Source organism: Sinohyriopsis cumingii, chromosome 19 (assembly GCF_028554795.1).
Source record: "Sinohyriopsis cumingii isolate HCF-2022 chromosome 19, ASM2855479v2, whole genome shotgun sequence".
Taxonomy (NCBI): domain Eukaryota; kingdom Metazoa; phylum Mollusca; class Bivalvia; order Unionida; family Unionidae; genus Sinohyriopsis; species Sinohyriopsis cumingii.
This window is the reverse complement of record NC_142979.1, coordinates 65,923,586-65,995,674: the sequence shown is the minus strand read 5'-3', so window position 1 is coordinate 65,995,674 and position 72,089 is coordinate 65,923,586. Positions and strand designations below refer to the sequence as shown.

Sequence of the window (72,089 nt, the reverse complement as noted above, 5' to 3'; positions counted from 1 at the left end):
TCATCTGAACTTTGTAAAGTATAAATTACCTAATCTAGTGAGCTACAAGTCAATATTACTTTATCAAAGGCTAGCTTCTTCAGAAAATATTTGAAGACAAACTAATTAGTTTGTCATTGAGTCTCCTTGAAAGACAGTTACTAGGTCCAAGTCACGTGGTATGTGTAAAGAGCGGATTCGTTGTCTTCAATGACATCATTGAACATCAAAGGTCAAATAAGAGTTTCAGTCTAAATTGGTATGATCGTACTGACGGTAAATGTTGTATTTGAAAGTCAACCGATTGGAATATTAAATCGTTACTATATGCAATCTAGATTTGAGCCATCTATCTCATTCTTGTGACGACTAAGAAACACAACCCCATTCCTTTCATAGGAAAGTCGCTGGTGACGAACAATTACGCAAATATTACATTATTCCTTCATTGTTATGAGTAGGTGATTGAGAACCAGTCTACATCCCATGTGAGTATTTTCCATATAATACAACCCAAATGTGATCTGCCTGTGAATCTGCAACTTGGTCCCTATACAAATTAATTACTCATCGATCAAGGAAGAAGCACAATACAACATTTTAAATCCTTTCACGGAATATTACTTTAAATATAGGGGGCCCCGAGTGGCCGAGTGGTCTAAAGCGCTCACCGTTCCGGATCACTGCCATCTCACCTCTGTCTGCTTGGGTTCAAGTCCAAGGCTCGACTAGCGTGGGTACGTGGGAAAGCCTGCCAGTAGCTTCTCTGGGTCGGTGGTTCTTCTGTGGGTTTTCCAGGGTTCTTCCTCCACCAGTTATACTGGCCGCCATGTATAGCCTATCTTGTGCTGAAAAATGGCGTTAAACCCTAGAACAACAACAACAACAACTTTAAATATATGCTATTTATTATGCATTCTGTTAAATAACATAAATGTATAAACATCCGTTATGGAAAAAAGAAGTAAAGACGACTCTCTCTCTCTCTCTCTCTCTGATATCGCAGAATTCAAAGTTTTCGGTAATTTGCTACATAGCGCCACATATCGCGTGCTTATCTTATATATACTGGATGATCATACGTTACTACCTCTGCATCAGCAGTTTTATTTCGGGAAAATGTCAAAACTGATGGCGAGTACACTGTTTTAAAAATGCATCCATGAATTTCACTTTTTAATGAGTTAAGCACTCTGTGGTCGACATGTACTTTCATGCTCATATTGGTGTGCCCATTCTCACCGACAGTCCTGGCACCACCACCCGTCAAAAGTAGTTACATATGCAGTGTTTTAAAATTTTCTCAGATAAGTTTCTGTTGATGGAGGGCACAGGTGAGAATGAGAGCCACTGAGCAGCAGAGAGGGCGAACAGACCGACCTTAGGAGGGTCCAAAACCCGAAATAAGGCTTCTAACTCAAAAAATATTTCGAGCTGAACATTTGCTTGAAATAAATGATTGTCTAAACAAATTGAGGTCTCCAGTTAATTAAACCAATTATTTTCCTGATCTGAAAACTCGTGAAATGAACCAACTTGAGGTCATCGCCCCCTCTGCTGCTATTAATCTATCCAAATATTTTATCAAGTCCAATACGATATCTTGTTCTAGGATCGTGCAAATTTATTGTTATAAACCCGTGCGGAGTAGTTTGCGCTCGTGAAAAGAAGTTTCTGAATTTAATTATATCCATGTCACCGCTGTACCAGGTTTGATGAATATTTCGCAACGTGTGTGTGTCTACGCCATTAAACACAACTAAAATATTACAGTTATCTCTGATCACTTTTGATATTTGTGTGTATCGTTGAGTAACATAAATAACATCGGTATTTTTATGTCTACCACGGGAAAAAATCCTAGCTGGATTTGACTGTTTATCTAGCATCACATCATCATACACAACTAAATTATTAATAAATCCGTTTAAAACATCAACGGACGGTGCTTCATCAATATCTGTTATAAACTCTATAACATCATTATTTTCGTCCAGTAATCGCGCGTTTTCGTTAAAATCTTTAAGTACTTCATAACATCGTTGATCATCAGCGGATGGTGCTACCAAATACAACTTATCCCATTTCAACCATCTCATTATCAGATTAAGTAATAATTGCGTCTAACCCGATCCAGATGGTCCTATGATAATCATTCTGATGGAATTCGGTAGTGCAGGATGGTGTTTAACTGGCTCTCACTGCCGAGTTGCTGAGAAATCAATTATATCCATATATATTATAACATGAATTTATATTGTTTACGCTGTAAAGTTAAAACTCCAACCACTGATTTAGCTACGGTTATAACAAAAAATAAAAAATAGCGTATGGTGGAAAATGTTCTGTATGCGGTAGAAAGAAATTTTCGTTTTTACCTAATAGACGCGGTGGTGATATTGCTAATTTGATGTCAAAGTTTCCAGGTGCTCCATGGGCTAAATACAGCGGAGAAAAACATCTACTAGTATATAATTATTGCGGTCCTGGTACTCGACTCGATATCAGGCTTGATAATCAGGATCAACCAAAACCAGGCGAGGAACCAATAAACGCTATTGATCGAGCTTGTCATGTTCATGATGTAGCTTATAAGAGTAAAAATCTACAAGATAGGCATATTGCAGATGTGAAATAAATTCATGCGTTAAATTCCATAAAAAATAAAAATATCAAAGAAAAATTAGCTAATTGGTTAGTAAGATCCGCGATGAAGGGTAAATTAGCATTAGGGGCTGGTAATATATAGATGGAATCGATTTATTATTCACCAATTGGATACTGGAAGGGTAAAGCAGCAATTAGTAAACTCGCTGATGCAGCAGCGGTTAAACATTCTACTGCTAAAACGTGGTTGTCCAGGCAGGCAATATGGCAAATTTATCTACCACGTCCTAAGCAAATTCGATTTGCACATTTCAGTGTCAGTGTTCCTAATGAAGTTCATCAAGCTGATATTCTGTTTTTACCACATGATACTGTACGTAGAAAAACGTACAAATACGCGCTAACTGTTGTTGATGTTGCAAGTAGATATAAAGAAGCAGAACCGTTAACGACTAAAACAGCTGCTGAAGTAGCCGACGCATTTAAACGAATTTATCAACGAGGTGGTCTGCGATGGCCACAGCTGCTACAGGCTGATCCTGGCAAGGAATTTCTTGGTCCAGTATCATCGTTGATGAAACGACATAATACCAAAATACGACGAGGGCATACTGCAATTCATCGTGATCAGGCAATTGTTGAGCGATTTAATCGAACACTTGCTGAGCGGTTATTTGGATATCAATACGCGAAGGAATTTATTCAGGATAAAAGATCTCGTGAATGGGTGGCAAGATTACCAAATGTGATAGCAGCGTTAAATAATGAAGTAACTCGAACGACCAACATGAAACCTATTAATGCAATTGCAAGCGCGCACATACCTACACAACGACGTGATCTTTCAGCGCAGCCAGTATTAGGTAATATCACCGTAAGGTATTTATATGAGCCCGGCGAAATCGAATGTGGTAAAAAAAGAGCGACTGATCCTATTTGGAGTGTTACCACACATAAGATATCCACCGTAACTAGATCCTCAGGTAGACCCGCAATCTACAGACTAGATTCGGCTGCTCCTCAACGCGGATTTGTACGTGAACAATTACAAGTAATCCCCACGGATACACAATTACCACCAAAATCACTTAACTAGCACCACGACGTCGATTACATTCAAGACAGGTCAACATGATATTTTCTCGTGTATGACCAAGATTGTTATTTTTTCTATCTATGGTAAATTGTCTTGGATCATTTTTCAGATACCGCCATAACATTATACAATTACAACTTGCACAATGATTATTCTGTTGTTGTTTCAGCGCATTAATAAAATCAACATCAAGATCAAAATTGCGTTTATTTTTTTTTATCACACTGTTTATAACCAGATAATTTTTTTCTTATTATATCACCGTCAACATCATCATCACTAATCACTGACGAGTCCATGACGATCCGTCTCAATTGAGATATTTTTCTAACTCGAGACACTGCAAGATAAACCAAGTTCGACCATTCGATGTGATCATCAACGATCCAAACAACTGTATCAGTAATAGTTAATCCCTGAGATGAATGAATCGTCATCGCGTATCCGAGCGTCCACGGGGATTTATCAGCACGTAGAGCATCTTCAACAACATCAACGTCGACTGCAACAATATCATTCAATACAAGATTCTGTTTCCTCTTTGACTCTCCTGGTATATCAACGTCAATATTTTGCCGTCGCGTATCTGCTGGTCGATAACATAATGGAACTGACAACGTTGGAAACTTTTCTCGTTGTAACTGAAACAACTCCCGCTGAAGTGTATCACGAACTATCTTTCTACTTGCAACTATCAAATTGTTTGGTCGCCACGTTTGCAGAAAGTCTTTCATGGGTGTTTCTGAAATTATTTCGCGCATTACTTCACACTGTATTTTATTCGGTTGTAGTCTGATTAATTTTTTAAATTCCTTCAACGCTGCATCAAGTGCTCTATGATCATCAGTTATTTCTTCAGCGTGATCAACCAAATTTTTTCAGCCAATCATGTGGAGATGGTCCAGCTACAGGTGATGGTTGACCGTGATCGCCGCACATTATCACAGCAGTATTTCTTGTTAACAACCAATCAAGAAATGTTTTTAATGTTTCTAGCGGTACAGTGCATATTTCATCCCATATTATAATCCTTGGAATGTATTTCTCGCCCATCCTTAAAGATGTCCATGTATCACCCTTCCATCGAAAAAAGCTGTGATAAGTACAGGAATTAACACAGCGTTGTTTCATCTCTCGCGCGAGTCTATGTGTAGGTGTTAGCACGATCATATCTGAATTCTGAAATAGTTCGATAGCTCGAGTGGTTTTACCAGAACCCCCAGGTCCGTTTAGATAAACCGTTTTGTGTCTAGTTATTGGATCGTATGCCGATGGTAACAACGAAGTTGTCAACGTTTGATATTTTTTACAGTAAATTTCTTTAACCGCAACATCAGCGGATTCGGAATAATCGAGTATATATTCCTTTTTTATTCTCCACGAACCCCACGATGCATAAGTGCCTATGTTTAATTTTTCTAACAGTATTGAATGTTTTTTACTTATATAGAACTAATCAGTAGCAACTCTGACGGCATGCGTAGAAACCTTATTTATCATCGATAATAGATTTATTGAAACATACGCGAGCATCGATGATCTTAAATGAGTATACTGAGGTGACTCACCGTCCATGTAGCTCACAATGGTACCTAGTTTATTTCCATTTGACAAGAAAACTGTTTCTCGACTTATAAACGTGTTCTTGTTCGTTGTATCAGCGATTATAAAATCTAACTCAGCGTCGTCCATGATCAATCCATGATCGTCCATGATCAATCTTGTACAATGTCGTCTGTGATCATATGCTGCTCCTTGGGTAAATTTGCCAATTATTTTTCTACCAAGATCCTTCGAATCGGTTTCATTCGAATGTGGTAACCAAACTTCGGTTTGTTTTCGATATGATATAATTGCTTCGCTGATCGTCAGCAATATTAACATCGTGCAATCAAGCATATACTGTAATAGTACTATTGGTGTCCACATTTTTTCTGAAAAATGTTTTCCAAACCAAACATAACAAATTGCATGGAGTCCTTTAGACATTTCGAATGACTCGATACGAGCAAATCCAGTCAGATCAAAATCCGGTAATGGTCCATTTATCGATACTCGCGTCATTTCGTGCGTCGGATGACCGAATCGCTCAAAATACACAGAACAATCTCCGTATCCAAGAAAACTTCCCGGATAACACGCAACCATATCAACTGAAATAACATCTCTGTGATTGTATTTAGTATTCCATAGTCCGCCGTGTCCATATTCGACACAACTGGATACTATGTCATTGAGAAAATCAAACCGAGTTGGTTTCCACGAATTTTTCTTTCTAGCAAAATGAGCCGCAACTGATGGAACAGTAAAACAGTTGCTCAATAATTCGTCAGTGTCATCAGTATATTGCAGTGCAAGATTTTTCATTTTCTCGTGAAGAGGATTTGTTCGATAAATAACACCATTTGGTCTCACAAACTGATCAAATTGATTATTTTCTTCCACGCAAGACTGAAATAACCATACTGACACAGGATCGTTTTTAGTTATTTCGTTAATAAAATCAAACATGCCTCCATCAGAATTATCTATGGGATAACATTTAACAGTTCGATCTCGTGGAAATATTGTTACTGCGTTAGTCCACGCGTGTGCGTTATGATCAATAATTTCGATCGAAGCTCCTTTTGATCTATATTTTGATTCATACAAAATTTCTCCTGTTATCGTCGCTACGGTTATTGGAAATTTTAATTTTTTTCCTAACTCAGCGACATCTTTAATAGACGCACCAGTATCTTTAACCATTTCTCCCCACGTGTTTATTATTTTACGTCTTTTATCCGTTAGACCGTTTCCACGAGTCGAAACGGTAAAATGTTCTGTTACTCGTTCAGCTACACAATTTATTTTTGAAAATTTCATCGGCGCTAGTTTATCAACGCTAGGTTTTTCATTTATCACATAGATTCCATAAATAACCGCGGTCACAGGATATGCTCGTTCATAATACGGTTTGTCAATACCTGTCAATAGACCTGGTTTGGAATCTTTACTTAGTACGACAGTTTTTTATTACCGTGGACGGGATCATATTTGTCACGGATAATCCAATCATTTGTTTCTGTCAACACGACGAGTTTTATTCTGAAAAGATACTTGCGATTATCAAGATAGTTAATGATAATTGCTGCTCGTTTGTCGTTCATCATACGTTGACCATGTATGAGATGCACCATCTGTGTGAAATTCTTTCTTGGCGTCATGAATTTTATTAATCAAACTTTTATTTTTCGGATCAACCAGATCTCGTACTGGTAAGTCTGGAGATATTCTGTCGAGGTTGAATTTATCCACGTTCCAGGGCTTTATTCGGGATAATCTATCGAATTCGTTCATACTATATTTCAGACAAGTATTTAAATTAAAATATTATGTATACAATGTCTCAATGCAGATGGCTCATGGTGGGTTCATTGACTCGTTGTAATAAATCCTGTAAAAAGGAATTCTGCGGACAACACATGCAGTGCGTTAACCGTGGAAGCTTAGGACCAATACCATGTCTGCGATGTGGTACTGGAGTACGAGGAAAAACAGAATTATGTGGAAAGTGCGGTGGTAAACGATACAGAGAGCTTAAAAGATATTATGACAAAAAAAATAATAATAGTGAAAATGCTATAAAATCCGTGGAGGATTATCTAACTAAGTTTTCAGACAAACAATGATTTAAACAAATAATATTATCATATATGGAGCAAAATGAATTTGTCCAACATCCTACAATAACAAACTACGAATCAAATATTTATGGTATGATCAGAAATTGTCGATTGAAAAACAAGTTGGTTTTATTAATAATCATGGTTATCTCATATTTACTGTCGGGAAGAAACATTACCGCTGTCATCGTTTCACATACGAGTGTTTCAACGGATTGATCAAAGACGGTCTTGTGATCGATCACATTGACGGGAACCCTCAGAACAATAATTTATTCAATCTTCGAGCTGTCACACAAAGCGAGATCTCTGCATGTGGTAATACTGGAAGATGTAAGACAGTTTCTAGAAGGGTGATCAAGGCTACAAATACAGAAACCGGTGAAGAGATTATATTTCGATCGATGTATTCAGCTGGCAAATACTTTGATATTAATACATGTTCAGTACAATTTGTCGCGAAAAATATATACAGATCTGCTTTCTCAAAAGTATATAAACAGAACATCATCTTTCAATATTGTTAATGAGAATTATTACCTTTATTATTTGGAGTCGCAATATGCCCCCCTTATACTACTGAATTTTTAATTATGCAAAAGGGAGATTACTTTGTAATATATAGTTTTCTTCGTAAATTTCCGATTTTTATGGTCAGATTAACCATTTACGTCGTAATTAATTACTCGTAGAGGTATATTTATGGTTTCTAACTTACAAAATAGAAATTTCCCATCATACAACATAGCGAGAAACTGAGGTAACTTGACCGTTGTTATTGATCCGCAAGTAGTTGTAGGCAGAACATGCTGCATTTACAATCTGCTTAGAAACCGTTGTTATGCACAAATCGATATGCAGGTGTATTCATACCGCTTAGGACTGATACACAGGTTTGTATTTGCAGTCTGTTACGAAAAACGCTGTTATAATACAGATATATTCAGAAACCGTTGTTATAATACAGATATATTCAGAAACCGTTATTTTAATGTAGAAACAGTTATTTAAATGTAGAAACTATTCCGCTGTTTTAATTCAGAAATGCTGTAGCTATATATTAACTTCCGAAACATATAGTGTTAGATGAATTCGATAGCTCAATCCGTATCGTATTGGACTGTGACGCTCGCGGTCCAGGATCGAATCCCATGACTGGCAATTGGTCGGGTGGTTACGCATATTAGCGATTTTTATAATTAATTGAGGCTCCGCCAGCCCCTCTCCGCTCTCAGTAGGTGGTTCTGTTGAGCGGAGAAAATGGCCTCATTCATTCATTTCATCTCATTATATATATTTCATCTCATTTCATTCATTCATTCATTTCATTTCATACTTAATGAACCTGCTAAAAGACTCGAATAGAGGTTCATCCATAATATATGTTTGTGCCGTCCCCCTTCTTGGGCCTCTAGACCGTTGTTTGACGGGTTAGAAGCTCTCGTAGAAGGAATATTTCGTGTGCCTAATGAACTTGATAGAATGCGATGGCAAGCTACGAGTTCTTGGTTGTACTGTCTTTCATTCATTGCATACTTAAACCTGCTAAAAGACTCGAATAGAGGTTCACATTTCATAATATATGTTTGTGCTGTCCTTGAAACATCCCGACGAACTCGCTAAACACTCGCTAGGGGTTCTATAGGGATAATTCTTTTATTTTAAATATATATATACTAAATAATGAACTACGAAAATATCAATGATGTAATTGTTGTTATTAAAAAATTGGAAAAAGATGGAATTAATATATCTAATGAACTAAACCCTGAAGAAATAGTTTCTGATTTTGAGATTTTACAAGAACGTAAAAACCAAGGAATACACACACTATCATCTGAATATAAGCTCATGAAACGGATTCAGGCGGCAATGTTTCAGTCGCTAGCTACCGTAGAAGATAATCAGGTGAAGGAATTCGTTCCTCTCTCTGCCGCAGTGGAAAGAATTGGATCGCTGTTATCCCACGAGTACGAGGAAAAGAAAACAATTAGTACTCGCATAAGACTATTAAGAAAAATTATGTTAGCGAGTAACCTAGTTGGTGAAACGATCCAAACTAATAATTCTGATGAGGATGACTGAGATCTTTGATCAGAAATATTATTCTGAGATTATTTTGCAATTTTGATGGGTTAGTTGGTACTTAGATTTATGCAAATCAATCACTTTTGCAATTTTGATGGGTTAGTTGGTACTTAGATTTATTTCTGAATTATTATTTATTTCTGAATTATTATTTATTTCTGAATTATTATTTATTTCTGAATTTGATGGGCTAGTTGGTACTCAGATTTATGCAATTTATAACTCTGATGGGCTAGTTGGTACTCAAATTTATTCTGAATTATTATTTATTTCTGAATTATTATTTATTTTTTCTGAATTATTATTATTTATTCATAATTTTGATGGGCTACTTGGTACTCAGAATCATGCTGAATTATTATTTATTTCTGAATTAATTTATTTATTTACTGAATTAATTTGTTTTTTTTACTGAAATTTAACAAAATTGTACAAATTTCTTAATCTTGAGTACCATTTACCCCATCAAAAACATAAAATTGTACAAATTTCTTAATTTTGAGTACCGTTTACCCCATCAAAAACATAAAATTGTACAAATTTCTTAATTTTGAGTACCATTTACCCCATCAAAAACATAAAATTTTACAAATTTCTTAATTTTGAGTACCATTTACCCGATCAAAATGAAGAATTTCTTAATTATTTCACAAAATACAACAAAATTGTACAAATTTCTTAATTTTGACTACCATTTACCCCATCAAATTTACAAAATTGTACAATTTCTTAATTTTGAGTATAATTTACTTTATTTTACAAATTATTTATTTACTGAATTAATTTATTTATTTACTGAATTAATTTATTTATTTACTGAATTAATTTGTTTTCTTACTGAAATTTAACAAAATTGTACAAATTTCTTAATTTTGACTACCATTTACCCCATCAAATTTACAAAATTGTACAAATTTCTTAATTTTGACTACCATTTACCCCATAAATGTACAAATTTCTTAATTTTGAGTATAATTTTACAAATTATATATTTCTGAATTATTATTTTATTTCTGAATTATTATTTATTTATAACTCTGATGGGTGAGTTGGTACCCAGATTTATGCAAATCAATCAAATTTATAACTCTAATGGGCTAGTTGGTACTCAGATTTATGTGAAATGATCAAATTTTCAGAAAAAAATAAAATATTTTAAAAAAGATGAATTTTTAACAGATATATTTATTTATTTAAGTTGATCGACTTTGATGCAGGAGTGTGCCTGATCTCTGTTACAAATGATCTCGACGGAGTTCATCTAATTGTTCTTGTGTTAATAAGAAATCCTCGTTTCCGTGTTCATCAATAACTAAATTAACGTTAAATTGTTCTGTGTTTTGTGAAAACGCTGTTCTGATGGCGTTTTCAAGTGTATAAAAACCCTCACGTACTGGTACATTACTGGATCTTTAAAATCAAAGATCTACTATTTCACATACAGATTTATTACAAGCTCTTCTCCACGTAGGTCAATTAAGCGATTAAGGTGGTCTGTGAGTTTGAAATTTATTCGTGACAAATACTGATTATGTGTGCGTAGATAAACAGGATTGGTTGGTACTTGTACGATCAAATCGCCAGGGGGAACTTGTGGTGTGAACGTGTATAGGATGTATCCTTGTTGAGCCTGATTTGATTTTCCAAGATCTATTTGATAACTGCCTTCGATTACGTCACAAACTAGATTAACCGCGACCGTCGACGTTATATTAACGATTCCCGGAGATATGTGTCTGCCGCCGCCGAATGGATCATTATTATATCTAAGAACAGTTGCTGGTGGAGTTATTTTTTTCCATGCATTAAGTATTTTAGGAAAGAACTCATCAATGACATCATTGACAGATTTTCTTAACTCAACTACACTATACCCGGGAAATTTAAAATTTGGTATATCGGCTTCTGTTAATTTATATTTATCTAACCATGCTTTTGCATTAGATTCTTCAGAAAATTTTAAACTAACCATAGCTTGAACTATTCGGTTATTAAAATATTCCATATCTGATACAAGCTGATTTAATATTTCCACACGCGTGATGATTTTTTTCACGTGATGACGCTGATATGTCAAAAATATGTTCGTTAAAATATTGATTTAGTTGATCTAGTTGTTTTTTACATTCTTGATTGATTTCCTGAAAATATTCAACAATATAACTTTGACGAATACCTAAAGTAGTTATTTCCCCCGGATTTTTAAAAGTCCATGCCTCAATACCATCGACAAGGATAAATAAGCTAAACAGTGATTTATTTTTTAAATTACGTAGTAGTTCCCGGTATGATGGATTAATTTCATGATATGATTGCCTATCCATGACATAATCAGACTTTTTCGGTTCTGGTGGTATCTGTGTTATCGGTGGTGATATTTCAGGCCATCCTAGTACGGATCTTATCGTGGACTGATAAATATCAACGACGTAATCAGGCGAGTTTATTTCAATCGTCGAGGACAGCGTCGGCTCATGAACATTAATTGATATTTTGGCTTCTTTTCCTGTTATTGATTTTATTCTACGCGCAAATTCATCATTTATTTGTTCGACCTCATAACTACCAGTTGGTATTCCAACAACAACCCAGTCAGGTGTTCCATCGGGTTTGTTTTTATCAGCAAATACAAGCGAATTATTTGCTGGTGTACCATTAAATGATTTTGATCTGATATTTGGCCAGCTGTAATATACTCGTAATTGTGCTAGTGCAATTTCATTCGCGCGAATTGCAGTTGGAAAATTGACGTTAAATTCAGGATTAATCGAGCTTAGCGAGATCATCGTGGTCTTGTGCGGGGTTGTGTTCGTCACGATCTGCTGCAGTAATTCCGTCATTATTGATACTCGTACCTTTAATACCAGCGCAATTGTATACGCTGATCATCATTGAAAACTCAAAATCGGATATAATTCCATCATTGAGACTCGCTGATAACAACGAGGATAACCTCGTGTATGCGACAGTTGCTATGTGTAATTTTATCTTGTAATCGGATAATTTTTCATTCGTGCAAGTACATATTTTTTTTTTTGCAATGATATTAAGCACACCTGCAATTGTCGTAGTTGCACAAACACAAATAGTCACAGCTACTGGTGCCATCATTGTTACCGCGGATAATATTATTCCTCTTCCGGCAACAACAGCGGATACCGAATAAACAACAACGTCGATGATAACCAATCGTCGTTGATACTTTTTTATTTTTACTGTATATTGTTCGACTCGATCTTTCAACGCTGCCTGCCATTCACGCGCTTGATTGTACCTAAATCTTTGAACGTCGATAGCACTCATTATATTTTATGCCGTAACCAATTGAGGTGTTTCAGCTACAAATTCCAAACACCACCAGAAGGATGTTGCGGTTAATTTCTTATCAGCTGCTTCCAGAATAAATATTTCCTCGGTTCCGTTATTTAATATGACAGATACAACCCCGGAAAACTTATCAGTTGAATGACGCCATGGATACGTTGTAAATATTTCAAAGTTTGCAGCACTAAACACAGACAGCCTGTACACGCCAGTGACTGTTGCAGTATATTTGATAGTATTATTTTGCTGCGACCATGTTGCAAATCCCGATGATACCGTGCATACGATATTGGTAATATGCCCGGAAGTTATTCCGGCTGCGATTTTAATCAGACTGGTTTTATTAACGATCTCAGGAATTTCCGCTACGATGTTTTGCTGTGTTTGTTTGATCGTGTCTAGGTTAGTTTTGATATCAACGAGTTTCATGTCAATGGCGTGCGGAGTGCCAAAGAATTTATCTATGGATTCGTCGGTTTTTTGAAAATTTCTTCGAAATCTTCCAAAAGCGCCTACGTGAACATCATACTCGGCTCGCAGCGTGGATAATTTATTATCTACGATACCATAGCTAATGTCAACATAAGTTTTCGTTGCAGCATCTTCACCGGATGTTGGATCTCCTAAAACTACTATTTTATTTCCGTTCATGCTAAGTTCACCTGTCATTGTGTCACCGGTATTTTTTACGCGATTAGCAACAGCTGCCGTAATTTGATTTCTGATGGTTGTAAACGATATACTTGAATCCCTAATTCTGCCGCTGTCAGTAAACACGGGTATATTATCCGTAACTGCACCAAGTACTCGTCGAATTATATCATTCCATTTGATATTGCTGCTTTTTAGTTTACCATGTCGATCCTGAAAAATAACAACCTCATCTGGGTCAACTCCAGCCAGGTTCATAATATCAGCGAGGTCATCCTTAGTCGCGTACTTCGACAGATCAACGTCGCCGGGCTTTTTCTTAACGCGTGAGGAAGATCTGCCGTAAATATCAACCATTATAATAAGACCTGTTGTTTAAAACGAATCGGTTGCTTGTATAATCATGCACGACTTTATGTGGCGGCCTGGATGATTTTGATATAGCGTCAAGTACATTAATTACTTCACTGCCGTATATTGGCGGATCTGTCATTGTTTGTGTGGGTAGCGTTGAATACCAAACTTGCGCGTGAAGTGGTGCAACATACTTGATAAATTCAACAGGTGGAGCTAACCCGTATGAATCAAAATAAACGATTCCACGTGGATCAACCGCGTATGATACCCAATGAGTACCAGGTCCGGAACGTTCGTCGAGATTAATAATACCTGTTTCGAGTTTGTTTGGTTGTTTTGGTAATTGATCTCGCATGAAAACACCTCTAAAGGCTTTTATTTTTAATCGTTTAGCAGCATCAAGTAAATCAAAATTTGATGCTGGAACGTCTAACGTGGAAGCCTTAGACCTCTTCCCCAACGAGATCCTGGCAATCTTAATCCGCGTCCCTTTTTTTGTATCCACTTCCTGTTGCTTTCTTTAGAGCCATTCTAGCAGCTGTTCCAACAGCACCTAACGCGGCTGCTTTTGCTACGGCTGGCGCGGAAGCAGCTATTAACGCTGGAATAGCCGCGAGAAGTGGAAAAATACCGCCTGTTTTAATTGAGTCTTTAACCGCACCCGCAGAGAGATTGAGTTTGACGCCTGTTTTTGATTGTTTAGCGTCGTTGAAATGTTTAAGCTGGCGTTCTGATAATGATAGCTTATTGTGACCACCCGTGATCTGATCTCGCTTTAGTGATATTTTCATTCCGCAGTTTTTTGCTGAATTTGATTAAAGGTTTTTAATCTGACCGTGAGTCAGACTGACACTAACGTGATGATATGGCATTTTATGATTATACTTACCACGCTCCAAATGGTGATTAAAGATTTTCCACTGGTGCATCAACGACTCTCATTCGACCACTACCACCTTCAAGTAACATGGCTTTATCGCTGAGCATAACCGCGATTGCTTTGTAGGCGCCGCGAACAAGTGGTGGACCAGCTATATCAGGAGGAGGGTTAGTAACACGAGCTCGAAAGTGTATATCAACGACAGATTGTTTGGATAAATCAAGATGTTCCAACGAAAAGTAATAAATCTGATATAGTTTTGTAAAATCTAACTGTGATATTTGCAGCCCAGTATCTACGTTTTGATCACGTCCCATGAATGACATCAAACGATGATATGCACGCGCTACGTGATTTTGATCAAAATTTAACAATATATCCTCAGCCGGTTCTTGATGTCCATTTATCCGCAAGGAAACTTCATTAACTCCAAGGTTGTCAAATATCATATGTGAACGTTGCTGATTACTCGTCCGAGCATTATCTTGCAGCGCAATAAAAATATGTCGCGGCGCAGAAACACCTTGCTGTGATGCTATATTCCATGTAAATAAACCATTGACAGAACTTTGAATAGCATCTGTGGTTACTGTTAACCATGATATCAATGATTTACCGCCTTGATCCGTAAAAGAAAGTAATTTTTTTTCTTCAATAATAGATGGAATCATTACTGGCATCCACAATGAAAGTTTTGATATATTTACTTTACCATCAGCAACACCAGCACCTCGCCAGATTGCATCATTATCATCACCTTTTCTTACGAGCACAACTGTGTGTTTAGCTCCAAAGATGACCTTTCTGACATTTCTGCAAAATCCAAAGATGTGAGATAATGGAATTGCACATGAAAGATTTCTATCATTTCCTGACAACGCTGCTCGGCGTGTTGCAAATCCTAGGTTGTAAGTTTCATTAACATTTTTTATAATATTAAAAGCAGCACCTGGTCTATCCTCATGTTCAAAATCAGCTGGTTGTGGATCAGATGCAGTACCTACTGGTGTTTGTAATTTAATATACTGAACATGATCAGCGTTGTCAGTAATATCCTTAGCAAACATCATTGTTGGACCGGCTGATCTTGTGTAATCATCAGAATATCTCGCTAGACCAATTATTGTTGTAGCAACATCGACATCCTTCTGAATTGATTCAATATTTTTTCCATCAATCATGTATGTGGCGCTATCAAACAGTGCCATAATCCCGTTGTTGACAAAACCAACACGCAAATTAGCAGCATATGGCGTATTAGCTACAACATTTGTTACAAGTCTACCTTCTACTTCAATAAACGCCTCAGCGGGCAAGAAATATCTACTTGTATCATGAACCTGTAATTCGATTCTCCCCCGCTGATTTGGTTGTCTTGCGTCATAGGAATAAAATTGATAATCACGCACTGATTCATCTTTGAGGACCGGTGCATCCATGTCAAATGCTGGGTCGGACATGCGTTTGAACATTTTATTGTAATTATCATTTTTACAAATGGTGATCATCGTCGACGAAGACCGCTTCCTGCTATTAAATTTGCTGTTACATTTCTTTCTGCTTCTTCAGATAATTCCGCTAGTTTTTGATTTGCGGCTTGATTTATTATTTTACTGACATTTGCTGACATAACCTCAGTACTTGCCAGTTTTACTGGTGGTTGTTGTTTTCGTCTTATTAATCGTGCTAGTCTATCTTTGATCGCCGAGAACGCCTTACCAGCAACATTGACAATTGCACCAGGAGCTTTTTCACGAATAGCCTCAATAGCCTTCATACCTAATTGTTTTGCAATCGGTATTGCTTTTGGAGCCATCCTTCTAAATAGACCCTGAATAACATCACCAAGTCCATCTCCGTAAATTACTTTGTAATTTGGCAGTCGTGAGTTTACTACCCTGACCATGATCGGTCCACGTTGAGCAGTATGTATAATCATTTTTATATACTGATTAATTAATTGTTTAGTCGCTGTGATAATCATCAGCAATTTCATCAATAAGTGAACGATAAATGCTGCGGTCCATAATACCACCTTGAAATAATCTTCGACAAATATCAGATATTTCATTGGTTATTTCTGTTGAGTTATTTCCTGCACGTTTCCCCCCTATAAGAACTTCTAACCGTGACACGTCATTGAGGATATTATCAGGACAAACAAAATTATTTTCTCCTGATGCAGTCAAAAAACCACTTCCTACAGCGCCAGGAGGATCATCGTCAGGATCTCTTTCTTCTGTTGTCTCTGTGTCTTTAGATAAGAATCTTTTTGCTTTTTTAAGATACTTCTTTTTAAGTTTCGGCAAAGAAGACTGTTGTTGTTCTATCTGTTGCGGAGGTGGAGAAGACTGTTGTTGTTCTATTTGTTGCAGAGGTTGAGAAAGTTGATACTGAGAGAGTTGTTCTTGTTTTAGTTGTTTCATTCTCTCTTTATAAAGTCTTTTTACTTCTTCATGAAGACTTTCGTATTCTGGGCCTCTAGCTTGTTTTTTGTTGTAATATACGCGATATATCCATTTAATAAAATTATCATCATTTACTTTTTCATGACTGGTTTTTAAAATACCAGATTTATTAAATATACCAAATAATATCATTTCAGGTAATTTTTCTTTTTCAGTATTTCTAATATCTTCAACAGCCCCTTCGTTAAATCTTGCAATCAATTCTAAGTTTTCTCCTACTGGTTTGGATTCAGATGCATGTTTTTTTCTCACGTCGGCGACTTCAGTACGAAGTTTTCCAATACCTTCAAGTATTTCTTCACCGACAGGTGGAGGTTGAGCTGCAGCTATATCAGTTGGAAGATCTCGTAAAATCCTTTTTGTCTGTTTAGTTCTTCTTGCTATTTTTTCAGTCTGCGCCGCAGTTTGTTTTGATACCGGAAGAAGATCTTCTTTGATGACTGTTGTAACTTGTTCAGTAGCTGCAGTGACGGGCTTAAACAGTTTTTTAGTTTCTTCTTCGTACTCAACTTTAGCTTCTTGCTGCGCTTGTAGATTTTTTCTGAATGAATCTCTAACAGGAAGAATTTTTTTAATTGCTTCTAATCGTTCTCGAGCTATCCTTGCAGTATGAGATTCCGGATGTACCATTTTATTATAACATAATGATTTAATTATAGCAGCAAAGGGGGCGATGACCTCAAGTTGGTTCATTTCACGAGTTTTCAGATCAGGAAAATAAATGGTCTAATTAACTGGAGACCTCAATTTGTTTAGACAATCATTTATTTCAAGCAAATGTTCAGCTCGAAATATTTTTTGAGTTAGAAGCCTTATTTCGGGTTTTGGACCCTCCTAAGGTCGGTCTGTTCGCCCCCTCTGCTGCTCATTGACATTGCATCCAATTTTCAAATTGATGTACAATTTGTGCAGCATATACATCAAGACCCTAACATTAAGACAAATATATGCCATCTTAAAGTATTTTTGTTTCGGGATTATCGTGATATCAGAGTAACGCACCTTGCATAACCTGTAATCTACACGCTGTCTGTTTACCGATCGTTTCCCCAATATTTGATTTAAACCGGAAATGTAGTCATGCAGCTATTCCTAATCTTGCTGGGGATTGGTAATTTGCTTTTTATGAGCTTTTTATTCGTTCATATGATTGCATACACAAGAATGATACCTGAGACTCAAACGTGAAAATTGGTTTAAGTGATGAAAGTACAAACAGTTCACGACCAAAGTTACAAGCACGAAAGCACATCAACTTGTATCGATCGATCTCAAGCAAGTATGCTGAACCAAGTAATAGGCCAATCGAAATGAGAACTTCACAGTGGGTAATTGAAACATACAAAATTATTCAAAGATTCTTTCGACGAGACCTCTTTTCTGTCTCTACGAGATCTTAATCATACAAGTGTCAAACATAACCTTTCATCAAATCAGCTACTGTACGAGAGTTTTGTAAGCCTCGTTTTCAGTCTTACGATCGTTTCTATAGTCCTATAGGACGCACGGTACTAATGATTTGGAAAGTGGGAACCAGCCTGGAAATGGGTGAACATAAAATAGTCTGTATCGGTTTAGCTGAACAGGATTGGTTCATAATGTAAGTTATGTTTTAGGAAAAAGAATCTTTTGAGAGCTTATCCTAGTTGTAAGTGAAAGAAAATAGAGACATTATTTTATTGATGGAATTTCAGTTCTTTAACAGTCTTGAGTTTGGAACACTCATTACTAAAATTAGCACCTGACTCTTTGGTGCGGAATTGAAAGCACATCCTTTCCTCTACACAGAAGCCGATATCCAGGTTTCATCTATACTGATAAATACAGGTTTAATCATGAGCCCTCAAAAACTTTTAAGTTACTGAATTTTTAATATATTGGTGTTTGCAAAGGTTACTATGGAAACTGAATTAGTACCATGAGCCGTATGTAGGACCCTCGCAAGGGGAAGAAGATATCATTGCGACTGGCCAGAGGCCAGTGAGTAATGTTCATAGAAATTTTGTGTTTTGGAAGGAACACATAAAATGTGTATGGGTAGTACATAATTAGCTTCTTTTATCATACAAATCGTTAGACTCTGACACTAACTCAGTACATACAAGTGGTACGCATTGCCCGCTTTTCAATAAGCAGACACGTGAAGGTTCATGAAAAAAGCGTGAGAGCCATGAAAAGGCTTGCTTAAGGACCAACGATATTTGATATTAAAACATAGGGAATATTTTATTCGTGTACAAAAAAATGATATTTAAAAACTATTTAAAAATGCATTCCATTGAATGTCTTTTTAATTAACGGTAACACCACATCATTTCGAATGTTGTGAAATAATTGGTCGTGAAATTAGTCATAAACTGAAATGTGTCTCAATTAAGCAGTAGCTTATGTTCCATAAAACAGCACAACCAGTCACCTCGATTACTAAGGCTTGAATTATGAGAGAGATTCGGTTTCAAAATGTTGAAGCCGAAGGCAAATGATGTGTTACTTCGAATCCATCATAAAAAGATAGAAACATGGATCAAACGAAATACAGTTTTGATATGGAGCAGAAATGGGACTGGGTGAAGAGACGAATCTTGTGCAGTAAGCATTTCAGCATAAGCTATGGCGGACATGATAGTGTTGTGTTCACTTCTGTTTATCATGATCTGGAAGAAGAGTGCTACTCGGCAGACATTAAATTGAACAATTACAAGCTGCGAAGAGGGCTGCATGAATTTTTGTTTAGATATTACAGTAAATATTTACAAGATGTGAAGAAGGCTATATGCAATTATGTTCAAACATTACATTAAACACGTACAATATATTAAGAAAGCTATATGCAATTATGTTCAGACATTACATCAAACGCTTACAAGATGTGAAGAAAGCTATATGCATTTATGTTCGGACATTACATGAAACGCTTACAAGATGTGACATAGACGGCATGCAATTATACAGACATTGCATTAAACACGTACAATCTGTGTAGAAGGCTACATGCATTTACGCTCAGGATCATTTAGTTCAACAAAAGACTTAATAAAATTATTGCAAACATTTGAAATATGCATTTATTTTGTTTGAAATAACATTTGTCTCTTATGTGCGTTATAAGTATGACAATGTATTTTTAATAAAATTAATGGCACTTAGAAACAAAATATAGAATCAGCAAGGTGTGCAGATGTAACATTTCATGTATCTGGACAGAAATGTGCTCTCGACGCGTTGTGATGTGTGAAATTATAGAACAAGCTGGCAAACGTAATTTATTTATCTGGAGCTTAACATGGCCTTAACAGTACATTCCACCAATTCCAACGTACATTATGCACATATGTAGTACCTACTGATGCAGAAATAGTTGTGATGGACTTAGTGCTGTAATTTTTCAAACGGAAGAAAAAGGAAAGAAAAATATATGAGCGACACTACAATCAATGAACTGTACATACCTTTACTACACTCCCGGTCGCCGTAGTTCTTGGCGTCACGCGAGAAAGTGGTTGATTGAAACTAAGTTATTTGCAGTTAATTCAAGTCATTATAATATTTGACTTTACTGTTGCTTTTGACCATACCATTCGGATATAATTTTTGTATTGTTTTATCACCTAATTTATTTTCATCTCTGGGCCAGCATTTAATTATCTGAAACAACCTGATACATATCAAAGGTACTTTACAATAAGTTTGTACAAAGTTGTAGCAACAATTTTTTGGTGTGCATTCCCTTGTATAAAACCCCACACGTTGCATCCATAACTGCGTTTCATACCAACAGACTTGTCACAACGTACACATATTGGATAAAGTGATAAATCAACAAATACGGTATGTATTTATCTTGGTTAAACAAAGATCTTCGAGCTTGTTTTGCTAGTGTTTGTTGTTCTAAAGAGTACGGTAAACTACATATAAGCGCTATGCCTAAATAAGTAATTTTGTTTAGGATCAATAAATTTTAACATCTGATGTAAGGTAAATAAATTTAAAACCAGCACTTGCCAGACCCAAATATAGCAATAATGTGTGTGAATCAGTGGATAAGTGTTCTCCACCGAAGTATAAAAACTATGGTTAAAGTGTACTGCAGGTAAAAAATGAAGACAGAATCATGTCCAGGCCTAAACTTTTCTTTAAATCTATTAGGCACGCCAATTTCATGGCTTTACTGGTCCTTTCCTTACCCCCAGTCAATCTATGGGGTTAAGTATCATCCACGTGTGCGTTGCTCCGAAATTAAATCGAGCTTAAAATTGCTACATATATTCACAAATTGAATCAAAAGTGCTATTTAAAAAAATGTAATAATGTGAACATCAGGAAATTGATAACTTAATAACAGTGACCAAATGTTTTCAGAATGGATCTAAATGTTGTGTTTATATATATATATATATATATATATATATATATATATATATATATATATATATATATATATATATATATATATATATATATATATATTGTATGTGATATAAATAAAATATATGTATAGTATGTAATCGATGATATACCACTCGTTGTATAAATCTTTCAATAAAAGGAAACTCGGCAATCCTCGTTTACTTTTAATGAAACATTTATACATCTCGTGGTATATTATTGATACAGCGTACATACTGTATATATATATATATATATATATATATATATATAGCTTCGTGTATTCTGAAACAGTTTGAAAAAGAGGCGTTGCTTTTTGTGTATGCACTGAAATGATGCAAAGCCGTTGCATATATGTGTTTGTTGATTTATACATACAGACAGACAATAACATAGACTGACTGAATCTGGTACTAATTTTCAGACCTACTTCAATTAACAATAGAAATAATGGTTAGTCGATGCTATAGTGTACTTACTTATATTTCAGTTTAAACTACTACAATTTCGACGACTGGCCATAAAATGATTAATGAGGTAAATACAAGATTTAGGGCAGGTTACGCCAGAGGGCCTAACAATATTCCCAAATTATAAATATGGCCATTACAAAAGCTATCAAATTGTATTTGATAGGAAACACCTTCCGGTACATTCTCATTGTATGGGTTTTCAGATCATTAGACATGGTTTATATTCCCAGTTTCAGGTAATATGTCGATGACATCCAGTTTGTCAATTTCGTGGTTTCAAACGTCTAAATAATCCAGTCTGTAATCATACAGTGGTATTTACAGTGATACATTCCCGCTGTTACTATATAAAAATGTGGTACTTAATTATTCTAACCCTTTCTCATGCATGGACAGTTTGGCTGTTTAATCATGTATTTGTTTTCAATTTTCACCGTGATGTACCATCCCTAACTTCAAAACAACTGCAATACCAAGTCTGCAAAAAACCAAAGGACATGAGAGCAGTCAGATTTCGCGTGAATACATAATAAAGAACAGATGCTGATAGTTTTTTCCATCTTTATCACGAAGATAATCAGCACAGTTCAGAGTAACTAAGCCAAACCATTTCAGTCCAATCATGCAAGTATATGAACGGCAACAAAAGATGTCAACGTCACTTGGACGTTATACTGTAAAAGCCTAGTCCTACAGTGTAAGACATAGCACATGTTTTTGTTTTAGTGCTATGCCTTACTACCCAAATAATGACCTTGTATAGTGTGTTCTGACGTCGGTTGACATCGGAATGAGTAGTCAAACTTTCAGAAATATCTCACACACTTGGTAGCCTAATACTGACACTCTTCCACTAATTTATGTGTAATTAATTTACTTACTGTGCTGTCTTTATCCTGGTGGAATGAAAATATGACACTAGCAAATGGATGCATTTTCATGTTCCGTTGACATACATTTGAATTTGTTGCAGTGCGATTGTAGTCGAGATATGCCGAAGTATGTTTAAGTAGGTTCATGTGGGGGATATGTTTCTTCAAAGAAACGAATCGTTGCTTACAGTTGCAATAGGCATAATATAATTTTATTCGTTTCGTTAAAGAATAATATTTCAACTTAACTTGATTTCGGCATTCCCGGCTTTCGTCACCTTACTGAAATGTAGGCCAACGAAACTTGAAAACAGGTCCATTTCTCTTGTGAGAATTTGAATTTACTAGAGAAAAGACATCAGGGCAAGTAAAATCTGACAAAAACATTATAACTTTACTTTGCAGAAAAGCGTCGTTATTGGTTGTTAGTTGTGTGTGATATTTCTGAAAATTTGACTTTCGTTGCACTGTTAATCGAGATCAAAACACGTTACACAACGCCATTAGTTAGGCGGTAAGACCCGTCACACCCCAGAACAAAAATATCGTGTGATGTAACCTTACACTGTAGGACTATGTAAAAGCCTAGTAGCAAAAACACCTTCGTAACTGATATATATATATATATATATATATATATATATATATATATATATATATATATATATATATATATATATATATATATATATATATATATATATATATGTGTGTGTGTGTGTGTGTGTGTGTGTGTGCTGGATCTGTAACGTAGCTTTACAAAAAGTTCAGTCATATCACTACTATGTCTGTAGAGTGATAGTTTAAAGTGATGTCTAGCATTGGGGCATGATGCCGCAGACATGTAACATGATGTCCCACCCAGTCACATTATCCTGACACCAGGCCGACCTTTCCTGACACCTACCTCTTAATGCTGAGCGCCAAGCGAGGCAGCTGTTAGTACCATTTTCATAAGTCTTTGGTATGATTCAACCTGGGTTCGAACCTACGACCTACCACATCCGAAACATGCTGGAATCATATTTTCGACCTTAAGATGTAATTATCAATATTATAATAGTAAATACAACGCCACGTAAAAGGTTATTGTCTTGCAATGCCAGTCACTTATATGGCGCATCTTGTGTTGACCTAAATAAACATCAATACGAAATATGAAAATATGTTTATAGTTAGGATAGCAGCTAAACCTTTTCTTTCTCCTTTTCTTCCTTTCTTCATTAAGTGTACAACATAACAACTAAATGTTGTCTTCCTTTATTAATTAAAGTGTACATCATCCCATAACAAAGTTTCATTAAATTATGGGGCCATTTTGAGAAGCATTTCCAAATGGCATTGAAGGAAGATATGAACTTGTTTTAAGTTAAATACGGTGTATGGACACATCAGAGATGAAATTAAACTGATGTGTGTGGAGTAAAATGAATAAATAGCTGCTGCACAAAACCAGAACAAATTTCAATTCAAACATGAAATTAAAATTTCTGAATAGACTCTCAAATCTGAACAAAACAGAGTGAAAGTTGTAACATCAAAAGTTTTATATCAAAGACATCCCATAATAATGACTATTACAGGAAAAAGTTTGGACATTTTGTTTTTATACTTATTTAAAATGTCCTCCTTGACTGAACGGGGGCAAATAAATTGTAAATTCAAAGCCAAGGATATGCACAACGGCTGGCCCATGCATGTATTTCTAATTCACAAGATAACTAAGTTTCTTTGGGTTTTATTTTAATACGATGATGCCAAATGGGATATCCCCAATCAAATGAGGTTGCATCGATATATGAGTGTAGTCTATCGTGGAACTTTTCAATCACTGCATCCTTTGCATCCCATCAGAATACACAGAAATCTAACAATAAGATCTTGTCTTTCTTAATACAAGTAACCTCATTTTCCTGCAATGGTCCTATCTGATAGAAATTTAAAGTTTTCAAAGCATTTTAATTTTTTTCCATTAAAACTACAGCGGTTTAGTACATTGTTATGTGTTTGATACCAATTTCTATTATTACAGAATTATGTCCTTCAAGTTTAACAAATGTTATTGACCATTGCTAGGACATGACATTTGCATAAATGCTTTTCCCATGCCTTTCCCTTTATAACGCCGAAACTCTTATTATCTTTCCTGTTTAAACTTCATAAATCATCTTTAATTTCAAAGATGTTTGGTAGTCAAATTAAACTGGTATAGCAACTGAATAAATTCCAATCCTTTTATCGAAAATAAACTTCAGATTTTATCTATAACGGTCAATATAGAATTTGCGGTTATCTTGTGTTGAGTGCTTCCTCTATTTGGCTATATATACTCAACGGGAAAAGATAAATATCACTTAACAAGATAGTTCATTTCGATATTTGAATTACGTGTTGATTAAGTAAACGATCAAGGCATTGTTGAAACAACTCAAGCGTATCCACCATGAACATTTTCAAGCGCAACACGCATATATCTTAAAGGTAAACGAACTTTAATTTTCATATGTGCCTTGAATGAATATTACTAGTGAATGAAAATATATACCCAACTTTTATTCAGATCCACTAAGTCGCATCTAATCTACCGCTCACAGACTGGTTTAGCGATTCTTTGCTGCCATAATTTTCATTTCGAAACTGGCAAAAAGAATTACACACATCAATGACATACAGTATATAATGATGATGAATTCAATTCATGTAGATTCATGAAGAACCAGTTTATAAGGCTGCATGATTTGTGCAGCTTGCCCCAAAAGCCTTTCTGTTTTGCTTTTTAGTCTACGTGAAAATAACTATGCATAACTCGTTCCGTAAGCTCAATATTTTTATCAAAACTTCTCTGAGATACTGTTAAGTCGGTAAAATTATACCTTTTCACATATAAATAACTTATATCTATATTAAATTCAAACTTTTTAACAAAGATCAAAATGTTGAGTTACCTTCATCTGGCTATCATATTTATCAGGTAGCTTATCTGGATTGGTGGAGAAAATAACGTCACATGCACGAACTGATTTCACAGACGAAGAGACAACAATAATGATGAGATCTTGTGATTCAGGAAATCGTCAACTGTAGTGAATAGATCCAGCCTTTATTAGAAAGCTAACAGAAACATGATGTCTGTAAAATTTTCTCCTATTTTACATTTTATAAAAATCAGTTTGTAACAAACAGATAAGCTTCTTTTGAACAGAAGATACCTAAGAACAGTCTTTAATAGAATAATACAATTTTCTGAATTAATATGCGAGACTCTTCTCTTTCATACAGTCCGCTCCAGTGCCCTTGTGGTTAGAGCGTCCGCCACGGACATCATGATACATGTATGCAGCATGATGCCCCCGTGCTACATATCACTGTAAACTGCCACACTGCAGACTGCGTAGCAATATGACTGAAAACTTGTTAAAGCTACTGTAACGTCGCCCTCTTATAAAGAAGGGTGGTTAGTTGGGTTTGGCTGCGTTATCCAGAGGATGACCTCCCTCGATATTATAGCCCGGCGGGAGTGAAAGAAGAATGGAATTTCAACAGATAACTGAGCGAGAATACTGGGAAGAAATAAAACAATACGAGCCCCCTTTGACAAGAAAATAACAAATTTAATCAGAACAAATTAAAACGGTAATTCAAATTCAAGTTAAATTATATAAGTAGAATTTAACAGGTGTGTCCAATTTGGATTTATTACATCATTATAACGAGAGGTGAAAGAGCGCAATATCCACGATTGATTGCATCACCTTCATTCACTTTGACCGTATATCAGCGTCTCCTAGTTCATCCTTCCAAACTCTAGGTTCTGTCCCTTCATGGACTTCCTGGTCCTTTTACTCTGACCTCGTCCTTCTTTCTTTCTTTTCCCGTACTCTAATCTTCGGACTGTCTCGTCCTTCTCTCCGAAAGCTGTTCCTTAAAGGACAAATTCACCGCATAATACTGTATACATATTATTTAAATGTACATACAATTCTCTTAACGTTATTCAGAGCCTGTGGCTATCCACACACCGAGTAAATTCTGACTTAGTACGGTAGGACATTGACCTCGCTTTCCAACGGCAAGTCTTGAATTACCACGTGACTACTAAGTATTACCGATTAATTTACATATGATACTACATGTTCGATCACTATTGCATGAAATCAAAAGAAATGTAACTCACGGCATTCCTTAACTACAAGATTATCCAAGCATTACAAAATAGATATAATTAAGTAATTATCGTTAACTCACGATGATCTGTATCGTCCTAACAACAAACGAAGTTATTTCATATAACCATATGAAATCTTACACATATGAACATTTGGATCGCATACAATCAATTCTACCAATGAACTAATAACTGTATAATTAGAAAGGTAAATTGCATAACAATTCTATCATCAACACTTTAAATGAAATTAAATAAAATATATTGCATAATAACTCTAGCAACAACACTCTCCATGAAATTAAATAAAGTAAGTTGCATAACAACTCTAACATCAACACGTTTCCATGAATTGAATAAACGACACATAGCACAGAAACCTAGTCATAGCAAACACATTTGCATAAAACAAGCAATCGAATAATATAATATTACGTGAAACTAAAATTGCGTCGCTGCTTTTCTTTCAGGACTTCCGCGTCCTAGAACTAAACATGCTTTCCTTCTACACGACCACTGGTTCCTTTCTTGTTTCACAGGAAAGCACTAATCTTTAGGCTTCCACGGAGACGAGACAAACTTTCCTCTCGTAGGAAATTTCCAGACTAAAGAATTTACACTAGGGTCGTCACTTTAAAGTCAGATTGCTCTAGAGTGTACACCCTAATTTATTCTACCCAATCGTAGGCAAGGGTCCCTAATTTTTCCCAAAGAAATAATTTCTTTCATCAGATTTAGACAGCTCAGAATCTGTGTACGACAGTGCGTCACAATTTTCCCTTTGAAAATATAATAAGTGGACATAGGTTCCTACCAAGCGGTTAGGGTCGGTGGCTCAAATGTTTACTTCTAAAGATTTTTAAGATACTCCGGTCAATTTCTCTGGTCGGAAATATTGTTCCTTTGAAATTTACACTGACATTGGGGGATATGATGGACGAAAGTTCAGAGCGACCCTTCACAAAGACTTTCCTGGCTTAACTGCGATAACTTTAATTGCTAAATGCATTAAACTTAAATTTTCTGTACTTCAAAATTCGACACTTCACAGCTACGTTAAAAAAAATCAAAATCAAAATCTCTTACAGATTGGGGCAGTTCGAAAACACGTTATTTTGGCTAGTCTGGTTACGACTTACCTGTTGAACATAAAGTCATTTACCTGCGATGATACCCTTGACTGGTTTCAGTAATATTTCAACCAACCGCCCAGTGGCCATGCGCTGTAATTTAAGCGCAAATAAAAGACTTTCAGCATATGAGAGGATTTTCAATTTTGTTTCGTCATGCCTTTCTTCTTATGTATCTCTTTTCTAAAGTCTCGCTTATAGACTCATTTTATCCTATTCTTGATTAAAAGCGTCGTTATTACATACAAATTAGTTTTCTCAGAGAGATTTGATTTATTTATTTCAGCAACGTGACTCAAATCTGTCTTAGAAAATCTAAATAGAGACTGACTTGTATTACTTGAACGAATAAAAGAATTTTGCATACGTTTATCGTATATTGGTGGAAATACCTTCTGTGTATAGATCAATGGGTCTTTATAAAATATGACATAAGTATAAAACTGTATTCGTTAATATCCTTTCATAGTATCACCAGCCTGTTCAAAGAAGACAAATTTAACCATTATGACTTTTTGTCTATACTCGCTAGTAGGTCGAATAAAAATGCAAACAACAAAGATCCTGATCTGCCGTAACATAAGTCACCTGCATGTCTTGGATCCTGTTGTTTGTACTACTTGAAACTCCTAAGAATCTGTACAGACCCTGAACTGAGTTTGCGCAGTTGGCCTTGTCTTATTAGCGGTATATAGCCCTTTCTGTAGACAGTGCTTATATAGTTATCTCTTCCTAGCCGATAGGCGTCAGCAATTGCGTCGGCCATTAAGATACTGACGAAACCATGTTACTGAGCATGCAAACTTTGTACTTTTGACTATTTATGATAACAGACCTGTTAACCTTACAAACTTATTTCAAATGACTTAATAATTCATCTCGTGTAACTATCACAACCAATACTAATCCGATAAATCAACCCCACCAATCTGTGTTGATACTGGTGGACGATGGTGTGGGTCTGATATCACCTGTTCATTAAAATATGTAATTTTGCTGCATGCAAATCATTCCGGAACAAACCCGCGTACACTTTAGACACATACCGGTGATTGGTAATAGCCATATCAAGTGCGAAATTCAAAATGGCCACAGAGAGTTGGTTGTGCTATTCCAGGTGGATTTACAAGTCACCAAACATATGATTTGCTCAGGAAATATAATCTACATGTCAACAAAAGAACCCTTCAACCGAAGGTTGCTGCACAGCCACGAGAAATACCGGTAAGCGTATAAAATATACTTCGATGTGTGCAGCTAAATTTGATTGCAGATAATTGAAGCTATTAATGAATAAGTGATATCAGCCCCACACCAAAAAGTCAATATCATCACGGGTGAAGGGCTGATTTATCGGCCTAAACCTATACGACCCGAGTGTCATTTAAAAGCAGATTCGTAATGCACAAATTGATCAATTGTATATATTACTCTTTTTTCCTCTACTGAGAGACCACCTCTCTGGAGATTCTGTAATTGTAATAACTTAGTGCTATAAAGAGTTTCACGTTTTGCTGTGTGCATCAAATAGGAGTAAATTAATTTAAATAGTTATGGTGTGATACTGTTAATAGATATCTCAAAACAAATAACATAAACTGTGATGGATAAATCCATAAAATATAACATTGTTTTATGACATGTGTTTACTGGATTTATCTATATCTAATTATCTGTACTATATAAAAATTTACTTTTATCTGCTTTATTCTTTCTTCCATTCACTTTTTCCTCAATGATCATAATTACACAGACGTACTGATACGCATTCAATATTCTAATTGATACAAATATTACAGAAATAACAATTAAATAATCAAGTATTACACAATGCAGTGGGTTTGACAATAGTTTAGCAATCAACAGTTTTGGTTTGCTTATTTGAGAAGGTGTGTTGTACAGGTAGGGGTGATGTTAATAAGAATTTTTCAGTTGGCGGCATGGTTTGTTTCTTTAATTACGGAATAAACAAAGTTACAGGATATCTTGTCTCTCGTTACCAGATTATACTGTACGCAGGAATGGGTGGTTTTGGACAAGAATTTAGCTGGTAAAAATGTATTATTGTACGAGTACTAGATGTAATAAGTCCGATAAATCATGGTCCTAATTCGTTTAGTAAGAAGAGTCCAAAAATAACATAAATCATATTGTGACTTTTGACTTTCTCTTTCCATAACTCCAATAAAATAAACTGTGACAATTTAATCTCTGCCTTTTCATCCTAGACCTGTTTCATAACTGTAAAAATCAGAATTGTGACTTTATGTCATTTGACCTTTAGCCCACCAATCGGGTGTTTAAGTCACTATCTTCTCACACCTACTCATTGCACCAAGATGTTAGTAGGGCCGAAGTACAGGGAGGGGTGGCATTTTAAAATACTTTAAATGGTTCTCTTGTCAGGTCAGCTAAAACTGCATCATTCTCATGTGTGCTTTATTTGAAAGACCATAACTGACTGATGATTGTAATATCTTAAGCATTCTCAAAACTATTCGGCATTTCTCATTCATATATACGTTTCATCATTTTGTTTTATTTTTAATCAAAAGCAGCTCTTATGATCATTTAGTGATTCGACAATCTTTTTTTAAAGCAACTGACCATGTCTGAAATTTAAGGACCGGGCTCAACCTGGTCCACGGAAATGAGAATAAATAAAGACTTAATCGGCATTGCCCAGGGATTATATTTTATTAACTTTCTGATCATGCTAATCGATTGTAATTTGGAATTAGTTTCATCCGTTTTACTATAAAACATCACTTATCTACACACATAAGCTTTTATGTTGACATGACTGCTTGAGATAATCGCTGGTATTCAGAATCAACACGTAGGAAATAATCGTCTCTCACGCAAACCACAGAGGTGAACCAGTATCGTAATGACGGACGGTCACGTGATACGAATATGGCCGCGCCCATGGAAACAAAAATAGAAAGGTCTATACTGTAGGTATTATAGAGTTCTAAAATGGCATTAGAAAGTACATTACATGCGAATACCCTTATGTCACTGAAAACGAAACTATGAAGCGGATTGTAAGCTATGCGAGTAGGAACTGTAAGACAGGAAGGCAGACAGTCATGCAAATTGGTAGATAAGTCATATGAGAATATTTAAGGTTACAAAAGTTTGAAAGATAGCATGGGTCTCTAACTAGGACACTTTACGGTTCAAGACATCCCGTATGAAGATAAACTTTTTTTAAACGTAAGAGACCTAGACCTCAATGGAATAATTAAATACTGACAAATGAGAGTGAATGAAGCAAATACCATTAAATGCCGTCAAATAGTTACAATAACAAAGCACTTACCGTGTCCTTGTACTTACAATAACGTGTCCTTGTGATTACAATAACGTGTCCTTGTGGTTACAGTTTAGCCAATGGGTCAATTATGATATTGTGAAAGAACTATTAAGAGATGCATGTACTGACATGGATACGCTTGTTTGAATATTAAAATTCATTTTTTTCAGTACATGTTTTGTTTTCCTTTCTTTAATTAGGATACTTTTTTCGTTAATTGATCCAGAATCAGATATCTTCTTTATTTTCAATGGAGCATTGCATACACAGTGCATCTGATAATTTTAAGATTTGCTTTCTTTTCACGTATGCGATGTATACAATCGTGTTTCTCTCTCATTCCTGACCAAGACACTCACTTTAAAATGTTGGACATGCTTAACATCAAAGGTCTTGCATTACTTGAGTGTTGCTTAATGTTTAGTTTCTGTCCGTGCTTGAATGCATATCCGGCATATTAATTTATATTCTTGGCTCTTTGTTGTTGTTGTTGTCGTTGTTGTTGTGGGTTGAACGTCCTTTCTCATCACATTATACGCTATAAATAGCGGCCAAAATACTGGCGGAGGAAAAACCCGGGAAAACTCAGGGAAGAACCAGAGACCTACGGGAAGCTGCTGACATGCTCACATAACCACTTTGTTCTAGCCCGAGACCTGAACCCGCACGGACAAAGCTGATATTTGAGTAAATGCAAGCGCATTAGACCACTCGGCTACCCGGAGTCATCTTGGTTCTTTACTGCATATCGAGCTTATTAATATCGCATGATTCTTTTTTATTATCCCATAATCGGATAACCACTGGGTCTGGAAGCACCGTCCCAAGTCACATTGTACTATTCTTTTAACATAAAAGTACCAAAAGCGAACAAGCATCATCCTTGGTGATTTCAATGCCAGTAGTTAGCACAGATGTCAGACATGGCAGTTGCATCAACAACAAAGTCTTCCACCTGCCAAACCGCAGCAATCCGTCTTGAATGAAGCCACTCTCCATGCAATGGCCTCTCCTTGTCTACTTCATGGTCAGGGGAAGAGACAGGCACGATGTCCAGTTGAAAAATTCCATCAGAAGTGCAGAATGATGTACTGACTAGAGGCACGTAGTCTCCCAGCTCAATAACCAGATTCAGCCCAGTAGAAACCCGCAAGGCAAAATGGTGCTCAGAAAAGCCATTGTCTTCAGACTGAAACAGAAGAATGTTAAACAAGCATTTAACAAGTAGATGCAATCGATATGAACTTCGAGAATGATGAAAACATCTTGTCATCCTTCTGAGACTCTGTGTAGTCATCCCAGCACTCGTAGACATCAACATTTGGGCTGATGAGAAAGAAGCTGCAGCCATATAGGAACTTATGAATGAGAAACAGTGGCTGGAGAAGGCCCAGTTAGACAATAGCGCTTCATCATCTAAGAAGGTAGAATTCAACAATATCAGGAGGACTATCAAGTTCAAACGCATAGAGTTGCAAGACTCTTGGCTTAGCACTAAGTCAGATGAGATTCAGTCCTATGCAGATAGGAATGACATGAAGATCTGCCATGATGTTCGGAAGACAATCAACGGACCACAGTGATCTGGAACATCTCCAATATTGGATATTGGCAGCAACACGTTGCTCCTTGACAAAGAATATATTTTTCAAAGACGAATATACCATTTCAACAAAATGCTCAATCAACAATCATGTATCAGTAAGGAGGCAGCTGATCTACTCCCTAAGTGTGTTGGCATCCGTTAGTCTCGAGAGACGATGGAAGTGCGCCCATGAGAGATGTCCCGGTTGATGGTCGTGCAACGTCTGCTGTGGCTATGTAGTCCAACATGGAAGTGGCAGTCCTTGCTGACTTCCTGCATTTGAAGGTAGCGTCTGGTGTTGGTTGGAGCTGCTTCTTCTTCCTCTGCGATCGTTTTTCATCAGCTAGCAATCATAGCTTGTCCTCGCCGGCTTTTAGACCAGTGATCAGAGCATGTCGCCAGCTTGACCTGTCTAGAGCAAGCTCTTCCCAGGTGTTGACATCGATGTCAATGTCTTTCGTGTTGCGCTTGCAGACATCCTTGAAGCGGAGATGTGGCCGTCCGATCGACCTTTTGCCAGAGGCGAGTTTGAAATAAAGAATGACTTTGGGAATCCGTTCGTCATCCATCCGACGTACATGGCCCAGCCATCTGGTACGACGTTGGCGGAGCAGTGTGACCATGCTGGGAATTTTGGCACGTTCAAGCACCTCGTTGTTTATTACTCGATCGCTCCAGGTGATCCCGAGTATGCGTCGGTGGCATCGCATGTGAAAGGTGCTCAGTCTTTTCTCTTGTGAGGCATACAGAGTCAAGGTTTATCTGGCGTACAGAAAAGTGCTTAGCACGCAGGCATGGTACACGGAGATCTTAGTGCTCAGGGTCAGCATGCTGTTGTTCCACACTCTATGCGACAACCTAGAGAGAGTTGTTGATGCCTTTCCGATCCGCTTGTTGAGCTCAGCATCAAGCGAGAGGTTGTTGGTGATGGTAGAGCCGAGGTACATGAACTGATTGACCACCTCAAGTTCGTAGTTGTTGATAGTGATGCTTGGGGTATCCGCGTCCTAAACCATCACGTTTGTTTTCTTTAGGCTGATGGTCAACCCAAACCCATCGCATGCTTTAGCAAAGCGGTCCATCAGACGCTGTAACTCAGCTTCTGTGTGGGTGGCTAGAGCAGCATCGTCTGCAAAGAGCATGTCCCTGATGGTTACTTCGCTTCACTTTGCTCTTTGCCTTCTGTCGTGCCAGGATGAACAGTCTGCCGTCTGATCGCGTGTGCAGGTAGATCCCTTCTGTGGACGTCCCAAAGGCGTGCTTGAGCAGGAATGCGAAGAAGATGCCGAAGAGCGTGGAGGTAAGGACGCAGCCCTGTTTCACTCCACTACGGATGTCAAAGGGGTTGGATGTTGAGCCATCGTACTGCACTGTGCCTTTCATGTCATCGTGGAAGGACTGGATCATGCTTAGCAGCTTTGGAGGGCATCCAATTTTCTCCAAGATTGTGAAGAGTCCGTCTCTGCTGACCAGATCGAATGCCTTGGTGAGATCTATAAAGGCCATGAAGAGGGGTCTTTGTTGTTCTCTGCATTTCTCCTGCAGTTGCCTGACGAAGAAGATTATGTCGATTGTGGACCTCTCTGAGCGGAACCCGCACTACGACTCTGGATACACTCTGTCAGCAAGCGTCTGCAGTCTGGTCAGGATGACGCGTGCGAAAACTTTACCCACGATGCTGAGAAGGGATATGCCCCTGTAGTTGTTGCAGTCGCTTCTGTCGCCCTTGTTCTTGTGCAGGGTTACGATGTAGGCGTCTCTAATGTCCTGAGGCACTGCACCCTCATCCCAGCACTGGCAAAGGAGGTCGTGCAGGTGTGTGAGCAGCACGCTACAGCTGCACTTGATGACTTATGCTGGGATTGCCATCCATCCCTACGACTTTACCTAAGGACAGTTTCTCAAAGGTCTTCTTTAGTTCGGCTACAGTAGGTTACTCGTATAGTTCGGCCATGAGATGGAGGTTTTCAATGGCGTTGAGGGCATCATTGGTCACGTGGTTCTCTCTGGAGTACAGTTCAGAGTAGTATTCCACCCAACGCTCCATCTGCTTGCCCTTGTTGTGGATGGTATCACCTGCGGCAGACTTCAGTGGTGCTGTCATTTTCTTCGTGGGACCCATTGCTTTCTTTATGCGATCGTACATGCCTCTGATGTTTCCGATATCAGCTGCTGACTGGATGCTCTGACAGAGCTGAATACAGTATTCATTGGCACACTGACGTGCTAATCTCTGCACTTTGCTTCTGGTAGACCTGTATGCCTGTAGTGTCTTCTGGAAGGGGTATCGCTTGTATTGCAGGTGAGCACTGCGACGCTCTTCTATGGCTGACATGAGTGTGGCGGAGTTAGCCTCAAACCAGTCATTGAGGCTTCCCCAAGTAGATATCAATATATCACTTGCCGATCCTTCAACGCTGACTGAAACTGAGAAAGCAATAAACCTGTTGTCAGATTACAAAGCACCTAGAGCAGCAAAAGTCTCCAGAGCACGGAATGTAGACTTTTTAATTTTACACTACTGTTTCTGGTTACCATCGATAAAACCAGATAAAGATAACCAGTTGCAAGAAGAATACAAAATCTCATACAAGTAACATATTCATGATTGAGGTCCATTTTTTTAAATAAATTACTCCTATTTTTGAATTTAATTAGCATTGAATTTTTTAATAACTATTTGTCTAAAGGCATAAATAAAATGGTTCTGCATATTAAATATGCAGTTGTAAATATAATATTTAGCTAAACAAAAAGGGCAAGAAAGTACACAAAATGTCAAATTTTCTACTTCCGAAAACTATTTCGTTTTTGGACAAATATACAACATTTGGGCGCCAGGTAAAAGATGTTTAATAAAACAGAAGCAAAACTTCGAAGCAATATCTTAGTGACAGAAGAGATATTTCATACTTTCATAATTACAGAAAGTACATTAGTCATCGTCTAAACCATCAATTCGTTCAAAAACTTATTAGTGACAATTATATGTATTATTTTAAAATTAAAAGGTATCAACTTCTTATCATTATTAAAAAGTTTCGGCTGAATAGAAATCTGAGACCACTCCTCACTACTTATATTTTTATTTAATACTTGCATGCAAGTTTCTTGCTTAGTAGTATTTTAATAGTTTAACGTTTTTAAAAAGATCTTTGCAAGTATATTTCGGTGAATTTTATTTACACAATTTCATTGTTTCATCCTTTTTCTTCTGTATTAAATGTTTTTTTTTTCTAGCATCTTTCCGTGATTTTCGAATTTTGAATATTAAAGAAAAGTGTTTTAAGAAATCACTGAATCTAATGTTTCGATTTGTCATTTCAAAATGTATTAAATTGCAGCGATTATGTAATAAATGATTAAGAATTTCAATGCCGGCTTCTGTCAAGAATTTGTATTAATAGAAATTTCTAGGAGGAAAAAAATTTTAAATACTGTGGAATAAATACTAATTTGGACTCTTTCACTTAGATACTGCTAAAATCACATCTGAAAAACCGGTCTTGATGAACTTACCTAATTCTTCAAATTTCCTTTTCTAAATATCCTTTTTATTTCTTAATATAGTTGTAATGACTGAATTCTCTCAAGCTCCATCTTCATTTGTCTGCAATCTTAAACACATATTATCTTAACATAACACATGAATGAATAAATTTCTTCTTCCATTCGCAGCTAGGATTTCACGTTCAATTCTCGAAGCTAGGCTTTCACGTTTAATTCTCGATACAGCGACATCGCGTTGATTTCTCGATGCTAGGATTACGCCTTTAATTCTCGATAAAAGGATATCACGTGTAATTCTCGATTATAGGATATCACGTTTAATTCTCAGTATTAGGATATCAAGTTTAATTCTCTTAACCAGGACATCACATTAATTCTCAATACTAGGATATCACGTTTAATTCTCGACCCTAGGATATCACATTTAATTTACGATACTAGGATATTACGTTTTATTGTCTCTACTTTACCACACCATAAAAATTTAAATAAGGTACTGTTTAGTTCTGCTCCAACCGTTGCTGATGGATTTGGAATGGCTGAATAAATATTTGCGATTATGTACAGAACAAAAGTTTTCACAACAATTACCATACCATCTACTGAAAGATGACTTTGTCGTGGGTTCGAACCCCAGCCGAGTAATTCCAAAGACTTATAAAAATAGTACTAACAACTGTATCGCTAGGCGCTCAGCGTAAAGAGGTTAGTGTTAGGACTGGTCGGCCTGGTGTCAGGATAATGTGACTAGGTGGGACATCGTCATACGTGTCTTCTCGTGGGTCGGTGGTTCTTTCCGGAGTTTTCCCGGATTCTTCCCCCACCATTAATACTGGCCGCCATGTGTAGCCTATCGTGTGCTGAAAAATGGCGTTAAACTCCACAACAACACACACACACACACACACACACACACACATATATATATATATATATATATATATATATATATATATATATATATATATATATATATATATATATATAGACACACACACACACACACACTGTATTATTGTATTATTATGTATTATTATGCGATTTAAATTTCGATTGGATGTCATCATTCAGCAGTGTGCACACAGTTTGTCTTGAGTATCGCTTTTAAACCGCCAAGTGGCACCCCAGATACTCCAATAGCTATGAGGCGCCGTAGCGGACAAAGGCTGGTCCAATGAGAAAGTTGTAGTTGAAATTTCGATATAGTATGTCGATAAATCCAATAACACGTCTTGGATCAAATTGCAAGTTCATAAAGTTCCATTTTCAAGATCGAGATTTTAGATTTTATATGTTGAATTATACAGTGCTGGCTTGAAGTTCTGTTTTCTATGTCGACGTTTATCCGTGTATATTTTTAATTACACAGCGGTGGTTGAAATTTCGATATCACATGTCGAGAATCCATAATTCACACGTTGAATGCAACTGTTTGTGATGAAAGTTCCATTTCATATGGAGAGTATTTAGATTTCATCTGCTGAATTTCTCAACAACGAGAAGCACCCTCCTTGTTTGAAAATAACGCGGTCCGTTCACGAAAGCGACAACTAGTGAATAAATTAAGAGTAATTCTCGACCTGTGAAGGGTAACTTTCAAACTGTAAATGCATGAAGTGTAATGGCGCCTCATAATTGAATACACGAAAGATGCAACTTAATACTCGATATTATTCTGAATTGTAAAAGTGGACATTGTGTAATGTTACTTTTAACAACACATCATTTCACCATATAAAAATAGAAATTCTGATAAGTACAATAAAATGTCCAACCACCGCCGTGTAATTCAACATATACAATCTAAACACTCAACATACGAACTGGAACGAAACTCTCGACATATGACATTAAAATTTCAAAAACCGCCGTGTAATTCAGAAGATACAATCTAAAAACTCGACATTGTACATCGAACTTTCAACCAGCGCTGTGTAATTCAACAGATGAAATATAAATACTGAACATATGAAACTTTCAACATTAACTCCTTGAACCAATACGTAAATTAGGAATTCTCGACGTATGACATTGAAATTTCAACCACGGCTGTGTAATTCAAACGACACAGTCTAAAACCTCGACATAGAAAATATAACTTTCAACCACTACTGTTTAATTCAACAGATATAATTTAAAATCTCGACCGGGAAAATGGAAATTTAAGGATAAGGAGTTCTGATGCAACATGTGAACCTGGAATTCTGGACATATGACATTAACATTTCAACGGCAACGTTCTGATTGGACCAACTTGTGTCCGCTACGGCGCCTCATACTATGAGGCGCAACTTGGAGATTTTTCCGTTTCGTCCCGCTTAACTCTTCTTCACTGTCAGCGATCAAACGCAGTTTGCGGTTTATTCAGGAATAATAGGACGAGATGTTCCTTTAACAATTGCTTAGTTTTGATTTCAATCGGTTCAGCAACGAGGTGTGTGGTACTATTTGATTTCGATTGTATCCCATAATGATCTATTACATAATATAGCTGTGCGGTCTCGACGTGGGGGAATTGCAGTAGTTATTCCCGCCTTCTATCAAATTAATGGGATTATTATATAGACCAATGATTACAACAATTAGAATATCATTATTTGCATATTGATTCGGATGAACGTAACGAATAAAAGAAAAACATATCGATAACATGGCGTTCATTAATTAATTAATTTCTATTGAAAAGCAGCAACAACACCTAAGCTGGTAGGCTAAGACTGACAATACTCATTATATCTGTGTGGGTGGTTGGGTGGCTGTGTGTGAGTTTGGATTTTTAACGTAGTTTTAAAAAATATTCAGTCATATCGCTACGATATCTGCAGTGTGGCAGTTAATAGTGATGTCTAGCACTTGGGCATCATGCCACAGACATGTAGTATGATGTCCCACTCAGTCACATTATCCTGACATCAGGCCGACCAGTCCTAACACTATCCTCTTAATGCTGAGCGCCAACGGAGGCAGTTGTTTGTATCATTTTTTTATATAAGTGTTTGGTGTGATTCAGCCGGGGATCGAACCCACGACCACCCGCATCGGAGGAGGAGGACGCTCTAACCACTAGGCCACTGGAGCGGTCCTAACCTCTTAATGCTGAGCGCGCCTAGCGAGGTAGCTACTAATACCATTTGTATAAGTCTTTGGTATGACTCGACAAGGGTTCGAACCCGCGACCTCCAACATTCCTAGGCGGATGCTCTAACCATTAAGCCACCGGAGCGGTCGATATCCTTATGAATTAGATCTATCGTTGATTTCATGATTGAGTTAGATCTATCTTTAATTTCATGTTTGAGTTATATCTTTAATTTCATGATTCTTTCTTCCTATTCTTTCAAGTATACACGCTAAGTATTGTACATCCAACTATCTTTTCAGGAAAATCTAGGATAAGAAACCGGCACAGGATTTAGTGCTGAATGAATGTGGTCTGTACGTTCTAGATCTGAAATACTCTATCAACTAGACATTATCACCACAACTTCTTTTTCATGGGATTACAAGACGGACAAATAAATTTTAACATTTGTTTCAAATCAGTAATCAAGCAACTTGTGGGAACGTAAAGTATGGTTTGAAGCGTTTTACTGCGTGATCGTGTTATCGTTCTGTATTAACTTCTTCAGAACCATTATATGTGTCGACTGAAGATATTATAGAAAGAAAATAACATAATTGTTGTTGTTGTTGGGTTTAACGCCATTTTTCAGCACACGATAGGCTATGCATGGCGGCCAGTATTAATGGTGGAGGAAGAACCCGGGAAAACTCCGGGAAGAACCACCGACCCACGAGAAGCTACTGGCAAGCTTTCTAACATATCCACATTGGACGAATCCTACACTCGAACCCACGCAGAGAAAGAGAGGTGAGATGGCAGTGATCCGTAACGGAGAGCGCTTTAGAAAACTCGGCCACTCAACATAATTGTCTTTATTGTTAAGTAAATTAATTTGTTAAGGTAGCACACACATTTTGGGACGGGGGTTATACCCCAGTTCGCACAAATCTTGAAAATATGGGTTAGACCTACGAAATTATCCATTTGTTTGGATGATAATGTAGATCCAGCATAATGACAATCAGATATCTGTATATTTTCCTTCTTATAAGCCCAGGCTCAGTCAAAGAAAGAAAGTCTTAGTGATACCAGGTTTAATCCACTATGTGACCCTCCCGCTGTAATGTAATGATGGGGGTCTTGGTAACATCGAACAGACCCAATGCCCTCATGTATATCGTAAGATGTTATTAATGTAGGCAGGAATCGCGGTGACACAGTTCTTCCCGTGCCAGACGCGAGACCAAACGGGATCGGGTTTTAATCCGTCTATCTATGGAGGGGGATTACTGCCATAATTCTATGCTTGTATTTTCTATTTTTCCTTGATGCATTATTGTAAATGACTGCTTGCAAGTGCTACTTTCATAATTCTATCCATGCATATTGTATTCTTCATTGGTGCAAACTGTACGTGGCAGTTTGCAAATGCTACTTTCCTTCTGCATTATTGTAAATGGTTGCTTGCAAGTGCTACATTCGTAATTCCATCCATGTATATTGTATTCTTCATTGATGCACACTGTAAAGGGCTAGTTGCAAATGCTTAGATCTACTTTCCATCTGCGTCATTGTATCTTGCTTTTTTGCTTGACGCTGAATTCGTTCTCTAATATGTCGAATGGCACATGCTATGTCAGTTATTACAAGTTTTATATTATGTTTATAAACTTGCCATATTACAATTTACACCATTCTAACTCCTGATTTCATTTAAATTTGGCCTTGCAACAATCTAATTTTGTCAGTATCGTCTTTCTTGTTCAACTCGTGTCGCCATCTGTTGTCATAATTTGATACAACAGTATTAGCATGGCATTATGACAACAGGTGGCGCTCTAAATTTCCAAGTTGTTTTTCCTCAATGAAAATAATGAATGCTCCTCACGGGAAGTTAGATTGCTTTACGGCACTAATTTTGTGTGCCGGCAGCATATAAGGGGGCAGGGTCCAGTTTTTATGTACAAATTTAATGCCGCAATCAGCGACCTAGTATAAAAAATCATAAAAAATCAAATACACAAGTGAGGTCAAAAAGGTCCATATTTTTAGATACATATATTAAAGCAAAGCTTAAGAATAGTATTCACTTGACCAGAGAAGTCAATGGCAGTTCACAGCAGAAGAGGTTTATGCACCCCAACCCCTATTTTATACCTGCATTTTTCACATCCAGATGCCATTTTTGACAGCATGTAGTGCTCACAGTGCAAACGCAAGCCCTTTCCCTGGATGAAAATTTTGAAAAACATTGTCTACTAAATAGTTTGATGCAATTCAGAATAGTTGTCATCCAAGCCGTTTTTGAGATACTCGGCTTGCCTTGAACCCGCGTGTCTACTGCTATGGGAGGCTAGCTCTTCTTCCTAGCCAACTATTGGTATTTCACTATCAACATACTGCAGAGCAACTATGGAAGGTGTACATGCCTGACATCAATTTCAAGAACAACACAAGCCCAAAACACCTAGTTCACAAATATATCCATATTTATAAATAGTAAACAATAATAGCTGAAAAAGTCAAACCATAGCCTTAAGTTAAGAAATTTGCCAGGGGCCAAATTACGAAACTGGACCCTGCCACCTTAAGGATTTGGCTCAAAATGGTTTATGTCAAAAGTTGTGTACATATCACATATTTAGACATTATCTAGTACAATGGTATAAAGGATTATGCTTTTAAAAAAGTTACCTCTTTGCGGCAAAAAGCACTGCATTATTTACATTGTGAATTATGACCGACTGCATTTCTTGAAAGATTTCAAATTGTTTGCAACCTACAATGCTTTTGTTCTTTGTTTACCACCATAGCATCAGTACAAAATCAAAATTCCTTTACAATGTTTCATGAATGTCAAGAAGAGATCGGGAAGTTATACATTTTAGGAGGGAATAACAGAAATGCTATGTTAGGTGTCAGTGACAGAAGTGAAAAGTTTCTCTAAACTCTTCTAGCAAACTTAAAGAAATCACACATTAAGTAAATCATGTGCTTTAGAAGTACTCTTAGACTGATATAAAAGAAGTGGTTCCTAACTTTTCATTATCATTCTGGAGATGCTAATAGCAACATCAGTGTTGTGTCAGTGTATATTGGGGGGGGGTAATCGCAACACAAGTCTAGCTAGTCTGGAAAAGTCAAAGTTTAATCAATTAAAATTAGACAATGCTGGAATATTGATATACTGATGTGTAGGACCCTAAAACTTTCAAAGAGTGACATATCAAATAAATTCATTGATACATAGCCAATGAAATTGACCATACATATACAAATTACTCAATACAGTTTAAGAGAGAAATTTCTTCTCAGACACCAATTTACTTACAACTGACTTTAATGCTTTCTGGAGTTTACAAAATCATAGTAAATAATAAGATAAGGTAGAGAACAAATATTTATAGTAGAAAATCCTGTTAAAGGTAAAAAGCATATCACCAGCTTGGCTTTTGATAAGCACGTACCATAAAACAACTCCTGCAGAAGCTAAGTGTCCGTCAAAGTCGCTCTCTTGTGCACTTAGATCAGAATGAGTATCCGGATGAGATTGAAGCTATTGTTTCTTTCAGCATGACTAACCGATTAATCCTAATCTCTTACTATGCAAACTGACACCTGCAAAAAGAAAAGAAACAAGTGATATTGATGTACTTTTAACATTCAGTGAAAACATAAGACTTTCAGAGGAGAAACTGTATGTGCATTGTCAAATGCATGAAGCTGCCACTTAATTTTAAGCTTTTCCCCCTTTGTTAACTGAACCTAGAAATTTCAAGATATATACATAACATTGAAACATTTTATATTATCACCCAAGTGTGAGATATGAATCTCTTATGTCAACTTCAGAGTGGGGTCATGAAGGTAGAAACTATGTCGGTGTGCTAAAACTTTCATTCTTCTCACCAAAATATACCAAGTAATATGCCATATGCATCATTATTTCTAAGACCGTTCCACTGGTGACATTCAATATTCACAACAGTATGTTTATGTATGATTCCTCTGAATTCTATCTGCTCCTGTGGAGTTAAATTACTTTAAAGAATACATGTTGACATGCTATGCAATTGTTTAGGTGTGTCTGTATTGAAATGTGAATAGTATTCATAAAAATAGAGGTGCAAAACCTTGACAGCTACAGAAAGTGCAAGACAATACATTATGGTTACCATTTTGTTCCCATATTTAGTAAGTTATATCCAAAATATGCTATTTTGTCATGATGTAAACAGTTCTCACATGGAGGTACAAAACACAGTTACCTCCCTCTCCAAAGAACATCACATACAACACTAAGTAATAAGTGGAAAAAGGAAGGAGATATAATAAAGCTAATGCATACAAATTATTTAAATATACACAAAGAAACAGAAAAGTATAATAGATGTGGCTGACTGCACCATCAAAAAATGATCAATTTTCCTTAAGGGGGCAGGGTCCAGTTTTTATGTACAAAATTTAATGCCGCAATCAGCGACCTAGTATAAAAAATCATAAAAAATCAAATACACAAGTGAGGTCAAAAAGGTCCATATTTTTAGATACCTATATTAAAGCAAAGCATAAGAATAGTATTCACTTGACCAGAGAAGTCAATGGCAGTTCACAGCAGAAGAGGTTTATGCACCCCAACCACTATTTTATACCTGCATTTTTCACATCCAAATGCCATTTTTGACAGCATGTAGTGCTCACAGTGCAAACGCAAGCCCTTTCCCTGAATGAAAATTTTGAAAAACATTGTCTACTAAATAGTTTGATGCAATTCAGAATAGTTGTCATCCAAGCCGTTTTTGAGATACTCGGCTTGCCTTGAACCCACGTGTCTACTGCTATGGGAGGCTAGCTCTTCTTCCTAGCCAACTATTGGTATTTCACTATCAACATACTGCAGAGCAACTATGGAAGGTGTACATGCCTGACATCAATTTCAAGAACAACACAAGCCCAAAACACCTAGTTCACAAGTATATCCATATCTATAAATAGTAAACAATAATAGCTGAAAAAGTCACACCATAGCCTTAAGTTAAGAAATTTGCCAGGGGCCAAATTATGAAACTGGACCCTGCCACCTAAAGAACTTCATAAATCTACGTGTGGAAAGAAAACAACTTGTAGTTCTTTCAGTCCCGTCTTTTTTTAAGTGTAAGTTAGCAACGAAGTTTTAACCGTTCTTTAAAACCATGTGCTTTTTCGAAGCTCTAAGTGATTTATAGCACCTTAAGAAAACAAAAACGCCATCACAACATCATGGTGATCTTTAGTCCAACATTAGTCCTACAGGTAAGACCTGACGCTGATATTTACATTTTGGGCTTACCTAAACAAAATCAACATGTGCTATGTCTTACCTGTAGGACTAGGTGGTCTTAGACCAGATTTATCTTCAACCCCGCTGGCCATATGAACCCAAAAATGTAAAGCTAGCGGGCCATACATGCTTATATATGCTGTAATTATAGAACTTATTTTTTTATGAGCGCGGGTCACACAAAAGATTCCCGCGGGCCTGCAGTTGGACCATCCTACACTACAGTATTGTCATATCATAGACTCCCCAGTTTTGACGCACTTAAGCATTGGCTTTCACGTTTTCATAAATATACTTCTTTCATCTTGATATCTCATTATTTTGGAAATATTAGTTATTTTAGAAAAGTATGGTTCAGAAATGACAATGATATATTCCTTCTTTTCTTCACGAGCTTTCATAAGACGAGCCCTGGTCATAAAGATCGTGTAGTACGTCACCCATTTTTATACACCTCACAGTTGTTGTTGTGGGGTTTAATGCCATTTTTCAACACACAATAGGCTATACATGGTGGCTCATATTAAAGGTGAATGAAAACCCTGGAAAGAACCACCAACACACAAGTAGGTACTGGCAAACTTTCTCACATACCAGCATTGGCTGAATCCAAGACTCGACCCCACGCAGAGGTGAGATGGCGGTGATCTGTAATGGAGAGTGCTTTAGACCACTGGGCCCCGATGCACCTCACAGAAGTCAGTCTTTTCCTGTGATACTATTGCACATATGCTCCGGAGAAAATAACATATTTCAGATTAACATCAATGCACATAAAATAAAGATTGGAGCACACACCCCAGCCCTCTATTCATTGATGGAAACATATAATTTTCTTTTTAATGAGCCTCTGTACATCGCACTGCCTAAATAAACAGCTTGTAAGGGGAACGAGGGGAGTCACTAATCACCCCAAGATGCACCAAACACTCTTGAAAACACCCCAGGACACATCAAATTATGTTTTAATGTTGAAATTATTTCATTTGAACAGATAATCATTTAATCTTAAATACTGAACTCCAAAATTGAAAATTAAAAATCCAAGAAATGTTTAAGCCAATTACCTAGTCACCCACAACAATGAAAGAGTTATTGTGCTTCTGATTCTAAGCATTGAGTAAAATCATTCTGTTATGTATGGATATATAAATACCAAATGCACTGTACAGTAATTGAATACTCATTTTATTTTCGTTTATCAGTATGTATCCAGGCCACACTGCAAGGAGGTACACTTTCCATGGCCCATTTTTATTGACATTTGGAGGGATTTTTTTTCTTTTTTTATTAGATACACACATATATATTACTTTTTGTCATTGTTTCCTTTCCTTCTTGATGTCATTTAGTATTACTGTACTGTTACATGTATATACATTTACCATTTCCCATTTAAAGTCCTGCAAAAAGCAATCAGTGCATTTTTGTCCTTTTGTCCAATAGATGCTGTCATTGTCTTGATTTGCATGCTGTTCCTTTTGCCTTAATAACAACTGAACATTTCTTGTGATGTTATGAATTTTGAATTTTGTCCATAAAGAATTTTAAAACTAAATATAGAACCATTAGGTTCTAATTATTCAGCATACTGCACTTTTATCACATTAAAGATTATAAAAACAAAAACTTTAAAAGAATTCTTGAAATATTAATGTAGTGGCACATGATTCTGACTTACTAAGTGTATTGCTCTTTGTCATTTAAAAGTGGTTTAATTAGAATTATCTATGATCAGAAAGAGACAGAGAGAGAATGCACCAACACTTGCATATTTCATTAAGTTATTGTAATTGTATACATGTATCCAAGGTAGATGAATGTTTTGGGACAGTCTTATAGTGTTTTGGGATAGTTTTGCCATGTCTTGAGGTCTTTCATTCAATAATTATCAACACGGGGAAAAACACAATTGATCTTACTTGATAATTATATTGATCACTGTCCTTTTTCTTGGTTTGATTTTATTTAATTGCCTACATGTGTCCTGGGTAGTTGAGGGTGTTTTGGGATAGTCTTTTACTGTTTTTGGGTAGTCATGGATTCTTTCATTTGGTGATTAAAAACATGGGGGAAAAAACTCAATTCAGAATTTTACTGATCACTATCATTTTTTTTTGTTCGATTCACTATAATTGTATAACATATACCTTGGGTAGGTGAGAGTGTTTTTGGACAGTTTAGTGGTGTTTTGGGATAGTCTTTGTCTTGGGGTCTTTAGTCAGACTTGGAAACAGGAGGCCAAATGTTCATGAACTTGAATGAAGTGTTTAGCCCAGAGTACTAAAGTATTACGGGTCTTAATATTAGCATTCAGCAAACAAGTAATTAAAGACACTTAAAGGTATTATATATGTCTATTTACTGTTCTTTGATTATTATTTAATTGCATTTAATTTCCAGTTTCAAAAAGATGATTGTGGGAAAAGGTTGTTAAACAGACACCATGTAGATTCCAGGTTGTGAAAGACGAGTTACTCTGATACCTCATTAATACGGGAAAATATCTGTGATGGCATATATGTATCCTAATGTTGGGATCCTGATGTATATGTTGCTTAAAATTCACATGAATGTTGAGAAAGTATGTTAAGAAAACCCAGCAGAGTGATATATTGAGAATATTAATGAGTATATTATTTACGTGAACATCTCTTGAATTCTTTTTTCAGATATTGATGATGCCTGTAAATATTGACCTAAACATTTAACAATATTTAAGTTTAGCATTTATAAAAAGAAGAAGAAATGTGTGTTACTTATTGCACTGGTTTGAAATTAGGGCAGTATGTATTTTTTATATTTTTAAAACACACACACACACACACACACATATATATATATATAAAATAAGCACTACAAATACTGGGCAAAACCAGCTCAATTAAATGGTCAAATATATTTTGGGAATTTTGATTTTACCCTGGGGGAAAAAGTGCTATGGTCAGCAACAAAAAAACTGGGACAGTCAGGCAACTGGAAGTACACTTTTGTTTTTTTACCTAATAATTATGTCCAAAATGAATTGAAGACTAGACTAATGTTGATGTCAGAAATTTGCTCTTTGAATTATTTGTAGCCTGGTTTCTTTCACAGATGGTGTCATCTCCTACACTGTTACTGTTGTATTTTGCTCTGATAAGATTTTGTGACCAGAGCATTCTTCTTTTGATTTCTTCATGTAGATTTATTGATGATTTATGTATAAATGTGTTTTTGACAATGCACATTATTTAAATCGGTTGTCAATAATGCTTAGGAAATGGTTTTATTTTTAAACAAAAGTATACCAGTAATAAGTTTTAAATGCACATTTAATGTGCTAAGAGATAAAGTAACACAAAGTTTTAAAGTCAACACCTGTCAATTGAAAAACCTATCAGAACTTGCAGAAAACAACATTAACATACTTTACATTTTGACTCGTATGTTTAGATTCAATCTGTTGTTTCTTGACCAATATGATAATCATGTCATCTGACTCTTGCATGACATCACAGGATATTTAAGATGACAACTGGCAAACAGATTGTTTACAGTTATGTAGATTTTAAAAAGATATAGATATTATTTGAGAACATGGGATATGACCATTATTGGAAACACTGATGTTCATAGATCCAGCTGATGATGCAGAACAAGTAACTTATGGTCATCCAGTGTATGGTGATAAGCATGTGATAGGTGGTGCTTGGCAGTAAAATACTGAAAACTTGGAAACCAGTGATATCATGGAAAGGATATTAATTATTTGTTTGGTGTTTTTGTTATATTGTTCATTTGAATGTTTTAAGCATGTTTATCTCACGCAGTCTTCAGTTTTGAAAAGATAGTGTGTTTGTAATCCTTTTACAATATCTCCATACAGAACCTCCTATGTACCAAATAAATTTGTAAATTAAACATTTTATTACCCGATTCATATTCATTGTATTCGCTGTACAAAAGTGCTGTTGTTTTGAAGAATCTAATTTTTTGCAGGTGATAAAATAATTTTTTTGCACTTAATATTGGCAGAAACCATGAAAAGGATTATAATTTGTAATTTCTGATGTTTTGACCATTACAAAAATACCAGATATATATCTGAACCTGAGTTGAAATTTGGCTAGTTAAGTTTGCCAACTCATGTGGTATTTGCCAATTTTATTTGAAATAAATCATGGAACCATCTGCTGGTCTGATTTTGTGTCAGGTGTTTTTTCATAGTGTCTGATCTTTAAAAAAAAATCTTTCTTTCATTTCATCCTGAAAGTTGAATCTAGTTCTGTGTCTGAAGGGTTCTCCTGAAACATAATAATGTACAGTAATTAAGATGATAATACAGTAATGTTAAGGAAACTCCAGTAATGGAGCAAGACATTAATCATTTTGCTCATATAGTATTGATTAATTCATTTATCAACTTGTATTACACTTAATTTCCTGGAGTGCATTCTTGGGATCCATTACATATTAAAAGTGACTTGGCCACACCAAACTAAGATCACTGTATCCTACTTGTCATGCTTTAGATACCTTTGTATATTCAGCCTTTTTGATCATTGCACTTTCAGTATATTGCACCTTGTTTCACCTTTAGTTTTTAAAATGTAATGAACAAGATTAACTAAACTAAACAGACTTAATTAACTTTTCAGCCCTCATTTTAAGGTACTATCTAATATTTCATGCATTGGTGTAATATAATCACATATCAATAATTCAATCAATTCATTACCTCTATTTCATTTGCAAGTAGTCCATATGCTAAAGATGGGATACAATTAATGTTTACAAGTAAATCAAACATTATGCAGTCTAATTAGTACAATAAATTGTTGTTGATGATTTTTGATAGGGTTTCTTGCATTCAAGTTTTCACCTAAAAGCAAATAGTTATTTTTTGGCCATTATTTTGTTTTCCTTTTTCACTAATAATATATCCAGTTTATTGTTGTTTTAGGTTTAGATGATGAACAATCAGCAGCTTGCAGCGGAAGGCTGCCGATGCCCTGTCTTCAGCTACCACAGTCCTATGTGCAGCAAGTACCACAGGTGGCTCAACACCAAGACATATTACAGAGATTAACGAAAATTTACACAAAATATATTTGCTCCATACAGCCATCCCAGAACTGCTGGAAGGTTCCCCAATCCAAGATGGGGAAACAGTAAAGGCAGGGCCATGGAACCCATGTCATATTGGACCCACAGCTTGTTAGCAAGCACATCTGAGATATAAAGAAAAACCCAACTTTCTTTTAAATCATAGATTTTTTCACTTTGAACAAACTCCTTTTGTTTATATGGAAACACAAATTCTGAATGTCCCTTAATATTTTTGGCAGCAATTCATAGCAGCTCTGTATGACACTTAACTAGGTATAATTATCCAGTGTGTGTGCGTGCACGTATGTGTGATTTGGATTTTTAACATAGCTTTAAATTATTTTCAGTCATATCACTATGACGTCTGCAGTGTGGCAGTTTATAGTGATGTTTAACACTGGGGTATCATGCTGCAGACATGAAGCATGATGTCCCACCCAGTCACATTATCCTTACACCAGGATGACCAGCCCTAACAATATCCTCTTAATGCTGAGCACCTAGTGAGGCAGCTGTTAGTAAAAAAAATTTAGGTTTTTGGTATGACTCATCCAGGGTTCGAACCTGTGACCTACTGCATCAGAGGCAGACATTCTAACCAGTTAGGCCACAGGAGCAGTCCCATCCAGTTTGGTTTGGTTTGGTGTTTATCAGCACAGCAACACCGTTTCATTATTTAATGAAAAGGCAATTGGAGTAAAGTGCCTTACCCAAGGACACACCACAGTAGCTGACTTAGGCTGGTCCATTGGGAGGATTCTAACCTAAACCCTTTCGGTCATGAGTTCTGCATGCTAACCAATGAGCCATTGTTGATACATCCAATTTTGGGTGATGGAGATACCAGGAAGAATATAGCATGAGAATATCTTATTGTTATGACCTATGTTCTATCTCCGACTCATTAAGTTTGTCTCTCACAGACCTGCCAACCCTGATGAGTCCATCTCAGTAAGGTAGTTGATTTTTTTGCCACAAGTTTGACTAGTTTTCAGTAAGGTATAGCAAAATATTAATAACTGCTATTGCAAAACTGGAAAATGTCATCAGTTCAGCGTATCGACAATGAACATTATATTCAACTGAAAAGTTTGTAAAGTGTGCGTAGACTTTATTTACCACCAGTACAGTTGCACAAACTCTAGTTCCAAACCCTATGCAGCTCATTGGCTTTTTTGCTATCTCTGAACTTTACTTCATGCTTGGAAATTCTTTTCCATTTCACATGACGATGGCAATGATACCTTCTGCCACAAGACATACTCAGATTGGCACAAGGTGTCCAATAGACATAATTGTGTCCTTTTCAGCTTTTATACACAAAAATATGAATACTCCTTTTTATTCTTCTGTGTTGATTAACACTTTTCTAGAAACATATTTTCCCTTTTGTCTTCAACATGCATCACTATCTGGATGCCATTTTTAAAAATTCTATAATCTACAGTTTGATCATGCAGACGCTTCGCATGAACAAATAGTTGCAGTTTAAAGCATCTAGGGTGCTGCTGTAAAGTTAGTCTGGTTTCCTGACTAATTACACTAATTCTAAGATGAAACCCAGATACAAATAAAACGCGGATGAACCAATTATCTAGATTTTTCTGCAACAATAATTTTTCCATAGATTTTGCTAGTATGTCGTAAGTCCGTATTTTACGGGTAATTTTTGTAAGACTTATGGAAAAATTGTAAGAGTTGGCAGGTCTGTTCTCATCCAATGCAGTATGTCTAGTCCTAGTAGTGTACAACTGAGACTAAAGGAACACCATAGGAATATCCACATTAAAAAAGAGACCCAGGTTTCTAAACACTCTGACCTACTTCACCACACCTAAACTGTGTTCACTATCAGATAATACAGTGTGACCCCGTTATAACGCGAATTCGGATATAACGTGGTCATGTCATGGCTCCCGAAATTTCATATGCATGTATTTTTCTTGTGCAGAAAAAAAATTCTAAATAAAGAACGAAAAAAAAAACGTAAAAAGTTGCTTCTCATTTTGGGGAAGAGATCGCGTATGAATAATACAAGATGATCGGGGCTTGGCTTCTGAAATTTTACATGTATTTTTCTTGTACATGAAAAATAATTTTTTTTTCTTCTTAAAAGTAAGAAGAAAAAATGCATAAAAAGTTTATTCTGGATCGCGTAGGTCTTCGCCAATGTCGCAAACTTGGATTGTTTTTCCTTATTGGCTGCAAAACATACCATGTGACTTTTTTTATTTGTTGGCAACATTTTTGGCTGTTTAAACTTTCATATACAACCATTGGTTTGGAGTGCAGAAATTCAGAGGCTCCATGAAAGGAAGCCGCAAACTGGATATAAAATGCACTGAAATTTATCATTTGTTACATAAACATATTCTTTGTCTATTCTGACAAACCATCTAAACTGACATCTAGCATGAGTTCTGTATGTTGTGAAATATCCGATTTTTTGTTGTTGACATTTCTGGTAACGGAGATCAACCGGACGAGGCATTGTCTCGTAATCTATCTTCCATCGGATTTTTGGCCGCTCACTAGTAATTAATATATTTACAAAGACTGACATTTGTATGTGGATGGTAAGTAAAATTCCTCTTCGTTTCACTCAGAATTAAATTCTTCAGAATGTTCACGTTTTCTGTAATAACACCTGTGTCTCTATCGTCCGTTGACCCTTTGTTAATTTTCAGACGCATGCGTGGAAGGCAGCATCACGCTGCTACCACAAAGAAAAGAAAATACATCTTACTTATTGGTTTATTCAGTAGGCATGGAGGGAGAGTAACTAGAATAGTCTAAACGACGTCCAATTCCTTTTTAAAAATGTACCCACATAAAATAGTTTGCTGAAATTTCAAAGGAAACAGATTACCTTTGAAGCACCAACTGTTATGAAAACGTGCTCAGCAAATGGAAAAAATACCAATCTCAATTATTTGATGTTGCCGCCACAATAAGAAATGGGGCATTCGTTTGGTTCTCCAAAGCTATCCTTTAGTGGTGACCTCAATAGCGCATGCACCCTTCATCAAAGAAAGCCGACTACAGTCTTTCAATATTAGCAAAGAACTTTTCTTCAAAGGATGTCAGTACCAAACTTAAATAAAAGTGATTGAATCTGATGGATTTTTGCATTTTCCAACGTGACTGGAACACGTTCACTGTTCTGTAAAAGTTTCCTTTTTTGTAGGGAAAATGTTTATGCCAACGATGGCTTAAAACGCAAACTAACTTTTACCGACTTGGAACGTACTTTAGAGTAAATGTACTTCGTCATTCGTTACGTGATTGTGCTATGTTTTTCCACTGAATTCAGACCAATATGACCCGTTACAAAATTAATGAATATTTTAAAGCTGTGTGTGCATATTTTCGACGGAATCACATGTATTGTGGATTCAATGTATATGATGAGGTTCGCAGGTGAGTACATGGTCTTGATACTATTCATGCTATACATTAGACATTTATATATAAACGGGATTCACGTATATGTACCAATTCATGGTTCTCTAAATAAACTATTATATTATGTCTTTTGTTTTCACTACAGGTGTATTTCTCGTTTAATATGTATCAATTGAAGATGATAACTGTGCCGACGAAGCACGTATTTTACCGCCCTCATTTTTTAACCCCACCCCCCATCTTTTTATTTTTGAGGGGGGGGTACATTTTCTTCAGCTAACTGACTTGGTTGCATATAACGCGGTCGGGTTTTATGGCTCCCAACTACCGTGTTATAGCGGGGTCACACTAGTAGCAACATTAAGTGAAAATATAGAGAATATTTTTGGATACACCAAGATGTATTGTGACTGTAAACACAGAAGTGTGCATATTGCCATGCCTGTATTATTTCTGTGGTAGAAGCTTAATGTGGTGAAACTCATAATATTGTCATGACATTGTCAGAATGTGATTTCAATACCACAGTCACATCATAAGTATCATCTGTAATGGAATGATAGACAGGACAGATTTACTCACTATTGACATTTAGTAATTTTGTGACTAATTGGGGTTGGTGGGTACTAAACATCAAGGATATTGCTGATCTTTACTGTTCTCATCTTTGCTGCTGATGCCACATTGGACTTCATTTTGGGTGGTAGTGAGGGTCTGGTTTTTTATGTGCTTTCACAAACACTAACAGATTATTTTCCATCTTTTCTTCAGGACAATGTTCCCAGCAGAGATGAACAAAAGCACCTTTATGATGCTGGTCTAGGAGATAAAAAGATAAATTTTTGTAAGGACAGTGACCCCACATATTTCAGGACCAAACTTGAAGAAAACTTTCCCAGATTAAAATCTGGAGGGGGATTTGAATTACCGAGGTCAGGCATTAGCAGCCGTGTGTTCTTAGAAAGGATTCAGATGCCACTTGGTGGATACACCAGTGCTTACCTGGCAGATGAAAGCAACTTGGGGCAAGCTGTGTGCTATATACGACCCATTCAAAGAGACCTTGATTTATCAGCGTTGACAAATTGCCAGGAAGCACAGGTTTGTTGTTTATATTTAAAAATGCATAACACTGCAGTGCATTAACATTGCTCTCAAATTTCCTTCATACAATTTTAACTACCTCACCGGCACAACTGTGGCAAGGTAGTCACATCCAATGGCAATAGCATTGTCAACAGTATTAAAATTTTGTCATAGTTTTTAAATTATGTTATCAACATCATTTACTGTATTCAGACGAAACTTTGGTATAATATTTCTTTCATATCCAAAACTTGTACACTGATATGCTTAAGCAGATATCTAGTTGTATCATTATGAATAGTGTTAGTTTTTGAAAGATGTGTATCTTTTACTTCAGTAGTTGTATTATACTGCAACTTTGACTGCTACTGTAAATACAAATTTCATCATGTATCATCAAAACTGAAAACTATACTACTAGAAATAGCTCATATTATTAATTTCTTAAATTGGGGGAGGGTTCATTAACAGTAATATCTAAATATAATGTGATGAAATCAGTATTGTTTAGTTAAATATGTACATGTAAGTTTGTCATGTGTATTTTGTGCATTTACTGTGAATTCTCTTCTTTCATGCTGTTAAATAAGTTTTGATTGTTTCAAAAACACCATAACACATTCACAGATTTGAGTACTCATAAAAGTGTCCATTTTTTTTAAAAGCACACAAATTAATATCTATAAAAGTGAATTTATGGTAATTGTTCTTAACCTTTCTTATTTTCATTTGCAGGTAGATGCACAGAAAGAAGAATATTTGACATGTGGGCAGATGATTGTTGATGGAATGCTCAAAGAACATGTATCATCGTACACAATAATGCTTTATTTTACATCAAACTCAAATATGCATGTGATATTATAGTAGTTAAAACTAAATGTTGTATGAATTACACAGAATAAAGCAATATATTACTTCCATTCACATAGAGTTCATCTTCAATCCTTATTATCTTTTTCCCTGACATCAAATATCATTGCTGTATTCTTGTAGTATTATCTCAACCTCCACAACCTATACTTTACATTTTTTGTTTAATGAAAATGAGGGGACTGATCACTGGATACAACAACCAAAGAAAGAAATAAACTAATATACACTTCAGAATGTTGCAAAGACAACATCAAAGACAAACATTCCTTTTCAGTTGTGGAACAATTTCTCTGATGATTGTTCACTTTTTTTAATAGCCGTACTTGATGATATACATTTTTATCTTCTTGGATCAATACTCCTCCAACGCCTACATCATTTGCATCAACAGACTTTTTAAATAATTGAAATTTGATGCAGAAAGAACTGGTGCACTTTTAAGCATTGCTTTTAATTTTTCAAAACAAATTCCAGACAAATGAAACTATTTCTTAACAAACTTGACCTAGCTTCGTCAATTATGGAAAAACATAGCAAAATTTCTGACAATAATCATCCATACCCAAAAATCACATAAGTTTCTTTTAATGGGCACTGGGAACTATGATGACCTTGACCATAACTTCTATATATTTAACTTAACCTTGTCCCACAATATGTCCTAAAAATGTGAAATAAACCTGGCAAAACTCACCTGTACATAAATTGTCAGATTTGCTTCATGGAGTTAATAAAAAAAATTCTGAATGGTTTCCAAGTGATCTTCCCAGGTGTTGTAGATAATGACATCATCGATGTATGCATTCTAATTATCTAGAACAGATATTAACCTTCATGAAACACTGGAATGTTGCCAGATATTTTTTTTTGTTCCAAAGGACAGCACTTCATACTTTGGAAATGAATCTGTTTTAGTGACAGTGTTGACTTTTGTTTAGTCAGTACACATGTGGAAAGTACATGTATTATCTGGTTTAGGCACAAGAATACATGGTGACATGCAATTACTTTTACTTGATTCTATGATCTCTGTAATCGTTCTCCAGTAAAAGTGACTTTCCTTTTTCAAATATTCCTGCTTGAGAGGATTCATCCTATAGGACTGTTGCTTCACAGATGTAGAATCTACAACATCATTGTCCTGATAGAGTATACATCTCGATAGATTTTATTTATTCGTGTTCGAACATCAGGAAACACATGTTTATAATCATGTAATAATTGTTCTAGTTCACTCCTTTCCTAGTATTCTAGATATGAAAGTTTTTGGTCCAGATTGTTTAATATGTCTGAATTCCAAATTTTGGTTAAACTAAAGTCACTAGACATATTGCATTCCATCATGGCATCGTTTACATTCTCACTGTATAGGATAAATACAACTAAACTGACTGAATCATTAACTGTTCTATCTCTATCAAAATACTCCTTTAACATACCAAACAGATGTTTATGTTTCTGCCTCCCAGGGCTCTTAATGATATAAATTAAGTCTACTTTATTTTCAAAAGTATAACAGGGTTCCTGCAATCTTTAAAAAAATATAATTCCATGACTTATCCACAATTTTACAAGACCTCTTTACCAATTTAAAGAGTACCTTTTATGCAAACTTATGAGCTCTAATACTGACGTAACATGTAAATTTAACACAAAAACATTTTACAGTTGGCTTTTGGACATACTTCATCCAATCAGATAGATCAGTCTCTTTTAAATGCCATGAGTACAATGATTTTGAATGTTGGTAAAATCCCTGGATGTAGTGTAACTTAAGTTTATGGGGAACCTACGCTAACAAAATCCATCGAAGAAGTTAGGTTGGTAAAACTTTTGTGTCTGCAAATAAATGTGACCGGATAATGCAAAATAACCAAATTCCATGACTTTTCCAAAACTTTGAATGACTTATAAAAATTTCAAAACTTTTCAAGGCCCTTTAAGTGCTTTTCTGTAATTTACAAACTTTTCCAGGATTTTCATGACTGCAGGAACCCTGGTGTAAGGACCATAATACTTAGCCTGAAGATGATATTGGGGTATTGGTAAGACAGCCAGAACTTTAACACCAGGCTTAAAGTTCCTTGTGTAATTTTGTCACACCTAAATTTCATTTTTGATTGAGTAAAGTGAAAATTAGTTCTTGCTACTTAACAAGTGTTTAATAGCTTAAATTTGAAATAAGAAGGATAGTCAAAAAGATTAATCTTGGAATCTTCATTTGAAAGAAGTTTCTATTTTAATAACTGGTCCACAGACAGTATGTCCAAATACTAGTTCAAAAGATCTAAAACCCAATGATTCTTAAACTGAATGACTAGCAGCAAATAACAGAAAATGAAGACCATCATCCCAATCCCTTTCTTTATTAAACTAATATGACTGAGTTGTTGTTGTTGTTGTTGTAGGGTTTAACGCCATTTTTCAGCACATGATAGGCTATGTATGGCGGCCAGTATTAATGGTGGAGGAAGAACCCGGGAAAACCCCGGGAAGAACCACCGACCCACGAGAAGCTACTGGCAAGCTTTCTCACATACCCACATTGGTCGAATCCTAGACTCGAACCCACGCAGACAGAGGTGAGATGGCAGTGATCCGTAATGGACAGCGCTTTAGACCACTCGGCCACTTGGGGCCCCAATATGACTGAGTACCGTTCTTCAAAATTTGATGAAATCGTTCCATATCCCTTTGACTTTCTGATAGGCAGAAAAATTAAACTGTTGGATGTCTAATTCATGTATAAGTTGTCGGAAATATCCAAACATCAAATCTGACCCTTGATCAGATTGGACAGATTTGGGGAGGCAAACAAATGTTAACAAAATTCCCCAAACTATTAGAATAGTTTTTGCTTTATCATTCTTTAAAGGAATAGCCTATGGAAATCTTGTGGATGCACCCATTATGGTGAACAAGTATTGGTTGCCTGACTTGATATCAGGTAAGAAACCGACAGTTTACCATTTTTCTGCGAAATGGTTCGTCAAATGGTCAAATGCAGGAATAGGTTGCAGATGTGCCTTAGATATCTTCTGATTGGGGCCTCCTACCATTTAACAAGTGTGACAAGATCTATGGCATTTATAAACATCACTTTAAATTTTCAGCCAATAAAATGGTTCAAGTTCTTGTGACAAGTCTTATTGACAATGAAAGCTTAGGAGTTTCATGGTCTCGACTATGAATTTCCTGTCGTATAGACTTTGGAACAATAATTTAATTGCTCAGTGACCACTCATCACCAGCATATACATCTCCATTTTCTCATAATGACCCCATTTTTCACAAAGTAATGAACTGGTACGTGTGTGGCTTCAATTTCTGAGACCCAATCTTTTATCTTATCTGATGAATAGTACTTGGGGGTATTTTATGCTTATAAAGTAACTGTTACTTTCTTCTAAGACCTCTTACAGCTGTAGTCAGAAACTGGTTAGTGGTTTTTATTATTCTGTGAAGAAATTTGCTTTTGACTCTCTGTCTTCTGAGCGATTAAGTCATTTAAATTATGGAATTTACTTTATTCATTGTTCCAAGGCAGATATATGGATGCATATGATTTTAAATGATACAAAATTCAGTTTCCAGTTTGTAATCTGAGGAAAAAAGCATCTCATAATTGGAAATGTTCTTTATGTTTAGATATAGAAAATAGATCCATATTTTTAGAATTTATTTTCTTATATAATGAGGCTATTGCAACTTTGTATCATTGATTATATAAACACTGTAGGTAGATTACAAGGGATGTATACACATGCTGAACCATATTCTTGTAAGTTACTTGGTGCAAGTTTAGTTTCAAGGTTTTCATCCAGCCCGAATTCTTTTTCTCTCTCACTCCTAATTTCTGCACATTATGTTCCTTATGCATGAGGGGAGGGGGAAAGAAAAAGAAAGGATTGCGATTAAATTGTGTACCATGTTAAAGTCGTTTGGAAAATGGGAATTATTATTACTTTTTGTCGTTATTGTCATACGTCATTAATGATTAATGAGTGGAAATTCATCATTGATCTATCAGAATAGAACTGACAGAGCACAGTTCCCAGAATGTATATATATGCGTATTATTGCACCATGGGTGGATCACAATTTGATATACCAATAGTATTGGTATATCAAATTGTTTTATGCCAATACTTTAAAAGCCATTATATATATATATATATATATATATATATATATATATATATATATATATATATATATATATATATATATATATATATATATATATATATAATTGGGCAAAATATATTTAATATTTTCCTTTCAATTAAAAAAATACGAATAATATCGGAAAACTAAAACACATGCGTCCAAAATCCAAAAATAAACGTCCACAAAAATTTAGGCCATATAATTCTCAATATATTTGTTTTGAGAACAATCGGAAAGATGACTCAGCAACTTGTAGTTCATGCAGGTATGACAAGATGTAATATCGTTTAAATTTTATTTGTATTCGGCTATACCCTATGTTACCGGTTGCGGTAAATTACACATAACTTTTACAAAATGTCCCAATCAAAAGGGGGTGTGAAGGGTCGAATGATATTTTAAATTTGACGCCAAACAATACCGTAAAATGGTATAATCTCATGTCGCTAGAGTCAGGGAGTAGTCGTTTTGAAAGAAATTGACATTTCACAGCGCCATCTCTTGTCATAATGAGGCATTATTTCATGCCAACTTCCTTGATGCTAACTTGCAACATGCCTGATGCCTCATTATAATCACTATTTTACAATAATAGTCCATAAAGCATGGACTATAGGAGAACAGTTTGAAGTTACGGTGTTGCGAGGCAAAATTTGTAAAATGCAGAACAAAATCAACAGCTGGAACGATGTTATTTGCGATATAGCAAGTTAATAAATAGAATATTAAAAACTTGTAATAACTGATATAGCATTTGCCATTCGACAAACTACGGAGTGAATTCAGCGTTTGGCAAAAAGCGAGAAACAATGACGCAGAAGGAAAGTAGATCTAAGCACTTGCAACTAGTCCTTTACAGTTTGCATCAATGAAGAATACAATATACATGGATGGAATTACGAATGTAGCACTTGCAAGCAACCATTTACAATAATGCAGAAGGAAAGTAGCATTTGCAAACTGCCACGTACAGTTTGCACCAATGAAGAATACAATATGCATGGATAGAATTAAGAAAGTAGCACTTGCAAGCAGTCATTTACAATAATGCATCAAGGAAAAATAGAAAATACAAGCATAGAATTATGGCGGTAATCCCCCTCCATATCTATCAGGTCAGCCCAGATTGTCGGTCTACCGTAGTGTATCCTTGAGCAAGGCACTTTACTCCAACAGCCACAACAGTAAATAACCTATATGTGTTGCTGAGCTGTAAAACACCTAACAAAACCAATCTGTACGCATGAGTGTATTATGAGTATCCAGTCTGTCATTCACGCCTAGAAATACCATATATGTATATTATCGATGTCTAGTCTGTAGAAATACTAAATCTGTCGTTATTTTCTTTATGGATATTAAATGTAGGTTTGTCGACGGAAAACAATTTTAAATTGACTCTGACCCTTGTAATGATGACCCTGGAGTTACCTTACGTACATTCATTATTTATCGAAACGATTGCACATATTTGATCAAGTATATGTTCGTCATTAACTTGTTAGGGAATAATCTAGCTGTACAAGGTCTGTTTATCGTCTGCAAAATACATCATCTAGCAAAAAGAGCTTTATTCATAGTCTCACCAAATACCAGTAGGCATAGATATAGCTTGAGCTTCGCACCGCTCTGATGGTCTAACTGTTTAGAGCGTCAGCCTAGGATGCGGCCTGGATTCAGGATAATGTGACTGGGTGGGACATAATGCTACATGTCTACGGCATGATGCACCAGTGCTTGACATCACTATAAACTGCCACACTGCAGACATCGTAGCGATGTGACTGGAAAATTGTTAAAGCTACGTTAAAAATCCAAAACACACACACACAGACAGAACTTATGCTTCATCGTAAAAAGTATGTAAGGATACAATAAATAAACGTTGACTATTTTGACTCAACTTTGACTATTTTGGATTGCACTGTCGATTCAGAAGTACATGGCCAGAAGGTAGAAACACTTCCTTATAAATCCAGCTGCAAACAAGAGAGACTCTATTCCGTACGTATTATTTGTGTAGTTTATATATTGTGTTTCTTTTGAATGACCTTCCCTTTTTAATCTGAGTGACAGAACCTATCGGCGTCGCTTCTTTTTCATTTTCATTAGTTATGTCCCGATCAATGTATGTTGGTTCTTGTACTGTTATTTGACACACTTTTACCGTACAAATATGTACTTTCTGTTTATTGCATCTCAGCCCTTTACATCAGCAACAACATTGGCATTTTGATTGCATGGTAAAGTATCTTTCTGACATTGTTTAACACAGAAGTTCTGCAGTGGTAAAACTGTTTATTTGTGTATTGAATGAGCTGTATCTATGAATGACTAACTTACCATGGTCACATTTTAGGCTGAATTCTGGATAGACCTGATGATAATAGTATACAGTCTTCGTTGGTACCCCAATGAAATTGCATCAGATCATATCTGCATCCAGTGTCATCTTGATGTTTCAGCTCTTAATTAATCACGTTTGTTACTAAGAGACGCCTCAGTATAATAAATAGAACCCAACTAATGCATGGGATCCAAGCAACCCTAACAAGTTTGTTACGTCCTACAACAGAACAACGTGATAATTGCTTGTATTCATTGCTTGAAAAATATGTCCAAGCAACCAAATGCAGAGTGTCAGTTCAGAACTGTTCTCCATGGTATACTACAAGAAAACACTTTAAGGCTGACATGATTTGACTTTCATCCAGTCTTACTATTGATAAGTCGATATGATAAGAAGAATGCAACAAAAATAGTTTATGCAACGCAAACAACCTACTTCAGTACTAAGATCAGTGAAAGTTCCAGCTGCTAGGATCTCTTCGATAATATAAACACGACAATGCCCCGAAACAAACGTGCACCACGTCCAACGTCCTTCTCTCCGGCCGACATTCCGGAAATGTTTGCCAGTTTCTTCCGTGCCACAGCGCAAACCGTTAGAGATCAACATTAGAACACCATTTCAATCGACTCATCGTCACCGTACAGCCTTTTCAGCAATTTATAGTAAGCATATCGTGCTCGTTCAAAATACCAAAAACTGTCCTTCTGAAAGTAGTTTATAATCTTCTCTTTACTTTGGATAGTGGAAAGAGTACAGTCTTAACTCCCACCCCACCATTGACTTGTCTGCAGCATTTGACACAATAGACCATGATATATTTCTTCACGGTCTACAGAATGTATTTGGCATTCGTGATACTGTCTTACTATAGTTCAAGTCATACTTAGTCAACAGGACCGAAGTTGTGTATATAAATGGGAAACATTGAATCGCAGTTAATCTGTATTGGTGTTCCACAGGGTTCTGTTCTTGAACCCGTTCTCTTCATTTTATCCACTCAGCCCCTCTCAAATGTCATAGATCGTCATCTGGTGTCTCGCCAATTGTATGCAGATGACACTTTAATTAACAAATCTAGCCACTTGACTGAAGTTGATGCCATCCAAAGCGTAGATAGGTGCATCTCTGATTTTAAGTCATGGATGACGTGTAGAAAGTTGTAGATGAATGGTGATAAAAATTAAGCCATTTTGATCACCACACCAAGACTCTATAATTGAAAAACTTTGCTTAAAATAATAAGTATTAATGTGTGCGGGGTTTTTATTTTTTATGTTTAACGTAGCTTTAACAAATTTTCAGTCATATCACTACGATGTCTGCAGTGTGGCAGTTTATAGTGATGTCTAGCACTGGGGCATCATGCCGCAGACATGTAGTATGATGTCCCACCCAGTCACATTATCCTGACACCAGGCCGACCAGTCCTAACACTAGCCTATTAATGCTGAGTGCCAAGCAAGGCAGCTCTAAGTACCATTTTTATAAGTCTTTGGCATGACTCGGCCGGAGATCGAACCCACGACCACCCGCATCCAATAAGTATCAGTAACATCGACATTAAATGCACACAATTAATAGGAAAAATACTTGTTACTGTCAACAGTACTCTCACATTACACTAACCTATCACGAACATATGCAAGACTGCATATCTGGAGCTGAAACCCAACAACTTCATTTGCAATTTCCTTTCGGTTCATGCTACTAAAACACTTGCGTTCGTTAGTACTTTAAAGGCTGAACTGTTGTGATTAACTTATATCTGGTTCAGCTCAGTATCTACTCCGGAACATTCAAATAAGTTCAAATTACAACTGTCCTCAGATTTTCCTTAGTGCACCGAGAACTGAGTACCTCTCCATCTAGTCCAATAAATCGTCCACCCACCACCCATCCCAAATATGTGTTGATATGTGGGTCAGATGTCACTTGTTCATTAAAATGTGAAATTTTGCTGCATGCAGATCTTTCCGAAACACACCTGCCTACAGTTTAGACACTTACCGGTATTAGGTAACAGTCATATGTAGCGCGAAATTCAAAATGACCACAGTACAGAGGGTTGTGCTGTTCCAATTGGATTTACAAGTTGCCAAACATAGGATTTGCTCCGGAAATATAATGTACCAAATAACCCCTCAGCCGACGGTAGCTCCACAACCGCAAGCAATACCGGTAGGTGTATAAAATGTACACCGATGTAAACAGCCAAAATTGGCTGCCGATTTTGGCTCGTTTTAAAGAATAGGTAATATCATCCCCTAAAACGCCAGTCCGTATCATCACGGTGAGGTGGCACATTTATCGGCCTACCCTCCATCCTGCTCTGTACCCTCCACTGGCTATCCGCCGCCCCCGAATCTATTCTCTATGGTACATTTTGCTGACTTTCCCCAGCCCAGAATACGTATATGACGTCATCTATGTGTACATCCCTTCAATATACATACGCTCCTCTTCCGACTCTCGTATTCTCGTTATTCCGGATGTGAAAATGAAGTCCTAATGACAAAGTTCCTTTGCGTTACCAGGGCCCATCAGCCTGAATGAACTGTCTGTTGAACTTAGATACAATGACAATATGATCTCATTCAAGAGCACTCTTAAAACTCGTATGTTTCGATTGCAAGAACACGTATAAGACTTCACAATGTTTCCTTACGTTAAATATTCTCAGCATGTTTTTGTTTGTAATAATCATGTTTGTTTTTGTAACCTTGTAGCTATACATGTCATCATGTGTTAACTAGTATTATAAAACGCTTAGAGCTTCCAAAGATTAAGCACTTTACGAAGTCCTCAAATGTATTATTATTATTATTATTATTGGGTCCCCGTGTGGCCGAATGGTCTAAAGCACTCACCGTTCTGGATCACTGCTATCTCACCTCTGTCTGCGTGGGGTTTAGTCTCAGGCTTGGCTAACGTGAGTACGTGAGAAAGCTTTCTCATGGATCGGTGTTTCTTCCCGGGGTTTTCCAGGGTTCTTTCTCCACCAGTTATATTGGTCGCCATACAAAGCCTATCTTGTGCTGAAAAATGGCGTTAAACCCTACAACATTATTATCATTATTATTATTATTATTATTATTATTATTATTATTATTATAATCCTCTGTATATTCCCAAGTCTCATCTCAATCGTGAACACCTTAATATGAATACGCTACACCACCTTACATGTAATTTTGTGTTTTCTCATCTGCTTGTGGCGTTTGAAATATTACACGAATAAAGCTGTGTTATGATCGCTTCTGTTCGACATTTTTTATATAAAAAAAAATGATAATCAAAGGCACATAGAGCTATTTCACGCACCACGCAACATGCTCACGTGACTTGGCACTCGGCTCCGACCTTGGGTGGCAGTTTTACATTGGCCCAATGCAGATTTCTTTAAAACCAAAATCAATGTAGACTTCTTTACAAAATGTAATCAGTGAATATATATATATATATTCCTTTCAAGTACGTTGGATCCAGCAAGGTATCACGCGTGTCAGGGATTGACAGTGCGGTAGTTCATTGTCTCAACCCCATGGACCTCCTTCCTGCACAAAAATTCAAACAATCTATAGACAATCATGTGCGGTAACTCATGGTGTCACCCCATGGATCCCCTTCCTGCACAAAAATTGGAACATTTTATAGACAGTCATGTGCGGTAACTTCATGGTGTCACCCCCATGGATCTCCTTCCTGCACAACAATTCAAACATTTTATAGACAGTCTTTTTGTTGTCAAAACCTCTGATGGTGTCACCCGGTGCGGTCCGCACCCCCCGCACCCACCCCCTGTTGACGCCACTGGGGATTGATTAAGATAAATGCAATAAACTGACAACGAACAGTGCAAAACCAGTATCTAACTAGCCTGAGCGCTTTCGAGTCTTTTTCAAAGGCAAATACAAATCACAGATAAGATAAACAAATAAAACAAAAGAACCGTTGTCTTTGCAAACCTTTACATTACTGTTTCTTCAGGAATTAAACCTTTAAATTTATTATGTTTCAACTACTTTATTTCAATATTTTTTAAGTTTCCATTTTCCATTACATTTATTATATTTTCCAGCATTCACAACAATTATAATGAGAATTAATTACTAGGTCGTCAAGGCAAGGCGATGGGTGCCGTTCACCTGCGGACCTGGGCTCGCATATCCGTAGAGTACGAATCAAAAAGTTATCTAACCTGTATGCTAGTATTATGTGTATTAAATATTAATTCTGCCTACTATTATCAAGCATTCTTCTATATAATCCAGGGATAGCACTTTCCGTTTTGTCTGGTGAATATTTATAATTCGCTATGATTAATTCTTTATACCTTGATTTTGTTCATTGGAATCCTAAATGACTGTGTAGATAGATGAGAATTAATTACTAGTCGTCATGCGCGTGTGTCTGCTACACACGAGTGCATGTAACACCGATTAAGTAGCATCACTTTTTTTGGAGATGTTTGCTTCTTCGTGAGGGAAATAGGGGCTTGTGTGTGCATGGAAAGGCGATGGGTGCCGTTTACCCGCGGACCTGGGTTCGAATCTTCGTAGAGTACGAATTAAAAAAAATAGCTAACCTGTATAATATCATTATTTGTATATATTCTTGTGAAAATACTAAATGCATCTACATCAGGAGTGATATATCTCCATACATCAACTCCATTAATGTAGATTTTCTTTTCGTTATATATTATATAAAGCAAAAACCTTCGATCTGAATGGATATTTTCCTCCATTTTGTGTCAATGCGATTATATGCTGCATTACTACATCGATACAAAGAAGTTTCGAAATTTTACAGTAAGTTTAGTACAACGACCATTCATAAATTTAGATTGTACATAACATTTAAAATTGTGTATTTTGTCGAATGAATGAATATTTTCATGGGAAGATGAAAAGGTTCTCTTTTTCTTTTTCATAAACATATTTCTTGCAGCCAATTTCGAAAGAGAATTTACATCCTAATTTCGATTGTCACACAATTTCAGTTTGCAATACTTGATTTCTCATTCATTTTCAAACATGATTACGATGGTGATGACAGTTAAAAGCGCTACTTAAATAATTTTATTACTATTTGTAATCAAAAGATTTCTTAAAAGTTTACACCATTTGATGTTGATTAAAACAGGTGAACGATATTTTATGGGTGACACAGAACATCGAATAGCAACAGGTAAGTTACGTCACTGATAATTTGTGATTCATGCGGAAAACTAACTTAATAACTGAAGTCTGATTTTATTCTTTGATGTAAATTTGTATGCATTACTGACGGTGCCTTTCACTAATTACATAAATTTTTACTATGTCTTGACACATTATATATATATATATATATATATATATATATATATATATATATATATATATATATATATATATATATATATATATATATATATATATATATATTCTTATGTTACTTGTTTAGGCTCGCATAAATAGTAACACAAGAAAGAGTGAAAACAACAAGCTTTGAAAAATTTAACAAATAATTTATTTCTCTGGAATAATACTGTAAAATTAATAAATAAGAACTTACGGTTTTAAGAATCAAATGCAAAAAAAATAACCCAAGAATATTCCACGAATTTAATTTTAAAAGTCCTAATAATGAAATGTTCTAAGGAATTCAAGTTCGAGTCCCGGTGAAGAATCCAAGATGGGAGGCGATAACGTATACTGCATCATGTGTGGTGTTGTAAGGTCTACAGTTCTGTGTTATTCACAAACAATAATCCGGTCTTTGCATTTCCAAATAAAATTTAATGAAATATCTTTGTCCAAGAATTCTATTTGAGCACTCATATATTTCCAGGAAAAATAATTAATCTATTTGAATCCAAATAATTCGAATAAACATTAAAATAACTCCAAACTGACGCAACAAAAGAAACACCTTTACGTCCTAGTGTTTAAAAGTCCGACTGAGAGATATCTCTATAAACAATGATTATACAGTAACTCGAAACGCAAAGCAAATTCCCGGATGAGGGTCAACTTTACAGAACCTTCGAGAAGTATTTACATATCAAAGCACGTAGTCCCAGTATGACTTTGACAAGAACCAATCATTTTACTCTAAGAATAAGATTTTAAGAAAACGTTGTTTACTTCTCTCACTGATTTCTGAATTAAGGTCAGGAACTAGGTCAACTTTAGGTGTTTACAAATGAACAGTCACAGTCACGCTATTTTCTGGAAAAGTATCGAGTTCCTAGTAAACAAAACTACATTTGTTTGACATATAATGAAATTAAAAATAAATATTTTAAAACTTACAAACAATTAAATTAAATCGAATAAAACTTAACTTAAATAAATTATTCTTAACTATATATATATATATATATATATATATATATATATATATATATATATATATAGCTTCAGACCGCTCTAAAAAGTATTCTCACATCGTTTACAGAGGAAGTTTTGTAGGCTTGTGTTTACGTGTTTGTAAATTATGACATTTCAATCATGATGTTTAGTATTTGTTGTGATATATGCCATCTGTCTCGTGTGTGAGTGTGTGTGTGTGTGTGTGTGTGTGTGTGTGTGTGTGTGTGTGTAAAACGCGGTAGCCGAGTTGGTAGAGCGTCAAATTCGTAATGCATAGGTCGCATGTTCGATATCCGTCAAGGACATCCATTAACGGTTGCGTTTGTGTCTTTTCATTGGCATGATATACTCAGAAATGTTTCAGAAGTGTCATTAAATCTAACCAAAAGCGAGTGAAAATAGTATCTGAAACAGGTAAGATAGATTCGTCATTATCTCAGGTATATGTTGATGTTCATTGGTATCCTCTCTCTCTCTCTCTCTCTCTCTCTCTCTCTCCTTATTAATAGAGTGTCACGTGTCCTTTCTCCCTGGGGGTCGTCTGTAAAGAACAGCGATAAAAATTTGTAATCTTGATCTTTTCCTGACCATTATGACGTCAATTATGTTGATTGACTCTTCCATGTCCACATCTCCAATCATCTTCCATTCATCTCCACCAATTTTCATTGCACCAAGCAAGATTACTCCATACTTTCTTTAGTCACAGATTCTCTGTCCTTCGGTGTCTCTAACCATCCAAGTCAAATTATCGGTTACACAGTCGGGGTTGCTGTTTCAATTAATATTTGTGGTACTGCAAAAGACGTTTGGATGGCATTGTTTGAAAACCCGACGACTTAAGGTTCTGATAAGCGCTTGGCAATATGCAATACAGGTTAAAAAGAAAAGCTTGTAATATATCGATTGTATTGTATCCTTCTCAGCCTCATTTTTTCTTAATAGAGATTCCAAAAGAGTTTGCAATTATTTTCGTACGTCACTAACGCAACCACTTTAAGCAACTTTATCCGTTTTGATGTTGTTATTTGCAGTTGCAAACACTTCCTAAGCCTCAAACATCATCCCAGCAGGTTCTCCTTCCGCAGTTGATGTTTCTACAGTAACGATCACATTATCGCCGCTTGTCTGATGGTCCACACAACTATCATTTTCATCACCCATCTTTTTTCTTTCTACATCGAAGAATATATTACCTTCTTAGACCATGGTTATACTACCTTTATCAGTGAAGACTGTACATGTTGTTTAAAGTGATTTTCGTCACAATAGCCTTGCCCATCCTATTTTGCCAATATTTGCTGATGGCTAGTAGGTCTCGTCAGAACTCGTTCCCATGCGAAGCTTGATATTTTTGGTATAAATATACCGATCCATCAACGGCGTTATGTGTTAAGTCTGTTTCTGGGCTGGCTATCGTGATGATAGATAAGGTAAAGAGAACCTCGTTGAGAAGCATCTTCAGTTTTAAGTACACGCAGCGGAGAGTTCGGAAGACAGATGTAATAGTCATAAGAAATAGGGATGGTTTCAATGAAAACTTTTGGGATATTAGAGTATGCAGGCAGCATTTTTGGAGGAATTCGGGCAAGTAATATCACAAAAAGTCATAACATTAACTAACAGTATATTCTTTACAGCCAGGGGCGAATGCAGGATGGAGGTGGAGCCGTCGAGCATTTTCCCCTAACCAACCACCCCAAAAAGTTCGCAAAACAAATAGAACGTTTACATGAGTAAAGTTTCGGCAAAATTACATAGAAAGTATAGAAGCTTCTAGAGCTTCGCCCCCTAAGACCCGACTGAAGGTTCTACTTCTTTTTACCCTGACAAACAATACCAAATTATATTTCCTGGCAGCGTTACCATTGTGCGCTCTACGGTTGTGAGACCTGCGTGCATACGGTAATGATAGATATATTTCACGCAATCACACAGGATTAAAAAAAAAAATGTTCGGAACAACCGACGCGGTCAAAGAAAACTGGCATTCGACCAAAGAAAGTCTGTACTGTTTTGGTTTCCAAAGATAACGATACACTCTAGATGTTATTTGACCTACTCCTAGCTCACAACTGACCACTTCTTTCATAAGACTGTTGAACGTGACCTTCCGCAAAAACAGCGCAGAAAATCTCCGTGTCATTTTTTTAAAGAATTTATTACAGTATATGTTGCAAGCCCAACTTGCAATATAATATTTATATCTCCTAGAGCAGAATTAACTTAAGATATTACTAGAAATCAACAAAATGCTTGTGTAATGTTTTATATGGAGGTTTTGTATCTCATACATTATACAATCTCCCACAGAATGACCTAAAAAGTATCTAGAACTGGGGAGTGACGTAGGTATGTACATCTCTTTTTGACGTACAAGACCATATACCACTACGCTCAAAATCAATGTAAGACAGGTTTGGGGAATGTTAAATTTTCTTTATAACTACAACCAACGTTTATGAATAAACTCAGACTCCTTTTTTTATTGTAACGGGACATTTCCTATGGCGAATGGCAAATTGTGTTTTGGAGCAGAGATGTGACGGATAGTCTATCTCTCCCTCCCTCCCTCTCTCTCTCTCTCTCTCTCTCTTACACACACACACACACATACACATACAGACAGATATACACACTAAAACACAGACGAGCGCTATTCAATGCTCGTAAAGAAAATAACTCACACAAGCACACACACGTACACTCCATGTCCAATTTATGTATAGTTCTTGCCAATTGTTCCTGTGTAAAATTAGGAGACTGCTACCAGCAGCCAAAACGTTTCTGCAATGGTTTCGAACTCGATCCTTGACTAACTGCAATAGCCTCTTCTAGTTTCAACATATGCTATACAAACCATGTTAATTATTTATAATTAATTGGAGAATAAAGATATTCTTACACCTTTTGCCCAATGAAAGTCATGAAAAACTGGATAGTTCCCAACACAGTAATAATTAACAGCCTCTCAAGTTATGGTTCTTGATTGTCTGCCCGAAACTGACCTAATCCAAGTGGTTCTCGTGCAGTTTCACATGAAATTTAATATTTATTTAAGTAACTAATGAACATAATTTCATAACAGCAATGGACTGAAATTCGTTTTAAAGTTTCTTGGTATATGAGACACTTAAACTGAGCATTTGTGAAATTTTGGTGATGAATGACCATTATGATAATGCTATGATAAGAGACTATGTACAAAACTATTGTTTGCGTTACCGTATGTATTCGCTTATAAGATGAGTCAAACTGCAAATCACAATCGGAGCCTATGCTGTTTGTTCTACTGATTACTCCGAACAAACTGCATAATGTCCCGGCAGATCTGGGTCTTTGCGGTTTGCAGTTGGATTAGACGTATAAGCGATTATTTATGCTTTTACTACTTGAACGTTATGCGTCCAAAACAGGACAATCTCGTGCGATCTGTGCACGATTCACGGTACTATTTCTGGTTTTGTAGTAAATCTATGGAAACTTCATGATACTGAAAATTAAAGAACTTTACATTTCTGAACGCTCGTGATCAAACTTATAGATATATCCTTAATGTCAGCTTCTGTGTGAATAAAGCGATGTGTGCCGAGACATTTATTTTATACATGTGTTTTCAATTCCGGACCAAAGAGTTAAGTGCTAATTTCAGCAATGAGTTTTCCATACTCATGTGTGCGAAAAGATTGAAATTCCATCAATGAAACATGTCCTCATATTTTTGGTTACAAGTAGAATAAGTTCTCAAAAGATTCTTTATACTAAAATCTTACTTTCGTTATCATCCAGTCTTGGCCAGCCGAATCCATA

At 36.2% G+C, this 72,089-nt stretch overlaps 1 protein-coding gene across 1 annotated transcript; it reads left to right on the top strand.

Annotated features, from left to right (window-relative positions):
- Nucleotides 1-33,291: 33,291 nt before the first annotated feature.
- On the top strand, nt 33,292-55,388 carry LOC149775869 (uncharacterized). The gene is made up of 4 exons (XM_089943530.1): nt 33,292-33,346; nt 49,885-50,092; nt 54,074-54,536; nt 55,257-55,388. Exons 1-4 carry the CDS (start codon nt 33,292-33,294, stop codon nt 55,386-55,388), a joined length of 858 nt encoding a protein of 285 aa, XP_089799656.1.
- Nucleotides 55,389-72,089: the final 16,701 nt, after the last annotated feature.

Coding starts and splice junctions, on each gene's coding strand:
- LOC149775869 (XM_089943530.1), top strand. CDS start 33,292: ATGGAAGTGGCAGTCCTTGCTGACTTCCTGCATTTGAAGGTAGCGTCT. Junction 50,093..54,073: donor CAATCCAAGATGGGGAAACA/GTAAAGGCAGGG, acceptor CTAAACATCAAG/GATATTGCTGATCTTTACTG. Junction 54,537..55,256: donor CAAATTGCCAGGAAGCACAG/GTTTGTTGTTTA, acceptor TTTCATTTGCAG/GTAGATGCACAGAAAGAAGA.